This window comes from Trachurus trachurus, assembly GCF_905171665.1.
Source record: "Trachurus trachurus genome assembly, chromosome: 13".
Lineage (NCBI taxonomy): Eukaryota > Metazoa > Chordata > Actinopteri > Carangiformes > Carangidae > Trachurus > Trachurus trachurus.
Genome location: NC_139892.1, coordinates 17,666,699 through 17,738,787, shown reverse-complemented (window position 1 = coordinate 17,738,787; position 72,089 = coordinate 17,666,699). Strand labels below are relative to the sequence as shown.

The window sequence follows — 72,089 nt, the reverse complement described above, 5'->3', positions numbered from 1 at the left end:
GTGCAGCACAAACTTCATCAGGAAGGCCCCGTTCGGAACACATCTCCTCCCCTTCATCTCTCCCACCTTGTGGGGGTGAGAGGTCACCATTTAACGAGCTTCGGACTGGTGGGGGTGGGGGAAATACGCACAGCACAAAAAACATAAAATGTACCTGCAAATAAATCTGCCCTGTCCTCTCCTACCTCATCTGCTATAGATGGGTATTACCTGTGTTACCCTGTTTTTGCCACTGTTAATCAGAAATGACCATGCCTCCCCTCCCTCTCTCAGTCCTTCCATCCCTTGGGCTCCACCCAGGGAGATCCCCGAGCTGTGCTGGAACACGCTGTTATCACCACATTCACAAAGCGATTGTTGGGTAATTCCTGTTTATAGCAATGTGCTCCCTCCAGTGTGTAAGAGTGAAAAAAAAACCCACTGTTCTCACTGTCAACCCTCCAGGAGAGTGATTACAAAGCAAGGTTCACAAGCAAACAACCATGCCACTTTAACATACCTGCCAGTATAAAACATATCATTAATGAATGGAATTGATAAATTCTGGAGACGCTTGGGGGTGTAGATACTTAAAAAGTTAAAGGATCACACATCAGCCTGTAAACTGACATGCAAAAAGTCTGGAGTAAAGTGTAGCACACAGAGATTGGCAGCCAGCATGAAGTCACATCAAGCCTCTTGTTTAGTCTTCCATTCCATAAAAGCACTCAACAATGTAGTAAAGTGACTTCGGGTAGTTAGCTGATGTGAGACATGAGGCCAGAGTGTCGGGCCCTGTTTCTACCACCTGCTCCAGGTAATTGATTGGTGTATAAAATGATTGAGTTTCTTTAATTAGCTAACAGACATCTCCTCTCAAAGCATGCCAAGGAATGCTAACTTCACACTGCCTCATTAATAGCCCGGGCGAACCGCACCATCAGCAATCTGTTGACATTATAACTCCTCGGACATCATAACGACACACAAATCAGTTTGATGTCTGGGTAAACTTTTCAACTCAGCAAAATGCCATTTATCTCAGACCAATTTGTGATGAGAAAATGGCGGCACGTCACCCGCTTTGACAACCGCCTCGCCGTACTTGCATACCGCAGAGCGCCTTTGTTTTGTGCATATGCACTAAAACTCGCACGTACACACTCTCAGCCCGACCAAATAAGCACATACACATGCTCAGCTCCCTTTCTAGCAAACACACACACACACTCTCACAAGCACAATCTATAAAAATATGCTTAGCTTGGGACTGCTCTGTTGATAATGACCTCAGCCTTGGCACCGTACTGGGCCAGACTGCCGACAGACAGGAGGCTTTTGTGTGGACTCCCTATCTCTAACTCCATGACCTTTAGGGGGGAGAAGAAAGCAGAAATGCCTTTTTTTATTTAGAAGGGGTAAGGCTCTCTCATTGTTCTGTGTTGGTACGGTTTCCCTGTGGTAAACACACAGCGGTTCCCAGGCTTGACATGTTGCTGCACACCCTCCCTCCCACCCTCCCTCCCTCCATCCATCGCTTGGTGTTCCCACACTGCCCTGTCTGGGTCGCTGCACCACACCACCACCACTGCCCCCCTCCCAACAACAACAACACACACGTACACACACACACACACACACCGTCGTCAACACACAAGCACTATCGTATTGTCCATAAGTGCAACACTCACTTTTTCACCTGCCATCTGAGTAGTATTCAAAACTAAAACTAAAGTGTGCTCTTTTGCAATATGAAATTCTTTACATACGTGATGGACCAAGATGGAGGAGAGCAGAGAGGGCAGCTGGGAAAGAGGGCAATAGAGACGAGAGGGAAGCCCCTGAGGCAGGGCCACTCTGTCAGGGCCTGAGAGGGGACCCATGACGGGGCCTGGAAGCTCCCTAGTTGCTTGGGACAGGGGCCATCCTTCAAGCGGGTGACAACAGTGCATAAACAAACCACTAACCTCGTCAGCTCTGTGTTTACAGCCCTGAGACTGAGTCCTGGACGACTCATTAACATCATAGACCTTCCCAAAGAGCCATTTTCTGAGACATGGAGGGAGAGAGAGGGAGAGACACACAGACAAACAGAGAGAGAGAGAGACCCTTCTCCCGACGTAAGAGATGAGGAGAGTGGACGACATGTCAGACAGATGGGGGCGTTGATAGATGAGAGGGCCTAGGTCAGAGTCAACCTGCCCCCGCCACCCAAAACCCAACACACACACACAAAGGCTGTATGTGTGTCTCTGAAGATGCATATGCTTCACACCTGGTTAGACGAGGATTCTGCAACTTTTCTATCATGAGCTATTATTATGATACACAGTGTGTTAATGAATGTGCTTGGTCACATTTACTGCTCTGTGGATAGATCAAATACTTGTTACACAGCCATGACACATGAAAAGTGGAAAATCTACAGGTACTGACAGAAGCCATCTTCCACCTATTCACACAACAAGCATTTGTGTCAACAATGGAAGTGCTGGTCCTTCAAGTTTAAGTGAGCATTGCACCTAAAACAAACAACAAAGAAATTAAAAAAAAAGTTATAAGCAAGTTATTGAATTTTGCACTGAGGCCAAGAATAAATAACAAAAATGTTTTAAATAACTTGTTACCCTGTACAGTATTTCTGTTGAAATTCAAAACACCAACTATTTTAAACTCTTACTAAAATACTCGATGCAAACAACAATAACAAAGCCAAGTGAACAGAGAGGAGTCACCTCGGTCGTGGGCCTCAATGATTCTTGACCCACAACTGAGGGAGATATGGGACATTTGTATACGGAGCTTGGCACCAAGCAGAGCGCAGGCAAAGAGCTCCGCTCCGGGACAACAAGGGCTGTTTAATGGGGTCTCTATTTCACTTTCCTCGCGCCGGCCCGCTCCTTCTCACCTTTTAAATGGGCCGATCTATTAACCGTTTTAATGAGCTCAGCCAGACAAACGCGAGATGCATGGCCCATTGCACAATGTGGGGAGGACGGACGCACTTCTCAGCTCCGGAGAGGAGAGAGAGGAGAGGAGAGGCGCTGACGGACAGCGAGACCCCGAGGCGCGCGAGGCCTGCCTCTCTCTCTTCCTCGCTCACACGCACATAAACACAAACACACACGCGCACGGCTTCTCGCGCGCCAATCAGGGGTGTCAATTTGAAAGATAATGCATCCAAACCGTGACAGCCGATAACTCCTTGGCTCTGAGACAGGCGGATCAGTGAGTGATGACTGACAAAATATCGTGGTGAATGTCAAAAATGATTGTCAAATGCACAAGTCTGGGCCTTGGGAAACAAACTGGATTTGAATGCTCCAGAGCGACTTGTTAGGTTTACAGATTTTTTTTTTTAATGGAACTTTTCCTTTAAGTCTGGACTATATTTTTCCCCCCCCGGAATTAAGATTTACATACTAGATGTCTGCAAATCATAGTATGACTAAGTGGGCTGTGTCAGATTAATCGTTATTGAAATTATTCCAAACAAATTATCAAAGCCCTCTGAACATATTATAATCAGAAAAGGTTTTTATTGAGACACAAGTATGCTAAGTGGATCTTTAATTAGGCCTGCACCAAGTTTGGATCATCAAAGCCCTCCTCCTCCATCCTTTCGGAGCCCACAATCCACCGCGGGGTGCAGTCTGCGCGCCTTGGCTGGACTTGGTTGGGGAGCTAAACCGAGCTTTGTGGCGCACCGCATTACATCTGGACGTGCGGGCTAATCAGTTAGCCTCCATCAATCACTCTTACGTTTACCACCTCTCCATCACCTCCTCTATTACACCACCCACCCCCCTCTTTTTTTTTTTTAATCACACGACTGTTTCTGCAAGGAGGCCCCGTACATGCTCGTTTTAACACGACTTCTCCGGACAGGCGGGAGGCACACACTGAACGCATTTACCAGCAGAGCCCTTATGAGGGGTCTGGGAATTTAAATATTCACTGTTGACACTGTGCAGACCTGGCTGAGGGCCAGAGCGGGCCCGCTCCTCCGGGGACCCAGAACACTCCCCTATTCTGACTGACGAGGAAGAAATCTTCCTCCTCCATCTGAAGAATAATAATCTTTAAATACACAATGCATAATAGACTACACCTCCTCTATTCTTTGAATGACTTGAAAATATGGAGAAAAGTTGATGCAGTTGCTGCTTGTTCTTCTCTGTGTGGGTTCCATAAAAAAAAACTCTACTCTAAAACAAAGTGTTGTGATTCACTGTACAGAGACCTGGAGGGCCTACACAGAAAAACAAGCGTTTTTCCTGTTGATGTTGTTGCTTCTGCTGCTGCTGCTGCTGCTGCTGCTGCTGATGATGATGGTGGTGGTGACTGTGTGTGTGTGTGTGTGTGTGTGTGTGTGTGTGTGTGTGTGTGTGTGTCTGCGTGTACCTTTGAGCTAATTTCATATAATATTTTCTGAACACTCGAGAAAATCACAATAAAGTATAAATGCAAATAACAATTCTTACAAAGATTAAAACATCCATGTTGCCCGTATGGTTTTGACATATCTGTATGTCATTTCGTCCAAAAGGAGGAAAGAAAAAAAATCAGTAGATTCATGGTTTGAATTTTACAGTCAATAGTTAAAAGTCAGCGTTAAGAGTCAAAACTCAAATGAGAGACTTTTTGCACCACACTCATTGAAAATGTATCTATTACGAGCTCGATTGAAGCAGCTTTAGAAAAACACAATATAATTCTTGATTATTTATTGCAGCAAATCAATGGATGAATAGCCATATCAATCATCTGCTTGCATACATTCACGTTGATTGCGTCCAAGTAATTAAATCGGTTTAATGAAGAGTGTTTCTATATTATACTTAATTTAATCAAAAGCATTGAGTATTTGAAGTTATTATTTCCATCCAAAATGAATTTTGCATTAAACAGAGAGAAGCTGCGTCCTGCAATAATCAAACGACTTGAAGCCTGAAATATTTAAACAGTAACATTGGAGCATAAATAGGCTAGAATTAAAACATCAATGTCTGAATTTCTTGTTTTTTTTCTGTATGGCATATGATCGATCAACACAGATTATACATTAATAAGAGCTCGAAATGAACTGCATGACTCACATACACAAACAGAGTTACAAAACAAGATCCCCTCCACTCACACATTTACCATGCCTGTCTAAGTCCTCGCTTTCTCCTTGTTTCTCTCCAACAATCTGATTTTTTCCCCCCTTCAAGTTGCTCCGGCGCAAGCTGAGGAGACCAGCAGCTCGCTGCAGCCGTGTGTACCAACAGCATTACAACTGCCGATGCACAGGACATGGGATTTTACCCTACAATACACTACAGCGCCCACTACATGCAACGAGCAATTCCAATACAGGAGCGGACGCCCTGCAGAAAGTTGCTCCATCGCTCCCTCAACTTTTACAGTTTACACTCCTCTTGTGACAGCGGTGATTTTTTTCTCTCTCTCTCTCTTCGCAACAATATCATTATTCTGTCGCTTCTAACGGGTCAGAGTGAGGATTTTGGTTTTCTGGAGGAAACGAAATCGTTAACAGAAACTCTGAGTAGACGCAGTGATAACAGCGACAGTATATAGGTAGATATAAGATGGCATGTTTCAAAAGGAAAAAAAAGAAAGGGATGTTGCACCTACTCGTGGCCAGTTTCCGTGCCCTGCCTTTGGACCTCATGGTGCCAGTCTCTCGGCGTGGGTTTGTTTGGATTTTTTCTTGGATCTTTTTTCCTCCTTTTTGTTTTTTCTCTGTCCTTTTTCTCTGGGTTTCTCAATCCAAACGCGCTATCTCTCCAGCATTGTCAGTCTGGACACCTTCGCACATGCGCACAGACTCGAGATCTGCCGGCAGCAAGTGCCAGAAAAAGTTTGGGAAGATTTATCACTTTGATATTAACCTGATCCGGTCAAGATGGGTGAATCGCCCGACATCTCCTTTCGTGTCAACTTTTCTAAAGGGGGTCGCTGAGTGAGAAAGCGGGGCACACTGCAAAAAATGTCCAACGATTGCAGCCTCCAAAGATCCAAGTCGTGTGTTCTTGTTTACTTAACGCGTGAGAAAACTTTGTAATAGAGATGCTTCCAGTGCAGCTTTTGACTTGATCATCTGGTAACAAAAGTCATATATGTTCTTTTTTTCTTCTAAAAAGGGACAAAATAAACACAACTTAATAACAAAAGAATGTCACGTTTCTTACGCAATATACGTTTCTTTGTTTTCTTTTTCTTTTTTTAAGGAAAATATAAAAACTTTATGAGTCTGAGAACTAAATGCAAATCTTTGTCAAGTTGGATATTTTTTGCAGTGCAACCAGCACCCCGGATCTACAGAGTGCAGAGGACATTAATTATAACGATCCTTATTCTGAATCCTTGCTGCGCACCTTTCCTCTTTAAATGAAGTCACATTAATCAATGTTCACTTAAATTACCAATGCTGAATGTAGTCATTAAAGATTTTATATATTTTAATTGTGTTTTGACCATTACACCGAGCACAAAAAAAAAAAAAAAAAATGAATGAAAAACTTTCCCCCTCCCTCTCCCGCTTGGGCACCCGACTGACAGCTCTAATATGAGTTTTTCCCTCGCCCGTTCTCTGTCTTTGTGCTGACAATTATTAAAATGTTAAGTGCTTGGTATTAATGCCTGTTTGAGACTTCTCTGTTGCAGTGTGTAAATTCCATCACTTGGAAATTGCTGAAGGCTCGATCAGGATGTTTTTACTTGATTTAAACTTGGAAGGAGAAGGGGAGAGAGAAAATGACTTTTGAGCAATCCTTCATCTCAGAGAGAGAAAATAATGTTTCAACTAACTTTTCCTTTTTTCCACGCTCTGCATTTTAAGAAAAAGGCCACACTCATAAATGCATGCCATCCAGGCACTAAAAGTCAATAAAATCACTGCATGTCTGCTGTTATCACATAAACATTTTATAGAGGCATATTTAGATACTGAGTCATATAGCAGCGAAATAGAGCAGGAGTCAGGTACAGAACCAGCAAGTCGAGATTTCTTACCGTTCGTTTTATTGCTAAAATGTATGAAAAAACAGAAACAGTAAAAATTTTATCCACACACCAGTCCACGCTTTGATATCACAAAGGCGTAGCTTACACGTCCCTAAATACTGACAGCCTATAATTAAAGTAATTGGCAATTAATTAGATCCGCATGAGATCATCGTGACCTTGCAGATGAACTCTTTAATGGGTTGTGAACTCGGGCTATCGATTCCAAAGTGTGTTGAAACTGATTGAAGTCGTGACATCATGCAATGCCATGAGAAAAAAAATCAACTGTAAGGGCTGACCAACACCAAAGCGTGTTATACGGTGAAGTGGCACAGTCTTCTCGTTGCACCGTGAGCAATAAACCGAAGAGGCCACACTGTATTATTATATGATTTCAAGCCCCGGAGGGAAATAAAGACACTTTCAATGCAAACGTGTAAATATTTGTCTGTGTGATCTTGGGAAAATAACACACTAAAAAGTATTTCGTTGGATATTTTCACATTTTTAAGTTTAATTCTTTTTTTTAAAGATGTAGTTCCACACTCAAAAACTAAACCAAACTGAAACATCCTCGAACCACTATTCCTCATTAAAAATTGATGAGTTAAAGGAGGTTAATATGATACTTTATTGTGGTTGTACCTCACTCTACCTCTACTATAATGACATAAATTGTGCTATTAAGTGAGTTGCGCCTATACGAGGGTGAGAGAGAGAGAAACACAGGGAGAGAGAGAGAGAGGGGAGGGGGTGGGGGGCGTTAGGGGCTTCAGGCGGCGCGCTCAATTAGCCTAAATGGAAACAGTTTTCATTCACCGCAATAACTCACTCTCCTCTTCCCTCGTCTCTTCTCCCCTCTGAAGCACTTTCTCAATACATATTTTATTGTGATGCGCTGAACCCGGTGGCAGGGCGGAGCGGCACGCGGATCCCCGCAGCCCCGTGGGTTGTAATTATTAGAAATTAATTGGGTTCGAGACCCACACAGTTGCAAGTATAAACTAAAACAGTGCTTCACTTTTGCACTTGGCGCTAAATTCGCAAACACGCGCCAGTTAACAAACGCCTCTAATTCCAGGGGCCTATTTCACTTAGCCAGTGTAGTACAGGTAACTCTTAAAAGAGGAAAGGGCTTTAGTGTAGTTTTTTACTGTACTACAGTGGTGTTGTAGGCTACTCAGCTGTTCAGGGGTTAAAAGATTTACATGATCTGTACTGGGGTTGTCGAGGCAGACTAAAAGTGAAAAGGGAGCCTCCGGCACAAGGAAATTACCAGCGCCCGGGTGACCTTTGAGCAAGGTAATCAATCAAGTGATCAACAGGGATATTTATCACTGCTTTGTCCAACCAAACTGTGAAACAAAATACAAAAAAGATGGAAAATGAGGATATTGACTTTGCATTTAATTGGTTAGCCAACAATTTTTAAAAGCATCGGAAATAAAAATAAATATGCGTGGCATGTCTTGTAAGGTACATAATAATAATAATAATAATAATAATAATAATAATAATAATAATAATAATAATAATAATAATAATAATAATAGCTCAATAAAAAATATTCTAGTCTTTTTAAAATCTGATCCAAATAAGCAAAAACAACCAGTTCTAAAATGAGTAGGCCTGTATAAGAAAACAGTAAATAGCCTCATAACACTGGAGGCCCCCATTTGATAATGGCCAATTACTGCTTTGCTATTCTATACGGGCCTTCTGCAATTTATGAAAATGTCAGGAATATGTGTTCAGTCAATGCTTTAATTTCACCATCTCTAATCACAACTATTTAGTTTTGCAATTATTTCCTTCTCTCTTCAAATATTCTGTGTTGAGAGAGAACCTGCAACGACGTATTTTGGCAGTGCATGCTGCCCCTGTGTGGAGAATTATCGACCCAATCAAACACAGGGACTTCCAACGAGCAGCTAATGCAATAAAATATCTCTGCTGATGGAGAAAGTCCATGATACATCTTCACTGGGCAGAGTTGATATTATTCCACTCCAAATCATTTCATTCTGGTGGTAAAAGAGGCGGGAGGGGGGCATCTCTGACAACCAATTTGATTCAACAGCCACGTTTGAGTTTCTAATTAGACGTATTTTATGCTGCTTTATTGATAGCATACGAATTAAAAATGAGGGCGACATCAAATGAATAGTGGGTTAAAAAAAATCATGTTTCAAATGCCTGGTCAATTTCAAGGTGAGAGGAAAAACAAACCGGAAGATACTATAGATTTTTATCAAAGCGTATAACGCAGATTTTATATAGATTTCGATAAGAAGCTTGGGACAAGCAAAGAAAAATCAAGCCTGGCCAACAGTCTTGATTAAATAAGTTGTGCATGATGTTTTGGGAGGATTTGGGAGTTCTTTATTCTGGATGCATACAATGCTATCGCAAATAATTATATTCCATATAATTTCAATGAGGATAATCGTTTTTGCCTAAAATAAACCAATGCACCTGTCAGCAGAGATGTGTTTGTAATACCAGGAGGAAAACAGACTATAATAATTCAATAAAACAGGCTGTATTTTCCTCAATATACTGACTATGCGGACAATGTAAGACTATGCTATATTTTATTTTTTTTATTTGTGGAGGGCAATTAAATATCAGGACGCAAATGGCATTAATTTATCAAATTAAATCCACACATTAATTATAAGTAATTTTAATTGCAGGTTTTAAAATTACTAAAAAATAAATAAATAAATCCACGAACACAAAGTACCAAGACCACATATTGCGATATGGTTCTGTACAAGTGTTTCTCCTATTGCACAAGGGAGATTCGACGTGAGCAGACGGCCGTGCTTGTTGCTGAAAATTCTTATACTCTTCCGCCCTCTAGTGGATACCACCAAGTACTGTTTGACATCTACAGTACTGAGGAAGTGGTCCAGTGATGTGTATTCTCACTGCATAATATGTCAATTCATGTCAGGTCTCGCATCCCTATCAAAACTACTACAATAGTATATAAGCATAGTAGGCCTGCATTAATTTATGAGATCTACATAGTCCCACGTAGCCTACTGATTTAAAAGGCTTATGAAAATTCAGTCCATCTAATTGTAGGCTTTATCATTTGAAGGCTTTGTGTGTGGGCAAGTGAATAAGTTCAAAAGCAGAAGGGAACATGTGACAGATTGATGAGCTGGTCTGGCTTGTACTGAAGTAAAGTGCATTTTAACAACCGCTTCTGAACTCAGTATCCAGCAGGGGAGGCAGATTACGATGCGCTCCTGAGACAATTTGTGGAAGTAGTATTGATAGGGCTGGTGTCGGCCATAGACGTATCTATCTCTGAGGACTGCTTGATGAGAGGGTCCTACCCACACGCATAGGCTATATACATACACACACTCACGCACACACACACACACACAACTCAAGATATACAAACTCATCCCCATCAATTTAAAGTGATGTTCCGTTTGCACTGGTATCGTCAACAGAGAGATGTGGCAAGTAATCAATGGGACAGTCGATCAAGTTTATTTATCACTGTTTCCAGTAACAGCAGACAGTGGGATCCTTGTCAGGTTCCCGGTTGCCGGGCAATTAAAAGAACATACAGATAGATGGGATGCTTCGGTCACAGAGAGAAATGTAGTCAATAACCTTTGACACTGCCTGCAGCTGACTGCTTACAACACAGTTCAGCTGAACATGAAACAGACAAGATAAAAAATCAATCAATTCCACGAGATTCAGACCTTCTAAATTGAAAAGACCAAGTTGTGAAATAATCCTTACCATCACCCCTGCCAATGAAACTCCTAAGAGCCATCTGTACATCTACTCAATAAGTGCAAAAAGATCAAGTAAAGAAGTGCATCCAATGCACTTAGTCCATCAAACTGCATACAGTAAGTGCTAGTTAAGCGTTTTAGGGTGTTACGAGGCGGAGGAGATCGTAGAGGTAGAGATTAGTAGCTTGTCTTACTTACATATCTGTAGAGACCTCAACAAGGCAGCAGAAGAATCGAAGAGTCCACAGGAAGGGATGCAGCAGAGTACCATTTTCTCCGTAGGCCAGTGATGCTCTGTTATATGAATGGAGGCAAAGGACCAAATAATCAATACAGGAAGTCAAACCAAACTCTCACTATCATTCAAGTTATAATGCAGGTTTGCAAAAACACTACACTGCAATTGTTCAGTGGATTATATAGTATATGGACTTCACACACCAGACAACTTTCTGTTTTTGCCAGTTTGGTGCAGGGTAGTCCACATTAGTGTTATTGGCATCACTTGTATTTTCCTATTTTAACACATTTTGTAAAGTATGGCAACATTTCACTTGACAACATTGCGACATGGTACCTACAATGTTGACAGTCCTATGGGGTATTCCTGCCGCTGTGACACTTTGAATTTCCCCCTTTGGGGATTAATAAAGTCTTATTCTATTCTATTGATAAGATACACTGCTGCACGAGCCTGTAAACTTGGTATAAGCCACCACACAGCAAACACCTTTATAGACTATTGTCTGTTCAGTAAATTGTTTTTTTTGTTGTGTTTCCACCATCCATGTAGCCAAACAAAGCATACCAGAAATGTAGATTATACTATGGTGAACACACATTTTTCTGAAGCATGACACAAAGTCTTAATCTTGTTTTAAACCTAATTTGCAAAAAATGTGCATATTAAGTAAATGTAATAACGGTAGAACAGTAAGGCCAATATGAGGAAACATCCTCTTTATGAAAATATGCTTGTTTTGTTTGTGCCTACTCAGCCTAAAACACACCAGCTCATAAATTATATTTTTGTGCTCCCCCGTAAAAAAAAAAAAAAAGGCTGCTTGTTCCACCAATAGGATATACTTTATACATGAACAGTGACAAGCTCCAAAATGAAGGTGCATCTCAATAAATATCATAAAAAAGTTAATTTTTTGCAGTAGTGAAACTCACAGGCTATTATAGCTATAGCTTCATAGCACACATATTTCATGTCTTTATTTCTTTTAATTGTAATAGCCTAATTGTAGCTCCCATTAAATGAAAACCCAAAACTCATTATCACAAAATATTAGAATATTGTGAAATAAACACCTGCAAAGGTTTCCCGAGCCTTGTCTGTTTCAGTAGGCTACAGGAGTTCCCAAACTTTTCCATGCCAAGGCCCCCCAAACAGCATCAGCTTCTGGCCGGGGACCCCTTTTGCAAACCCACCGGCTTGATGTCAGGTACAAACCGACGGGTCAACACCCTTTATGATGCCATGAATGATATTTTGCCTGGCAAGCAATTAGAAAGATGAGCATGGTGGCAAATAAGGTTTATGTTCTTACTATAAATTATATTTCATAATAATTCTCAAAATACAATAATTTGAGTTTATTTTGTTATTTGGATTTTTTTCTCCATCTTCACTTAAATTTGCTGAGGACCCCCTAGCAACCCCAGGCGGCCCGGCCCCCACTTTGAAAACCACAGGGCTACACTGGTGAAACTACTGTGACCTGAAGTTTGCATTTAACAAGACTGCAGTTCTTGTTTTCTAGTAACATACACTTTGCTACTCTGTTTTGTTACATGTAGGCCTACAGTTTGTAAAATACTGTCACTGGTAAAATAAAGATAGGGTGAATTCAGGTATATTGGGACAATTTTTGTAAATTCATTTTCTGAGCCATTTTTTGTCATCAAGATTAATAAATAACCCAACAAATGAGATAGGCTATATCTGGATTCCTCTAGGTGTCTACATTCTTTATGTGAAACAATTATGTGCTAAAATTCTTTTGTGAGAGCACAGCACTCTATTTTAAAGGTTTTGACACAAAACTATTTTTTCGCAACTTGTTTGGTAAATTGGGACAGTAGGTTTGGTAATTTGGGACACAGGCTTGTGCAATGGGATTTTGCATGGAGGTGCAATTACATTTAAAAAAGACATGAATAGATTGCTTATTTATGTATATTAGGCCTATAGCCTATTATTTTTATGTTGTGTATTGTTTATAATCTCGTGATTTGTAACCAAATCAACCAAATATACTAATCATTTCAACAAACAGCAGATTTAATAGCCTAAAACATACTGTGAGCAGACTATTGACCTCAGGAGAAGCAAGCATGTTTTTAAAAATACATTTATTTTTATATTTTGTTAAATATAAATATATAAAATAAAGATAGGCTAACTCATGACATAATAAGAGATAAAACAATCTGACCTATTTTTGAACGTCACTTCACATATTCTACATTAACCGCTGATTTGATATTCTGAAATGTACAAAGGTGCTTGTTTTCCCTATATGTGTAAGAATGTCTCACTTTTAAGCATGTAAGATATGACTACACTATTGAAATATTTCAATATAAACCCAGAAACACTGTCCCAAATAACCTGAACATGCTGTCCCAAATTACCATACCACTATTGGTAATTTGGGACAGCAAGAAAATGTCCAAATTAAGAAAATGTAAACATCTTCACAAACCAATGTTTGTTTATTTTAGTACACCAATGCATCACACATCTTAATATAACTTCCATACCTACAGTAAATTAGTCATACAAATGTAATAGCCTTATATTAAATTCCAACAAAAGCACATGCCGTTTTGCTTACCTCCTGATATTTGGGGTCAGCGTCCTGTTTGATGCTGACCACACCCCCCTGTGTGATGTCACCCAAAATATTTAATGTGACTTTTAATGTAGACATCCAAAGGAATGTATCAGCACCTTTAACTTTGCCATAGCCCATTCAAGGCAAGTGGAAGCATTGTTTTTCCATATCTGTCCCAAATTACCTGATGTCCCAATATACCTGAATTCACCCTACATATAACCCACATAACTTCGACAACGGTGCACAACTGCCCTACCTTGAATTGGCTAAGTTAACTTTGGTTTCAGTTCCTCAAACCACCTGTTGTACTATTATACTGTCGTGTCATGGAGGCCTCGAGTCCTTCGCTTAGGTAGCCTATGCTAACGTTATTGCATTGTTATGTAGGCGAAGTTTAAATCGCATTCTTGAGGTTTTTTTCTTAAACACTTCAATTTCCATTGATTGTATGTTGGGCTTTTTATTTCGGGGCCACTGAAACAGTAGGTACAGGAGGTATATGAAACTGCGTAATGACCTAGCTTAATTTGTAGGCTGTTAGCTGGCGTCCATTAGCAACCCGTGCTAAATGAAACCACGGAAAGCCAAGTCATGGGTTAAAAGTGAAGAGTGGAAACATACAAAGATGATAACGTCTGGGACAGCTGGAGCATCTCCTTATTTTCAACAAGGAAGGGAAACTTTACAGCAGGACCGCGGACGGTAGCCTACACAGGTGTGTATTCGTTTTACTTTAACCTTTCTCCTGTGTAATAGGCTAAAAACCAAAAACAGCACTTACCCCGAATAGCTTCAAGGAGAAAAGTGAAAGAGGGAGAGAGCCGGTGGATATGTGCTGGCCCTGGGGGAATCGAGTTGTCAGTGTGGTCACTGCCCGCCGGTGGCCGCTGAAACCGGATGTCTGTGCTACCAGTCGGCCTCGGAGGTGTGTTGTCAGTGCCTGGACTATGCTGGACGCGGAAAGTTGCTGCATAGCGTATAACTGGAGGAGAGTGGGTGAGTTGATTTCGTCTCTTTTCAATAGAAACCAGGTAAAGCTAACAGATGTTTGATGCCTCGTGTTATGTGCTGGGACCCTGTTTGTACTGTTGATGGCGTTTGGTGCTGTTCTGAGCATTATTTGTGGCTATGAGTGGCTTTTTGATCGGTTGATAGTGGATCAATAGACTGCGCTGTTTGTTATGGTGCGGTCATTGCTAAAGTTGCTACAACTAGAGAAGTTAGCGGTTAGACTTCATCTCTGGGGGGGGGGGGGGGGGGGAGCTTTACCGTGTTGTGAATTTATTACACTTTGGGCTTTGTCAGGTTGAAAAAACAGGAAAACTGACATTGCGTGTTCGTTTGTTCCAAGAGAGGACAAACAACGACGTTCCGGTTAACTATTTATTAAATTGGATCATCAAAGGAAATCAGATACAAAAAACTCTCCTGTTCAGGAAATCGCAGTCTGCAAGCAGTTAGCTGCAACCTCCATCCCAAGAGAGCGAGATTTCTCTGTCATCTGGCCCAGACAAAAACGTTACATAGCTACATTTTAATAATTTGCACTATGTGTGTGTAATTAACTCTTATTCGTCAGAAACAGGTGGGGAGTGGCTGTGGTTTAGACTTAGCCCTCCTTCCTTTCGTTGGTGCCCTCTGGCTGGCACAGGCTGGTCCCATCTTCCCAGCACAGGAACCTCTGGGCCTGAAACACAACAAAATCCTCCCTACACTGACACTACTACTACACTTTTCCATCCAAGGTGTCTGAGGGGTCAGGGCAGATAATACAGATCATTAAAGCTCTTCCTCACAATGCTGCATTCAGCAGGCCTCTCATCCTCTCATCCTCTCCTCCCTTTGGCCTTGGAGATGTTTTGATTTAACTGTGGCTCTGTGTGCTCTCAACTTTGCCTCTGAATAATCAAACAGGTTACTGGTACTCATTGCATTATGAATTAAAGCGTAAATCGTTATATCTTCAGACGGGCGACGGCAATCACTTAGGCTACATAGAGTGTTTGGTCCGAAATACGGGTCTGTCAGTCTCTGCTCTGCTGTAAGCCGAGGAGAAAACTTATTGTATAGGCTACTTCCTTGTATCCTACAAGCTTTATCCAATGAGGAGAGAGAACGGCATGAAGGGCTGTGTGTGCAGCCAAGGGATGCGCGTGAATGTGGTGACGTAGGGACGAGGACCAATAGATCCATGACGAGGGCGGGGGCTGCTAACTCCATCGGCTGACAAGAAGTTAGCCAAAACGACCGGATCGCTTACTTCTGCTTTAAGCTTAACACAAGTAGTCTATATGGTTTGCTTAAAGTTTCAGTTGTCTTTAAACTTAGGGGGTTAGTCAACAATGTAAGACACAATAGGTTAGTTAAAACATGACACTAAACTTTACTACTAGCCTACTTAAAGTGAATGCATAAACAGTACATAAATCCTTCTATGTGTCCTGGCTCCTCTCTCCATGTGTTAACACTTTGTACCACGGGGCTAATGCTTGACTCCTTCACATTCTTCAACAGGACACAACAGCTCAAATACAGTTCAGAACATCTTACAAGGCAAATGTTTCACACCACACAGGATTAACTTGTTTAATTGGATAAAATGAGTAAGTGCTCAATCTAATAAAACAATCATCAGTGAAATATATTCAGTGTTGATCAGTACTGTCAAAGTGGAGAATATAGTATGTTCAGTGTTAGTTCTGATGAGGTAACTGTACCGTTTTGCAGTCTCCAGTGTAGAGACACAGGTTCAGCTTTATTTCATGAGTCAGTAAAACAATAGTGTTCTGTTTTATTTATTAATCAGTAAGGCACAATATCAACTTCAGTTAGTAAAGGTAAATATTCAGTGTTAAGACAGTTTTCACCCTAACAACTTGAAGGACCCTAACCCGCTGTGAGCTTATGGCGCATTTCCACTAGCACGGTTCGGCTCGGTACGGCACGGCTCGGCGCGCTATTGCGTGTTTCCACTAGCACGCAGTACCTGCAACCGGGTACATTTTTGGTATCACCTCAGCCCTGGTTCCAAGCGAGCCGAAGCGTTACTAAAACGTGACGTCAGCCGACTGCCTTCCACTGATTGGCCGATGAGTGTCGTCACTGGAAGCGACGACCGACAACAGAAATGTTCCTGCTGAAGCCTGAAGCCTGTTATTACCAGAGAATTTCTAATATTTAGACTGGCTCTGTTATTACGTGACTTTATTCAGTTTTAATATTTTGTCATGCGAGAAAGTAACTGTTTAGATCCCCATGTGCGGTTAGTTTATCCAAACGACGGCTGTTTAGAAGTTTGCCCCGATGTTTTTCGGAGAAGTGAAGCTCCAGGTCCGAGCAGCGACCGAGACATCACAGAGGCAGCAGCCCGGCTCCTGACGGGCTCCGCCGGCCAGCCTACCATCGTCACCCCGAGGAGAACAGACCGCTAATTAACTTCCCCGATGGCTTTTAGAGGTTTACCACCGGCTGGTTAAACTCTTAAATGTTGGTCTCATTGATGAAATCTAACAATTGTGGCTGTAGCAGAAGTTTGTTTGTGGTTAGACAGAAGAGCAGCACTGCCTTGGGGTCTGTACGCACAGAAAACACCACATTTACATCAATAAATAAATGTTTTACAATGAACCAGGCCGATCTCAGAGCTGGTAGACTCTCCGGTAAGGCATATTGAACGGTTAAATGCCGTTAACGGGACGAGAGCATAGGAGTCAAAACGGCGGTTTAAAGCTAGCTACAGCGAGGGTAGGTTCACTTCCTGTTTACAAAGTAAAAGCACCAATTCTATCGTAATGGCTTTCCTTATGATAAAAGGCAACGGGTATTTTATTTTGTGAAAATAACCGGAAGTGCGTTGCTCACTACGGCTAGCTTTAGTAACACCGACTTCGTTGAAACAAAATTGTAAACAGCTGGTATTTTGTCAGTTTTTCAACACGGTGGGGATCTAAACGACTACTTTCTCGCCTGAAAATGTTTCAAATGTTGCTAAAGTTATATATTTACTGAGTTTAGAGCGTTGCTCGGCGACGTGTAAATGACGTCACGGCGGCACTATGATACTCAGTTGTAATGGAAACACAACCAAACCGAGCCGAGCCGTGCCGTGCCGAGCCGTATCGAGCCGAGCCGTGCTAGTGGAAATGCGCCATTATTCCATTTGACGGCTCACCTGTAAACCCGACCTGTTATACATGATGTAGCTAAGCAAAGTGAGTGTTCATAAACTCAGTTGCAAATGGCTGTATTGTAAAAAAAAAAAAAAAAAAAAAAAAAAGGTTTCTAGATGCAGTCAGAGGACACGCATGGTTACATTTTGCACTTTTGTATGGCAGAGTAGAACAGGTAAATTAGCCATAGCTACTGGGTGGCGGCAGCCAGTTCCTGTAGTGTACCTAGTGGTTATCGCGTTCGGCCAACACGCGAAAGGTCCTCGGTTCGAAACCGGGCAGGAACAACAGTTTTTTTTTGTTGGACGGTATGTGAACAAATAACAGTATAATTATGTTAGAACAAATAATTTTGATCACATATCGTCCACTGAAACTTCGCTGTTGTCTCGTTTGCCACCTTTGTAAAAGCATGAACATTTCTTCCTACGTAGGCTAATGGCTTCTATCTGTTTGTGGTAATATCAAACAATTATGTTAAAATAAGATTAAAGGGAATATCCAAATTCTGATAATCATAAACACAAAGATATCTAGTGAATTATAGTGTCGACCGAAATGGTGTTGTCATGGTCACTCTGAATTGCTGCTGACTGCGGACTGAGACCAACAAGGCGCACTTCTACGAAACCTCCACAAGGTGGCTGTATCGAGCAAGCAAATTATCACAGTCATCAATATACCCCTCTCCCTCCCCCGTGACATGCTTATTGTGTCTTGAATACACCTTATTCTGTATAGCCAAAAGTTAGTCGAGCATTCACTCTGAAGACCTTTGTTTATGGTAAATGATGTTTTGACCTGTCATTAAGTTCCAGAGGCATTAGTGACAGTGAAAAGACAAAAGTAATTCATTTTTTTGTGTTATGAGTGTAGGCTATACCATTCATACAAAGTCAGTATATCTAATATTCTAGCTGATTCTACACATGTGCCATCTGTCATGCATGACATAGTGACATGATATAACAGATGGGGATATGACAAGTTAAGAGGATAAAATTTAATAAGCAGGTTTTGGCTTCATTTTTAAATGAGTTAATCAGAAAAGAGACACAAATTAGCTATTTCCAAAGCATCTGGGAATTAGTTTTTTTTTTTTTTGCCACCTCACATTGGGGCATTGTATGTGACCATAGGGGCACAAAATTAGTCATTTTGGAAGTTTGGCCACTCGTTTCTTACATATGACGAGGCTATCAGGGCAGAGGCCTTTTCTCCAAGAAAAACTGTTTTCATTGTGTGCAGCTGTCATTTCTTCTCTGGCATTAAAAGGAGATATTTAGAGTTAATTGAGGAGGGCTGTTTTCCATGTGTGCTTCCTTAAAGGAAGAGATAAGGGAAACAATTACAAGCGCAGAGATTCTTGGCTTGATGTGTGATGAGCGAGTAGGATGTTTGAACTGGGTTGGCGACTTCCAACCACCTAGTTTTTAGTGATTTCTTTTCAGGAAGGAACACTGTATTCACGTTAATCATTATCACCTTTTGGAATGGATGGGTGAAGATTGGAAAGAGACACAATAAGACTCAGCAGCATTCTGGGAATTTCAATCAACATTTTATTTTTAGTATGTATTTTTTTAACAAGTCAAAAGTTTGAGGTGCATAGTCATGAAGGGAGCATGAGCAACATGGTCACAAACACAGACAAACAGCTGAACATTCAGAGAAAAGTTGATCCAGGAAACCTGGGGTTGCAGATTTGTTTTGTATGTGAGTGTGTTGAATGATCTGTGATGATGAAAGCAAAATATAGGAACTTACTGCAAGATTTCAAACTACGATGAAGTACTATCATTTGTGTACCATCAGTGGAGTTACATAGCTTAAGATATAATGTGTATATTGTTTGGATTAAGGTATAATTACAATTTCAGGTGCTGGATGTGTAAAAAATATTGTTGAAACTGTTCAAAATGCAGGACTGCAGTGAGAAAATGTGGAGAGGTCAGTGCCTGTGCTTATAAGTCAAATTTATAGCTAGCTAGCCTTGGTCTGTAAGATAATCTCTTTTAAGAGTTAAAGGAGGCAGTTTGCTAGGCTCGTGGTGTAATATTGACACACAATGTTACCATATGCTTCTAGTTTGGCATTGCTAACAGTCATTTGTTTTCACACAGCCCAAAATCCTCACAATGGAAACAGTTGTGTCAAAATAAGAACATATTGCTCCTATTAAATCTAGTATCATCCTCCTGCATCAGACTTGTGTGAAAATAAAGCTGTTTGCTGAACCAAACCAACAATAGATCAGTGGTTTGATCTTTTTTGATCTGTGTGGAATGTGGGAAGCAGAGAGCAGACGTCCGACTCTTGGCTTGGCAGTGTGAGTTTCAGCTGCTAGAAAGTAAACAGCAATATCATATACAATTGAGTAATGAAATGCCATTAATACAGCTGAAGACTGTAATACAATATGTTTTAATAGTCTAAGTGTACAAAGTGAGTTGTGTGTCATTGTAATAGTGTCATAACAGCAGACATGAGACTCTTGGACTGGCAGTATGAGTTTCAGCCGCTCTGGCAGTAAGAGCAATACTAACTCTAAGGAATCATAGTGGTCAGTCAGAACTCTCAACACTTTGTTATTTCAGTGTAAAATGTGACTAACTCTGAGACTCTGTAACTCACTATAGTAGCTGTCAACTGGGAGCCATTTGTTAAAGAATCCATGTTTGTACAAATTGTTTCATGTATCCATTTCCTAATAGAGTCTGTGTAAACGTATGCATTGTATTAAATGTAGATAAAATGCCAAATGGGCATAAAGATTAAATTATGTATATTTATAAACTAGTGGTTGTAGGTAAAGCGATCAGCATTAGTTTCAGTACTATTTATAGTCATACATTGATGAAACTGTGAAAACTGTTGCAATGAATTTTACACTCAGTTAATGAGTTACATGACAGTTTTAGCTTTAGTAATAACAGTAGTAGAATTAGTAGTAACTGACTGTGTTTCTTTTCATTATACAACCCTTAAAAGCTGAATCAGACTGCAATAAGCATGTTGCTATGTCTCATCAGCTTCTGCTAGATGGAAGATTATTTGTGTTGTCTTATGTGTTAGTCATTCACCACTAGGTGGCAGTCCTTCTGTTTTGCTGTGCTGTATTGCACCACTGCAGAGGAGCATTCAACGCTGTTCAGGACAGACTCAGTACTGCAACAATCACTGCAAGCAGCTGGCTGACAGCAAGACGCATGTGGTCCAGGTTATTGATTTCATGGGGAAGGACATGCAGGTCAGAATACACCGAGAGGAAAACAAAAATCATAGAAGTTAAAACGGCCATTGCTTCTGGTGGTTTCATAACACAGTATGGTTTGAAAAAGGGTTATGAAGGGAGCTTTTCTACATCTAGAGCTTGATTGCAAACATCCATGAATTCAGGTAACATAATCTCATTTGTCACATACATACTGTACCTGGCCTTCATTAAAACAGAACATCACTCTTATGCCCTCCTCACATGCCTTTTGATATGGACATGTTTCACTTTGTCAAGGAAATAAATCCATACTGGCAGAACAAGTCAGAGGTGAGACAGAATCTCCTTAATTTGTAAGGCAGGCTTACCGGTAATGGGTTTCTCTCCAGAAAACATACAGTTCAGGGCAGTGATCACAGGAAAAAAAAGGGGGACCAATCAATGGGAACAAATATACATGATATGCATCACAATCCCTACATGAAACCACTTATTTGCTATGCTATGTCAGGGTTTAAGGTATGGAGGAAGAAACATACAGTAACAGACTCCACAGTATTGCTTTTCCCTACAGGAAGACTTTGGGATGTACATACATACCCTCTCTCCAGAGGGATTTGCATGTGACTGGTTAGACGAGGAAGCAAGTATATGTGTGCGTTTGTGTTTGTGTTTGTGTGTGTGTGTGTGTGTGTGTGTGTGTGTGTGTGTGTGTGTGTGTGTGTGTGTGTGTGTGTGTGTGTGGTGCTTCCTTCCATATCCATAAACATTCACAGTTTTACAACACAACAAGGATACTGCATCACTTCTAACATTGCACAGTTACTGTTACAATGTTATTAGCTATTACATGTTTCACTCACAGTTGTACATCACATACCAGTCACTACCTCAGTTCTATGAACCTAGATCAACCTCAGATCCCATTTAGGCTCAGCAATAAAATTCCCATTCAAGTAAATTGAGTCACATTTCAAACCAATGTATGGTCCACTTTAAAATATGTTGTTTCATGCTTCTTAAGCATCTTATTTTATCTGTATAATAGGAACAATCTTAGTACTCAAACCAATTCAGGACATTGTTTGACATGCATTCAATTCAGTACTCTTTACATTTTTATATCCCAAACTATTAATGGCAACCAAAAGTCATCTCAGTCCTTTACAGGAATGCCACCCATAATTCAGTCCAAAGCTTAAATGGCAAATGTCAAGAAGGACCCAGGACATTGGTTGTCTTGAATGGCATTGTGTAGGTTTCAAACAAAAGTAAAGATTGCAGTTCATGTCAGATTTCATGTCAGTTCTGTTATGAAACCCTTTATAGCCTTTATCAACACTAACGTTGCACAAGGAATATCTCTCATCGGTTTTTGCTTGAGATTATCATTTCTCATGTTATGTATTTACCACTAGGTGGCAGGCATACTGCATTTACTGTGCTGTGATGTAGTATGGTTACATACTAAATCAGAATGCACTCTGATCTAAGTTTCATGGAACTACTAGGCTATGTGCACATGGGCCAGTATAGATACATCTACATTGAGACCAATTTTCATGGACAGCCATTTTGTGTTTTTTGATTTTGTTAATAGTCTTAAGCCTTGTAGTTTTTGTATCACACTCTTTTTTTCCACACAAGGATGTATATACAGTATGTGTGTTATCAGAAATTGACTATAGAGTGAGAGTCCACATTCAATGCAAGGGAATCAGAGGTGTCTTATAATGTAGTGTGAAGCTCTCCTCTTGATGTATCGTCCATCTGCTAAGGGAATTTTATGCCAAGTGTAAATGGGATCTAATATATATTGATCCAGTGCTGTTAAATCTGTCTAATGTAGATATATGAACCTAATGTCGATACATTAGTCCAACTGAGATACATTAGTTTTAGTACAGTGTAGATACGTACAACCGTACAAGGAACAGTGCCTTGGACAGACAGAGTTGCCATCAGCGCCAGTCCAGACACATCCAAAGTGCCTTATAACAGTTTATTGCATAATCTGATGTCTGTCATATTGCTTCCATTGAAAGCAAGAAGGGAAATGCACTCCAATATTAGAGAGCAGCAGGCTGACAGAAGTGAACATTTAAAAAAATAAGATAAAATCTTGCCATAGAGCTCTGTTCCAGTGAGACATGTAGTCAGACAATGCTAAAAACCATTTTGACACAATGCCGTTGTCAGGTGCTCAGTCGAACATGACAAACACAATGTGAAAATGTTGGTTTCTGTTTACCCTCGTAATATATTATAAAAGAACGATGACTGTGAAATCTTTCCCACCTTTTCCTGTTTTGTGCAGCCACTCTGAACAGTGGTAAAGTGCTGTATTGTTTGTCTGCAAGGCCATTGTACTACTCTATCAAAGTGGCTCTTAGTATGTGAGTTTCACGTGTAGGCGTATGTGTGTGCGTATATGTTTGTGAGTAGCTCTCAGCTGTCATAGCTATTTAAGCTATGTATACGGGTGTGGCAGGTCATGTGTGCCAACCTCAAAGAAGTGACCGCTCACACTGAGAGTCACGCAGTCTATTTCCAACGGGCGTCATAGCACTGAGTTCATCCCTGTTGACTTATCATTGCAGAGGTGACATTATAAAGATCTTGTTGTTGACTTTTTGTGTTCTTAAACATGCTTATATATGCGTACACATTTGTGTGTGTGTGTGTGTGTGTGTGTGTGTGTGTGTGTTTTTATCTACTCTTGAATGGTTCCTTTTGTAGTGCTAAGACACTGATACTATTTAGAAATTCACAACAAACATCTTATAATCTTAAACACTTTTAGATATGGTCACAGCAGGTAGTTGTTGTTAATCTGAACTCGGAACTGAGTGAAACACTGAATGTATCAGCTGGTTGTAGAGTTGTACAGACCAAGACAGTTGGCAAAAATTACCAACTGGCCTATTGGGTTATTTAGACATTCGTTTTAGAATAACATCAACACATTGGATATTATCTTTGTAATAAATCAAAATATACTTTTTGGACACTATTTAACATGTATTCCCTGACAGAGTCTTTACATTCTTTTGCAGTGGTCTGTCCCAATGATGTGCTAGTACCTGTATTACTGAGGCTGTATTAGCGAACATGTTTGTACTCTTTAACGTAATTAAAAATTGCATGTGTACTGTATTGTTTCAGTGTTTTCGGTTATTGGAGCCAGTTAGAAAGTGTGAAAATGTAAGATTGAATTGCTATCTGAAGAACTGCATACATGCGTTGCTCTCCTCACTTATACTGTAGGATGTCCTATTAATGTGCCATTGAACAAAGTATTAACTTCATAAATTTCTCTAGCAGAGTTTTTCAGTTGTATGATTCCAATTAAGGGAAACTAGAAAGTTCTTCCAGTTTAATCGGTGTAAAATGTCTTTCACTCTTCCTTTCCCTCAAACACCTGCAGGCCATTACATTTAATAGAGGAGTCACCTTTCAATCACCCTGACCTGGTTAAAGGGGTAAAAAAAAAGTTGTAGCAGTGTTGGGAGGTGCCTATTGGGCACTGACAGAGCTTTAGTCAGTTGACGTTGATGTGACGGGTTAAATGGGGCCAAACAGAGACACACATAAATGTTCCTGTACTGTGGTACTTGACAACATATACTTATATGACATTATATAAAATGCGGCACATGCTAAAAATGCATTGGTTATTAGTTAGAAGCAGCATGATTAAGTTCATTCCTTTCTAGAGGGAGCTGGGTAATATGGGGATTGTCTTTGATAAGGGTGAGGGTTGGTAGTATTTTTTTTAAATAAATTTTCTGTGTTTTTATCCTCCCACCAGCAGAGGGAGCAGAAGCAGAACAGGCACCTGTGTTTCATCTAAAGCAAAACAATAAAAACCTGTGCAGACCTGGATCCTTTCAGTCACCTAAGAAAGCAGCCCAGTTGTTAGCTCTAGCCAGTTAGTAGTTGACCAAAATCCGTTGTCATAGTTGGACTAAGCACATCCTGACAGTGTCAAACCCGGACCCAGCAGTAAACAAGATGAAGTTAAAGTTCAGGCTGGCATGCCAGGGATCAAGGTCAATGGACAACATGATCGGGAAAAAGTAGCTTGAAAGACTGCTAAAAAAAAAACAGCAGTTTTGTAAATTACTCACAAGAATAGTGAGCAAGTAGAGTATATATATATTTATAAGTCTTCATTTCTCAGTCATGTGAGGGTTAGAAAAAAAAAAGGATTGCAGCAGTTTTGTGCTGTTCACCAGTTGACACCATGGCAGTTTCTACTGTAGATTATGGCAATTCACTGTGATATCAAAGTGTGCGTGTTCTCACTGGTAGGAATTGTTTGGGTCCAAGTTTGAAGTGGAGCTTTGGATTACACCAGCCCCGTCCAGGATGTAGGCCTACCCCGCCCATGCCCAATGTCAGCTGGCTCCAGCACCCCCTGTGACCCTTTACGGCTAAGCAGTATACAAATGGATGTATGGATGGATTACACCAGCCACATACATTACAAATTAAACACACACTTCCAGAATATACTATCTATTTATACATATATGTACAGAATGTAAGTACACATACGTATAATACATGAGGCTGATCTGTAGAGTAAGTGTGGGTTTGAGTTTGATGAAAAGCAGATTTTGATAACGGAGGCTTTATACTGTAACAAATGGGTTGACATGTAAGTGAGGGAGTGATCCAGGCCTGTGCACATTTCACACTTCCCAAATCTCAAGCATGATTTAAAAGAGACATGTACATGTTGTATTAGTCAGCCACTAGTAAGATAAAACAGTCCACTGTTAACAGCATTTTCTCTGAGCGTGTACATTTGTCTAACATATATACAAACATACAGACATACTTTGCATTTCGCTCATGCCTTTGGTGTCCCTTTGTTGTCCGCTTTGGCTCCTGAAAGTCCATTTTCTGTGTTGTCATTCCCTGAGGAGCTCACCAGGCACTCTTTACTGCAGGGCACAGAGAAACCAGAGATCAAGATTGACATCTATAGCAGAAGGAACTAAAGAGTGATAAGGGTTCCGTATTAATATAGTTTATACATAGCAGCCCATCTTCAACATGGACAATTGTTTCAACACAACCCAATTAAGACACAATATTAATTTAGAAATGGCCATGAAACTGCACTCCAGACTTTTTTTTTTTTTTTTTGCATTTCAATCCAAATACAATCTTAGTGGACATTATTAAATTAATATGGTTGAATGACTCTGTTTTTAGTCACATTACACAAGATTCATTTTGCACTCCTCACTGATCTGTCTCTCATTGTGAGTTTCCACAGCTTAGCAGTCTGCTGTCTGAATTCACCTTCACTTTGCCAGAAAGTTAGAGCTCAAGGCATAAAGTTTCTGGGGGAAATACATGAATACATGAAGGGAACCGATGCTGTAACAATATGTGAAAGGTGCTATTTTAGTCATTCAGTGTAAACAGTTTTTAACATTTTTAGACACAGCCAAGGAAAATTATCACAGCATTTGAACTCAAAAAAGAGCAAATATTCCTGAGCCCGGCAGGTAGGAAGTATTGACAGGAATATATTTGGTAACAAACCTATTACTGTCCTTATGGCTATGGTCAGTAATATACTTACTTCTTCTCATTATCCTTCAGCAGGAAGTGAATGACCAAGGCCTTTACCACCATGATGAAGATAACTAAGCCAATGACTCCACCCACCACTGAGACAATGATGGTTGTCAAAGTGGTGTCAACCTCCTTCACTGAAAAGAGTAGGAGAGGGAAAGATGTTGAGGTGGACAAAGTCAGGGAGAGGGAAATGATGAAAACAATGCAGAAAAAATGGTTAACAAGTGTAAGAACAGTTAGTTTCTGTGTCGGCCCAAGATCCTACACATGAGAATTATCATTTGAAGTTGTATTTCTGTGTAGTTTAAGCAGATGCATGTGTTTATTACATACTTTGGTCCACCACTATAAGAGTGAAAATAGCACTATGGTTGCGGTTCTTCTCCTTTGGGTTCCTGGCGAAACATATGTACTCTCCTTGATCTTCAAAGGTGATGTTCCACAGCAGGATGGAGATGTTGTTGCTCTTTGAGGAGCCGACAAACTCCACACGTTCGTGGTACACAAAGACCCTGGGCTCCACACCCTCCATAGGGATCTCTGCTTCACATAACTGCACACAGTACATAGATATTCTAAAATGTATCCAAAGCAAATCTATGTTGTTTGTTACATATGTGTGTTTGTGCATTTATGGGGGTATGTGCGCGTGTGCACTGTACCTTTTGCATGGTTCCATTATCATTATAGTGCCAGTTGAAGTAGAGGTTTCTGATGCCAATACAGGAGGAATAGGTGCAGGGCAGTAGAACTGTGGAGCCATTCATTGCTTCAATCGAAGACACTTTACCCGTTGACACCTCCAGCCCACCAACACTCCACACACCTGAATCAAGGTGGAAAGTAAACAGTGAAGAACATAAATAGGGCAGCACAAAAAAAACATTATAAAGAGCAAGTATAGCACAACAAAGACCAAAAACAATAAGCTCCGCACAGAAGTTAGCAATTATAGTTCGGGCTATGCCATTTTAGGAGAAAAATGACAAAAGATAAATGTTTTTTTTTTTTTATCCTGGGACTCTGGGCTATTGTCCAGCTTGAGTTGCTGTAAAAGATGCTCATGTTATTTGAAGTGCAGCTCATGGAATGACTCTTCCCTCCACTACATTTTTGTTTTATGAGTTATGATATCGACTAAATAAGAGATGCTGTTATAAGTCTTTTCGATTTCCTCAGTGACTTTAATTTTTGAATTTGTTGAGGAAACTTAAACTCAGTGTATGACTCACTGATGATGAAGCCATCATATCCAGATTTTTGTCTGTTTAGAGACACAGAAATCTGGGTAACTTGCCATTAACTGTTTGGCGAGTTTAACAAGAGGCTTTTTGTTCCTGTCAGTGTTTTTCAGGATTTTGAAAGGAAGTCTTTGGAGACTAGAGTCTCCTCCGAAGCAAGAACAGTATGGTCCAAAACTGGAAAAGTAGCCTCAGGCTTATGGGACCTCATTGCATAATAGACAAGTAAACAAAAATGTATTTAATACCAATTTGTAATACTCTTCATAGGAGGTAAAAAAAATACAAATGCATCTGCTAATTTTGAAAACAGAAAAATTATTATGAAATATTATTATGCTGTACACATTGACCCTGTCAAAATTTTGTGGTATCTGAGCGTCTCCTATTACTAAATGGCTGCACTCAGACTCCAGACTCCCTTGGTATGTAACACAAATCTGTTTTCTTTTTTGGAGTTGCAACATCACATAGAAGCTGAACGTCATTATGGTCACAGAAACAGTGTGCATGGACTTTAATAAAATCACAAATATCTTATTAAAGTGGTATGTATATCACTTTTTCAAACTTGCTTCATAGTCGTTCTGCTGCTGCAAACTGACACTCATTAAAATCAGGAACAGGTTGTTTACCAGCTCTGACTGTCGTACATCAGAATGGCTGTTCTGTGCAAAATGACCTCATTTTAGGAAGGCTAGCCGCTCATTCAGAACCACACAGTAGTTTTATTTGAATAGTTGACCTCCCAGTACCCTGGCATGTCTTTTTTGAACAGTGCCAGAGTAATTAAACAATGCAGCGATTGAGTCAAGCTGAGGGAAAAAATGGAGAACCAGTTGCTGAGGAGACAATGTCACTGGATTTTGGGAGGGACTTTAGCCTCTAAAATATTATACGATACAAATGTGATACCAAATCCCTATAAACATTATAAGTATTTACAACATTCAATAACTCATAAGTCACCAACAAGAAATGTGAATACCACAAGAAACATGAGCACCTCCCCTCAACTGGTCTTTTGACTTGATTTCACACCCCGGTAAATTCCCATTTATATCTTATAAGTCGTTTATATCAGTGCATCAACTGCTCCTGTATGCACAACAGGCAAGAGATAACCAGACTGTGTGTAACACTTGCGTAACTGACCGACTGACCAGCTGACTGACTTGCAGTGACTGACAAGCCAGTAGTGACTGGTCTATCTTAAAGCCCAGTTACCCTTACACCGTCAAATAGAAAAACGTTCCCAATTAAAAACAATGATATATATATTTTTTATTATTATTATTATTATGAAACCTTTAACATCTACAGGAGAGAGAGCTTGTAGCTGCTGTGTTTTGGTATTTGGGTCTTGCTGGGTAGGTTATGTTGGTTTTGCAATGCCAGCTGGTGTAATTCCCAGATCGGTGTCTCTCACACACTTGGGGCCTATTTATAAATGCTCTCCTCCACACTGACCTGCTCAGGATCACATTGCACTTGGACATGGTGCAAACAGCATTAGAGGACAGGCATGCCTATGTGTTTCTAAAGGACTTAACAACGATATGAGAATTTCACACCACCTGCGTGTGAAGACAAGTGTGAGCAAAACGCTCAATCAGTGGAATCTGTCTGGTAATTTTGGGGTGAAGTCACTGTTAACTGTTGCATGCTGGGTGGGAAAAAACGCTCCAGACACGCCAATCAGGTCGGGTCACTCACTTTAAAATAGGATTAACTATCATTCTCAGCTTATTTTGTATTGTTACAATAGGCTAATTGCCAAGTGCAACTGTGGATATTAATTATTTGTATACAGTGGAGTCCCATTGAAGTGTATATACAGTACAAGTAAAACATTTTCAGTGATGGTTGTGAGATGTGAACTTAACCTAGGAACCAGTGTGTTGGAGCAAAAATTAAGCATTGATTTATAAATCACTGATAACTCAGTTAAGTATAAGAAAAACATCTGTGCATACAGCCTCAAAAATCTATTTATGGTAACCCTCATCCTCACTCATACCTTACTTGGTATTTTCTAGTAAATATGAAATTGATGTGGCATTTCAGAGATCAATCTTTGAATGCTCTATTAAAAGCACATTAAGGAGTATCAGTGTGTTTGGCTGGACTCTTTCTCCTCAATCTCAGCCTTTCCTCTTGTCTTCTAAAATCTGATATTTTTACCTCTCCTCTTGTCATCTATTTGTCTCCCCTGCTTTTAGTAGCAACTGAGGCCACTTGGGTTCTGCTTGTTCTTTTCTGTTTCTTGCTTTGCTCTCTTCTAATGGGATGTTATCCTTTTTTTTTCTTGCAGCACTGGGCACTTTTGCTCTTTCTCTCTACTTCTACTCAATCTTTCTGTCTCTCTTGCTCTCAGAACTAGTTCCCCTGGGATGCTACAATGCTAAATAAGAAGTTGGCGGATGTGAGTGTTAGGATATGTAGGCTCTCCCTCTGTTCCCCCCTCCCCTCTGTGTCTGTGTTTGTCTGTGTGGGCTTGGCATGGGTGTGTCTCCTCCAGCGACTACACCTGCACTGCATCAGGCTCATCACCCCTCCTCCCCTGTCTGCAGGATATGAGCCGGTTCCTTCATGGTGTTCCTCGCCAGTTCGTCGTTGACCGTGCATGTGTACCTGTACCTCTGCCCTGCTTCCCTGCTGCCGTGCCCAGCCCTGCCTGCCCTCGGACCACACCGCTCCAGGCCACACGGAGCCTGGCCTCCCCCACTAACCCCCCCACATTTGTGTTACTAATAAACATCCCTCGACGGGTCTGTCTAAATCACAAGTCCAACTTTCCTTTTTGGAGCGCAAGCTTAACAGTACGAACTGGCCACAATGGACTCGACAGACCCGGTTCGTCAGGCGCTGACCAACCAAGGCACTCTGATTGGGCAACATGATCAGATGCTCAGAGCCTTGTTTGAGAGCAATCAAGCCCTAACCTCCCACGTTGCAGAGATGTCTCGCCAGGTTACAGCTCTCGCCTCCTCGGTGCAAGCCTCAGTTCAGCCGCAGGCAGGAATCGGGACAGAGTCTCAGTCTACGCCACGACGGGAGTCTCACGTGAGTGATCCGGACCCTTTCTTTGGTGATCTAGACAAGTGTCGGGGTTTTTTGCTACAGTGTGGTCTAGTTTTTCAGCAGCGGCCAGTGTCTTTTTCTTTTGATGTGGCGAAGATAAATTTTTTGATTGGATTGCTGCGGGGCCGGGCTTTGGCATGGGCAGAGGCAGTGAGTGCCACGGTAGATTTTTCTGAGATGTCATTCTCTGAGTTTTCAAGACACTTCAAGAGAGTTTTTGATCATCCTAACTACAGCGGAAATGCTTCCAACAGACTGATGAACATACGGCAGGGGATTCGTTCTGTGGCAGATTACTCTGTGGATTTTTGGACTCTAGCATCGGATGCGCAATGGAATGACTCTGCTCTGAAAGCAGTGTTTCTGAAGGGTTTGAATGAACAATTAAAGGATGAGTTAGCAGCCCGGGATGTCCCGGATGATTTGCCCTCTTTTGTTTCTCTTGCCATCAAAATAGACCAACGATTGCGGGAGAGGCAGCGGGAGAGGACGCCGAGGAATCCTCGCCCCAACCTTCCCTCTCGTCCTGTTCCCCAGCAAGCCGTGAGGGTCGACACACAGATGGACCACCCGCCAGCCCGTCCTGCGGAGGACGAACCCATGCAACTCGGCCGTGCCAGGCTGAATCCAGAAGAGCGCCTCCGCAGGATGCGTGCTGGTGAGTGTCTGTACTGTGGTGGATCTGGCCATTTTGTTAGTACCTGTCCTAGCAGGCCAAAAGAGAGCGCTCGTCAGTGAAAGCGGGAGTCCTGACGAGCGCGCATGTGACTAAAACCTCCCCTCAAGTGACTCGGTTATCAGTCCCAGCTAAATTGCATGTCAGAAACACTGTGTTCCCCCTACAAGCTCTCATTGATTCAGGTGCAGAAGATAATTTCCTGGATGAGGAACTGGTGGATCAGCTGGGATGTGACAAGGAGCTGCTGGAAGGGCCTATACCAGCTCTGGCTTTAAATGGTAAAGTGTTCACCCAGATTACGCATAAGATTTCTCCCCTAACTCTCGTGTTATCTGGTAATCACTGTGAACAGATTTCATTTCATATTATCTCTTCACCTGAGAATCCCCTGGTTCTTGGTTATCCTTGGTTAAGATTACATAACCCTCATATTGACTGGTCTCTAAATAAGATACTTGGTTGGAGTGATCATTGTCTCTCAGTTTGTTTGCAGTCTGCCTTGTCTCCCCTAGTTCTCACTCCAGCCCCCCCTCCCGACCCTCCAGATTTGAGTAAGGTTCCTCTCGAGTATCGGGACCTCCGGGAAGTATTCAGCAGAAGCAAGGCCCTGTCACTACCCCCCCACCGGCCTTACGATTGCGCCATTAATTTGCTTCTTGGGGCTCCGCTTCCCTCCAGCCGTCTTTACAACCTAACCCGACCAGAGAGGGAGGCCATGGAGAGGTATATCACCGAGTCCGTAGCTGCTGGGATCATTCGGCCGTCATCATCACCATTAGGGGCTGGATTTTTCTTTGTGGGAAAAAAGGATGGGACATTGAGACCCTGTATTGATTTTCGGGGCCTAAACAACATCACGGTGAAAAACAAATATCCACTCCCTTTAATCAACTCTGCTTTTGAGCTCCTACAGGGTGCACAAATCTTCACCAAATTGGATCTCCGGAATGCGTATCACCTGGTACGGATCAGGAGCGGGGACGAGTGGAAGACGGCCTTCAATACGCCTTTGGGACACTTTGAGTATTTGGTAATGCCTTTTGGTTTGACAAATGCCCCGGCTGTTTTTCAGGCCCTGATCAATGATGTGTTGCGGGATTTTTTGAACCACTTTGTCTTTGTGTATTTGGATGATATTCTCATTTTTTCTAAGAACCCTGAGGAACACATTTCCCATGTCCGCCAGGTGCTGGTCAGACTTCTGGAGAACAAGTTATATGTGAAGGCCGAGAAATGTGAGTTTGGAGTGGAGACGGTGAACTTTCTGGGTTATGTCATTCAGCAGGGGAAAATGCAGGCAGACCCAGGGAAGATTCGCGCAGTGAAAGAGTGGCCGGTTCCAAAGTCTCGGAAGGAGCTGCAACGTTTCCTTGGATTTGCAAACTTCTACCGACGTTTCATTCGGAATTATAGTAAGGTTGCTTCACCACTCACCAAGCTCACATCCACCAAGGTGCAGTTCAGCTGGTCTGCGGAGGCAGATCAAGCTTTTAACCAGTTAAAGTTACTGTTTTCCACAGCACCTGTGTTAATTCAACCAGACACCAGTAAACAGTTTGTCCTGGAGGTAGATGCCTCGGACACGGGCGTAGGGGCAGTACTGTCTCAGCATGTTGGTCCACTTAATTGTCTGCACCCCTGTGCTTTTTTTTCCCGCCGTTTGTCACCTGCAGAGCGGAACTACGATGTGGGCGATCGAGAGCTACTGGCAGTCAAGCTAGCATTAGAAGAGTGGAGGCACTGGCTGGAGGGGACAGAGAAACCTTTTGTGGTCTGGACCGATCATAAAAACTTGGCGTACATCCAGTCTGCCAAACGTCTCAACTCCCGTCAAGCCCGGTGGGCGATGTTCTTCAGCCGCTTTAACTTCACCCTCACATACCGTCCAGGTTCACGGAACGTAAAGCCGGACGCTCTCTCGTGCCTATTTTCCCCCGTCGATGCCACTGACACCCCAGAGACTATTCTCCCTCTGGGACGGGTGATTGCTACTTTGACCTGGGGAATCGAAAAGACTGTCAAGGATGCACAGGGACGCCAACCTGACCCAGGTAATGGTCCACCTAATCGCTTATTTGTCCCTGATTCTGTCCGTTCCCAGGTCCTCCAATGGGCGCATGTCTCAAAGTTTGCATGCCATCCCGGTGCCAACCGTACCCTGTCCCTGTTGAGGAGATATTTCTGGTGGCCTACAATGGAGAAGGATACTCGGGAGTATGTAGCTGCATGCCCCACCTGCGCCCGGAGTAAAGCCTCCCACCAAGCTCCAGCCGGGCTCCTTCGTCCACTGCCAATTCCACATAGACCGTGGTCTCATATAGCACTTGACTTTGTCACCGGATTACCACCTTCCCAAGGTAACACCACCATTTTTACAGTTGTTGACCGCTTTTCAAAGGCTGCACACTTTGTTCCCCTGCCCAAACTTCCCACAGCTATGGAGACCGCCCAGTTATTACTGGACCATGTTGTTAGGATCCACGGAATTCCCCTGGACGTCGTGTCTGATCGCGGACCCCAGTTTATCTCCCAGGTATGGCGAGCCTTTTGTCGATCCTTGGGAGTTGGTGTCAGTTTGTCTTCTGGTTATCATCCACAGTCAAACGGTCAAGCTGAGAGAACTAACCAGGTGCTGGAGTCCTCCCTGCGCTGCGTCACAGAAAAGGATCCCACAACATGGTCATCACAGTTGGTATGGGTCGAATATGCCTACAACACACTCACCAGTTCGTCCACGGGCCTCTCGCCATTTGAAGCCTCCCTGGGATACCAGCCGCCTCTCCTGACCTCCCATGGATCTGATTTGACGGTACCCTCTGTCCAGGCCTTCATCACGCACTGTAGGAGGACTTGGCAGGACACCCGCCGTGCCCTAGAAAGAACCCAGGAAGCCACCCAATCATCGGCCAACAGGCATCGGAACCCAGCCCCTCCCTACCAGCCCGGACAGAAGGTCTGGCTGTCCACCAGGAACATCTCCCTACTCACCGAGTCACGTAAGCTTTCCCCTCGATACATTGGTCCCTTTGCTGTCAAAAAAGTCATTAATCCCACTGCAGTCCGACTTAAATTACCGGGAAACATGAAGATTCATCCCACGTTCCATGTTTCACAAGTTAAACCAGTTTCTTCCAGCCAGTTGTGCCCGCCTTCCGATCCCCCTCCACCCCCCCGGGTCATTGATGACCACCCGGCTTTCACTGTCCGGCGCCTGGTGGATGTGCGGCGAAGAGGACGCGGCCTGCAGTACCTTGTCGATTGGGAGGGGTATGGGCCGGAGGAACGCCTCTGGGTGCCTCGGTCTTTCATCCTGGATCCTGATATGGTGGCGGCGTACCATCGGGAGCATCCTGACAAGCCTGGAGGGTCGCCAGGAGGCTCCCGTTGAGGGGGGGGTACTGTTAGGATATGTAGGCTCTCCCTCTGTTCCCCCCTCCCCTCTGTGTCTGTGTTTGTCTGTGTGGGCTTGGCATGGGTGTGTCTCCTCCAGCGACTACACCTGCACTGCATCAGGCTCATCACCCCTCCTCCCCTGTCTGCAGGATATGAGCCGGTTCCTTCATGGTGTTCCTCGCCAGTTCGTCGTTGACCGTGCATGTGTACCTGTACCTCTGCCCTGCTTCCCTGCTGCCGTGCCCAGCCCTGCCTGCCCTCGGACCACACCGCTCCAGGCCACACGGAGCCTGGCCTCCCCCACTAACCCCCCCACATTTGTGTTACTAATAAACATCCCTCGACGGGTCTGTCTAAATCACAAGTCCAACTTTCCTTTTTGGAGCGCAAGCTTAACAGTGAGGAGCCACTGTGCATGTTTGTGTGTATGTATTTATTTATTTATTTTAAGTTTAGGGGACAGTGTTTGATTCAGTGTCGGCTCAGATGGTGGAGATGTTTCCTGTAGCTGGCTGCTCTCTGGAATCCCTAAGCACCTTTTAAACTCTGAGCAAAGTGCAGTAATGAATCGTTTGCCCTCTGTCAATCCTAGTGAAAAAGGTTACCAACCAAGTGCATGATGATCTTTTACATATCTGAGACCCCCCCGCACACACACACACACACACACACACACACACACCCATGTCTAGAAATAGATGTCACACCTCCCTCGTTACACACCTCTTCTCTCTACTATCCCTCTTCCTCTTCTCCACTGTCTTCTTTCCCTACAGTTTGTCCTGACAAAACCCACAGATTCACGTCCTCCAGTTACGTGTTAATGCTAGTAATGTATGCAACTATGCACGGATGTCTTTAAATGTGTGCGTGTGTGTATGTTTGTGTGTCCAACATGAGGGATAGGCTGGAATGTTTGATATTTTTAGCTCCACTATCAAATTTATCTTTGTCCCATTTGGGAAACATCAATATCTGAATCACTGATGGGAGGAAAGGCAACTGACTCTCTCTCTGTGTGTGTGTGTGTGTGTGTGTGTGTGTGTGTGTGTGTGTGTGTGTGTGTGTGTGTGTGTGTGTGTGTGTGTGTGTGTGTGTGTGTCCTTGGCTGACTGTCAAGGTGAGGTGTTTCTTTTTTTTCTTTAAGTAGGCCAGAGATTGAAGGGTTAATGTATTTCTGAGTTGAACCCATAGAGAACTGACGAGGACACTATTACCTCTATGAGAGAAGAAAGGGAGAGAGAGAGAGAGAGAGAGGTGATGGGAAAGGTGGAGGGGAGAAGGGAGGAGGAGAATTGAAGAGAGATGAATGGGGGAGCAGGTGTTATAGAGTGTGTAGGAAATGAGGGGGGGGGAGTCACTAGGGAAGAACAGAGGGATAGATTGGGAGAGGTGGTGAGATGTCCTTTCCAAGGTGAATGAGTGACAGCAGGGCAAAGAATTATAACGGCGGCCAAGTAACTCAATCAACAGAGCCGTGGGTGTTGGCGGAGAGGGTGGGGTCGCGTTTACGTCACCGCGCATACACATGCGGGCACCCACTTACATAATGTGATCGCCACACAAACAAGTAACAACATACTGTATTATGATGACCACATCTACATGCCAGCTACTGACCAAGTGTTACTGCTATCTGTTGAGTTATAACCTGAACCTGCTCTGCATCTGTTTGCCTCATAGACTACATTCACACAGTGGACATTTTCCTCCTCCTCCCCATCACTGTGAGGGTGGGCAGCCTCCTCAAACCATCTTAATGTCTTTGATTGAGAAATCTAACTTATTTACCACTTTCATTTGACCACATTGATAAAATGGGCAGATTGAATGCAATTGAATCTTTCAGCCACATTGTTAAAGATGAGTGCAGCCCTCAGTGGAATCACTGTAAAGTAATATTATACCCGCAAATGTAAAGTTCGCAATTAACATAAATGTCAGTATTACTCAAGTTGTCAGATGACAAATAAGGTTCAGGTTGCGAGATAATATCGAATGACAGTCGGCCAGTGATGTAGCCTATTACTGACAGTTTGGTTTTGATCCCAGGCAAAGCTGAGGACAGCAGTACTACTACTGTCAGACCAAAAGCATAGCAGAAAAATGAGCCATCATACAGGGTATCCATTGTCTTTTCAGTTGCTGATTGATTGGGGAGTGCTGAAATGACAACGATCTGTGAGATTCCAGATGTTTGTATGAGACACAACCTGGTACACAGCTGTACGAAACATTGTCCCTTAAGTGACAGAATTTGAGCCTCCCACCCTGAGACTGATATCAGAGGGATATGGCTGCTGTGCAAATATGGTCTATTGCTTGTTGTACCACAGCTCCTACGCAATCGGCTGTTTGTTGTTTATTCTCTGCTGCATAATCTATTATACTAACATATGATACCATATAGAGACCAGTAAAAGAGGAAAAGATTATAATAGTTGTACGTCAGCGTTAAAATGACAGTTCTGTTTGCATATCTCAGATCTTTTGGGATTTTTATATCTTTGTTTTCTGAGGAGGATATGCTATAATGAGGGTTTGTAACATCAGTGGCATTACTACATAAACAAATAGGGAGTGATACTTTTGAGGGTGAATAATGTAGTTCCAAGGTCATTATCATGGTCTTTGTATGAGGCATGTTACTGTCATGTTTCACGTACATATTTGAGTCAGCTGTAGATGACTGAAATTATTATTTTTTTTGTCAAGTACTTTAAAAGGCAGAACTTTCAGTATGAATATTCTCAGATTTCCTGTTTGTTTCCCTTTCATTTCATGTCTATCTTCAAATGGGCCTTTGTTTCACACATGTTTTCCCTGGCTTCATTTCTGTTGCCAAACAGTCTGTTGAGAGAGATTGTTGCAGTGTTTCTGGCAAAGATTATACAAGTCTAAGAAAATAAGTCAAGAAGAGACACAGTCGTGCATTTCCATGCAGGCATGAAATGTCAACAGATGTGTAATGTGCAGATTCAAATAAATAACCGTATGCTGTCCAAAATAGAATATAGGACATTGCAGAATAGGATATGAAGAATAGAGAATGATGTTATGCACTGTATTACTGGAGAGGGCCACAGCAGGGATAAACTAGAGGTCTTGAATGGCAACAGAAATTCCTCATCACAGCAAGACATAGTAAACATGTTAGTAAACTAACAAACCACATAACTACAAATATAGAATGGTTATTTTATCGACTTACTTTGCTATTGAAAAATAAATAACAGTATAAAATGATCAGAAAATAACAGTAACAATAATGAACACAAATAATAATCATATAATTATTGTAAAAAGAAATAGTAACAACAAAACCCAACCTTCTAATTTCAACTATCCCAGAAACTAGAAGTAGGAAACAACACAGGTAAAAAGACAGATGACAACTGTACTATCACCAAAACCAAATAATAATAATGAAAACACAAAAATTTTATGGATAAATCCTTTTAAAATCTGTAACATGGACCAATGTAGAGACTGACCTGCTCCAGATAACTACCATCATAAAACTGACCCTTTGTATGGGTTACATTGTATCATCTAAGTGGGCCTGCTGTGGATCAGTAATTGGGATTTATCAATATTTTATTAAGTATGACATTTGGCTAAATGGTATGGTGCCTAATTCAAGTGAGGAATTGTAGTAAGAAGCTTTGGTAAGAGTTCGAGTTGTGTTTTACATTAGGATATGATGCACTTCAGTAGTCTAGTCTCTAATAGTTTTCTTTCATAGACCTCCTCCTACTGCTTGTAATCTGAGGTCAGTGTAGTCTAAAATCACACTCTGCAGCCAATCTAAGAGCACAATCAATTGAAAAGCTTCTTGTCTCATAGTTTTAAAATGATGCCTCATGCGTTTGGCATTTCATTAACTGACATTTCAAGATAAGTGCTACTGACATTTAAGCCCAGTGGTTTTACCAATCCTTAAGGAATCATTATGTCAACATATTACCAGTGAAATGGCACAGACAATGACATGATGGTGTTGGATTTTGCACTTTAATTTGTGTATGGCCTGATACCTACATTCTGTGTGTTTTTCCACCCTCGCTGAATAAATATTTTATTGTAAACATTTGTCTTATTTAATGTGCTCATCATTAATGTTAAATCCTTAAAAAGCAAGCAGATTTTTCTTCATATGACAGTTGTACAAGCATTTAGTGTGGGATAAGCTGCATCCAGACTGGTCTTACCAGAGGCCATTGTGACAAATGCTGCTTACTCCTGAAAAGGCTCAGAGAACTGTTATTTAGACTTCCCCTTGACTGAAGTGCTATACTAATGACTTTTAACCAACTAAATTCATTTGCTCTGATGTGGAGCATAACTTGTTTAGTAATGTCATGACTGGACTGCACAAGCAATGCATTTTACTGGTAACTGTTATAAATGTGCCAGTGAACAATTTAAAAAGCTGAATTCAGTAAAAAAAAATAAACAGATACCATCTCTGAAATATCATTATTGATGTAGTTCACCTACAGTAAGCACTGAATTGTGGTTCTTAACATATTCCTGTTGATCTTGTTTTTGTGCCATAAAGCTCTACTGTGAACTGTGCAGAGATTTGACACAACTGGGCTCAAGGAGGCAATGTTGTGATGTGGGGGCACTATTGGGCACTACAAAAAAAAGAAATAAAAGAAAATCAGGGAGTGTATGAGCAAAAGCACAGATCACCACTGCACCACTACGTCACATAGTACCACCACACAGTACGCACACACACACTTGAACAGAATGTAGCTATAACAAATGTGTTTTTATCTGCTATAGAAAAAAAAGTTTTTCTGCATTTTATTCTCCCTCCTTTTATTCATCATCTTCCCTTTGAAAGTGGCACCAGGTCTATGAAAAGAAATCCAGCACCAGTAAACAGCAACCACATCTAATATGTCCAAGTTCAGATCAGCCATGGCTTGGATGTTTTTGACCTTGATGCCCTCAGTACAGCAACAAGTAAACATCAGCTGTGACATCACCACACATTTTAGCCTCCAGGTGTGGAAAGCCAATGATGAGACAGGAGAGCTGAAGCAGAGAACAGCAGATGTTTGTATGGAGCAATAATAAAAATAAAAATAAATAAATAAAGGAATGGATTTACTATGACAGCAATGAGCCACCCACCTAAATGGACATTTAAAAAACATTGAAATTAAAGGATCAAAAAAGGAAGGTGAAACTAGTTTAAATGCAACGACAATTAGAGGGATTCACCCAACCACAAGCTGGCATTTAAACATTTAACAGAGGCATAGAAGTGCAACGCTCTGGTGTAATGTGGACATATACTATAGTGGAAGAATGAGGAATGACAGGGCAGCTAAAGGTATAGAGAGAAGTATAACTCACCGAGCAGCAGTGTAACTGCCAGACCAGCATGTAGTAGATCCCCTGATCTCAGCCGTCCAGAGACACTCGAACCGGCGCTGTCCACTGACGCCATGACACCCCCTGTCTGTCTGTCTGTCTGTCTGTCTCTCTGTATTTATATAATGTGTGTCTTTGTCAGTCTGTCTGCTAGTCTGGTCTGGTCAGCTTGAGCTTGTGTCTTGTCTATGTGAATATGCCTGTGTCTCTGTGTGGTTGTCTCATGTGTCTCTGGAGCAAGGTGGGACACTGAGCCGTGCAGATGAAGGCAGGAGTCTGAAGTCCCGCTCCCAGTCCCTCCCTCTTCTCTTCTGCACTCTGTCCCAGGAATGAACAGAGGGAGGAAGTGCAAAGAGAGGATAGATTCCTTCAGGGAGCCCTCTCCTGTTCAGTTGTTCCCCGCACTGCACTCTGACAGCCCAGAAAACCGGAGAAAAGGACAGACAGAAGACAGAAGAATGCAGCAGCTGAATGAAGAGCGCGGGCTCTCTGTCTTTCTGCCTCCCTCCCTTCCTGTCCTCTGTCGCTGCCTTTGGTGATTATCCAGCAAAGCAGAGTGTGAGGCGAAAGGCAGACGGGAGAAGCGAGGCAGAGCAGTAGCGGCGTAGCGGCGTAGTGTCAGACAGCTCCACTGCTCCAGCAGCAGCAGCAGCAGCCGCAGCAGCAACAGCCAGAGAAGCAGGCTGGCCAGCAAACCCCTCAGGGGGAGACATAGGCTGGAAGGGTGGGGGGGGGGGGAGGAGAGCACACGAGAGGCACACGGGGGATGCTGGAGCACGGCCAGCAGCCACACAGAAAAGCAGAAAGCGCGTGTCTCCCCAGCTGGCAAAGGAAGGAATGAGCGAGAGAGGTACTGCAGAGAGGTGAGGAGAGTGAGAGAGAGAGGAGGAGATAGAGTGGAATGGAGATGGAGGGGAGGGGAGGAGAGGGGGGGGTTGATAACTGCTGCCACATGCACGCACAAACACATATGCACCCAGCATAGTAAAGCTGAGTCAGCCTTCCTCAAGAGGGTCTCAGAGTCGGACACAGGCTGCTTCATCCATACCACAATCCCCTGTCTTTACTGGATCCTTTAGTCGTGTCTCCACTCTCTTGCTTCTGTCATTTTATGCTTTTACTAAAGCCTCCGTGGTTGTAGGCTAATGCATTGGCAGGATCGGATCTTTATCAAATGACTCATGTTTTAACTCTCTCCATCCCTTTTCCCTCCTCAGTTAGTCAGGGTTTATGTGTTTGGAAGCCCAGGGATGTACTATTGAGTTTGGCAGAGAAAATACTACCGGTACATTAATACTAATTCTTGTGTGATCGCTAAACATAGTGTTTTGTACTTGCATTTGATTTCATTAGTATGTGCTTTTGAAAACTGCCCAGAATACACATGGATGGCATTTTTGTACACTGTATTTTGCATAGAACAGTTGGAGCAGTGTAAAATGCTTCGTACAATTGATTGAAACCCAATAACCATTACAGATCCTGTGCTCAAGACCCATGATGCTGACCTTTGACTTTGTTTCTGGCCGTCACAGTCCCCTTAAGAAACTGCAGCTAGTTTAAATGCCTTACAAAGTGCCTGCAAGGCACATAGGGGCAGTTATGTGTCCTTCACACCATCAGGACATTACACAATTCTAGCATAGCTCTCATCAATCTCAGCTCAGCCTTCAACACAGACCTGTGGCAGTGAGATATTGCCAAAGTCCACAACCTGAATGTGCAGCTTGACCTCATTCACAGGATTCATGACTCCCTCACCAATTGACCGACACATCAGCAGTGTCATCACCAGCATCAGAGCCACACAGAATAACATCTGGCTGACACCCATTTCTGTGTGCTCAACACAACTTCCCATTTCACTCAGTGGTGCAAGGAAAGGTAAAACATTGAAATGGAGGGAATTTGTGTCCACTGCATTTCAAGGTCTAAAAGCCTTTAGGTCTGCTTCCCCTGCTGACTTAGAGTGAGGTTGCTGCTAAATAGATGGCAGACATCAGACATCGTGTTGGGCATTGGTGTATGCACAGTATGATGTAGACTTGCGCCGGCTTGCCAAATGGGACTCTTCATCATCTCTAAACCACGAACACACTGAGTGCAGTAGAATATAACTGAACCCAACCTCTTGTCCCGTCCACATCTCACAGAAATTTATTCATGTATCAGAGGAGTCATACACAAAGTCACCACACTTCAGACTCAGCCCACCCACCACACTGCCAGTTTGTTTCTCTTACATACACAGGATATATCTGCCCATGCAGTCCAGCACCTTTCTGGTAATGTTGTTGCTGTTATTATATCCTATATAGAATATCCTTCGATACTTTTGTCTTTCTAACTCACAATAAACATTTCTGTGATGACTTGGCATCACACTACACATTTTTGCAATTTCTGTGATGACTTGGCACTACAGGTATGTGTGATGTTTTGGCATCACTTAACGCTCCCTGGAGTTTTGGCACGTTGCAGGTTGTAGCTCATTCTGTAATTATCTGACACCCATATAGCTAATATACTGTGTTATCAATGAGTGTAGTATTCCAACATAATGCAAAAAAAGAAAACATTCAATGGCAAGGAAAAATATATTAACATTGATTTCCATAACCCTTTCCCCTTTCCAGTTATCATTTCTTGTACTAGTGTTGAAGATTTCCAATTGATCAAACTCAGACTCGGAGAGGACAGGAACAAGGCAACAGTCAGCAGCTGTCAAGGCCAAGAACCAGAAAACCCAACCCTGGACTCGAGGGCCAGGCTTTTATAGCCTATTAATCAAAACAGGATACAGATCATCTCTTGGCAATACTTTACTAATCTATTGGGCATTGACTTTCCTGTTTCTCAGAATTTCTTCACAGACAGAACATCCTATTGTTTTCCACTTTGTTACCACACATATAAATTCACCACATGAGCAGTATTCAGTTTCTCACAGCCACCTCTGCTAAGTGTGTTGACTAAATATGGACTGTAGGACGTTCAAGAATGAGAGCCAGCGGTTGGGAAACAGTTACTTGAGGAAGAGGAGGTCATATCTTTGAATTCACAAGAGTTGTTTATATTGGCCTATAAAAGATTTAGGGGAGTTGTCTGTGTGGCTCTCTGTAGATTTCCATCTGTCCTCAGCATTTACTTTTACACTTGTAAATTGCCTGTGTGATTCTAATAAATGTCATATGTATCAACTTGGCACAGAGGCTCAGAGAAATCCTCTCTGCCACTACAGTAACTTTGTGCATGCAAGGTTTTTCATTTTCAATTTGGTAAAAAAAAAAACATACTGTAGCAACATACCTGGACTCCTCAACTCATCAGGGAATTCTTTAAAACTTTGCACTGCTGACTACTACTTAAGGATGTACTGATTAGACTTTGGTGGGATGGTGAAAATCACAGTTATCATTAGAAAATTGCATAAAACTTCACACAGCCACTATGACAACATCTTACACAGATGGTTAATATTTTATATGATTCAGGAAAACGAGGGGATGTAATTTAAAACCAGTCTGAGTGGTGGAAGCAGAAGTGTTTTTTTTCCATTTTTCTCTTTTTTCTTACATTTCCTTTCATTTATCCATACTGACATGACAGATGTCTGACCTCCCAAACTCACACACATCCACATGTTGTCAGGTGATCTGTCTCTTGGCATTTGATGTCATTGCCAAGTTCAAATATGTGTCGTGGGCAGTGATAGATAGTGACACACAACACATGTGGTACCTCTAGCGCAGTGAGTTACAAATGAAGATAGATATTACAGGTAAATGAACACATATATACAGTATGAAGAGGGGGAGGATGAGATCCAGACATACAGGGATATGTATGCACATGCGTCTTTGCATATGCAACACCAATATGGAGTCACATGTGAGCACACACACCTGCCTCTGGACAGGGTGACCTTGGACGCTGTGTATAGAAGGAAGGCGGAGCAAAAGAGGACATTACACTGATGAGAGAAGGGGAAAGGATAGGAGGATGTCAGGGATCAGGAGGGCTGAGAGGATAAGAGAAGTTCAAGGAGAAGGAAGGATAGGTGTAGGAGTGGACACAGGAGAGAGAAGGCGGGGGGCGGGGGGGGTTGACAGGAGGGAGAGGGAGAGAGATGACAGGAGGCAGAGGAGGGAGGTGAGATGAGAGGCGGAGGAAGAGAGGGAGGGAGGGAGGGAGTGAAAGATCTGTTTCTGGGACGGCCAAAGCAGTGAAATGCTGCAGTGAAGCCACACAGCTAAACCGGTCCGAACAGTACACAGCTACTCTGAGCTCTCAGCCCCTTGCTCCTTTTCTCTCCATACCTTCATCGTCTCCCACCCACCACCTCCCACTCTGATTAACCTTCCTCTCACCCTACACTTCGACCTGCTACCCTCCCCCTCCTTCATTCCCTCTCCCTCTCCCTCTCCCTCTCCTTCCCTCTCTCTCTCTTTGCACCAGCCGGTGAGTGAGCAGATTTCAGAAAGCATCCTGAGTGGAGGAGGACAAGTGGGGTGGGCCTCTGCCTACCTCTCTCTTCATCTGTCCTTCCTCTTTTTCTTCATCTGGGAGGGTCAATCTGTCTTTACTCGTTTCTCCAGTATCCACTCTAGCTTCATCTTTTTTGTTGCTTTTAAATGTTGCATGCATGTAAGTCTCTGTTCATGTTCTTCTTGTCTTTGTGTCCTTTTCCTCTCTTATTCCGGTCTATTTTGTCCCTGCGGTTTGTGCTCCTGTTGTTTTAATGTTCGTCAGTCTATCCATCTGTCAGTGTGGAACAAGGACCATCAAAAGGTGAGTCCTGTCTAAAGTTAAGAGTTGGGCTTTAGTACATACCGATTCATATGCACACATACAGACATAGACACACACACATACACACATGTGCACTGTGGAAGTTAGAGTTGTAAGTATCAGACTTGAACCTCTGCAGAACATGCATCTGGAGTCTTTGTGGGAATGAGACTTTTAGTTGGAGGCTTGCAGCGTCATAGTGTGTGTTGGGCAGATATGATATTGGGTGTAAGTAGGGTGTTTTAAAACTAGCAATGATTTGCATGATGTTGGCATAACTTTGGAATGATGTAGATTTGATATGGACATGGTTTTACTGACTTAAATGTTAAAAGAAAAAAAGAGCAAGGTCTGTGGGCTGTGTGAGTATACTATGTACAGGTACACAGTTGAAATGTACTTTGTATTCTTTACATATTGTTTCACTGGCTATATATATTCACAACAAACTTTCATTTAATCTTCTGATCTGATACAATATTCTGTAATCAAGTCATCAATGATATATGTCATACTACTTGCAACAATGACTGCATACTTTTCAACTTAATTGTTAACTTTTGTTCTGATATTGGAAAATTAATGTTTCATAACTATGGTAGTTCTACAATATGCAATGAAAACAATACATGAGGTGCATTGCAGTATATTAGTTGTTTTGAAATGCTTGAGTTTCACTATTTATGTAATTAAAATAACTTTGCAATTAAACAGTGGCAATGGCAAAATAACAATGGCTAGTGATTATCGTTAAGTCATATTCAAACAACAGCATTGCGGATTTGAATGAGGCCATGGGGCTGACTCAGTAGAGGTGCAAATGCAGAGAGCAAAAAAAAAAATGCAGGGTCATCTGGAAAAAAGTTGAACCAGACTCAAGTTTTGCTGCAACCCATTGTGCAAGCATGTACTGTACAGCAGGTAGATCACTACCTACTACAGAACACCGTTTTCCTATGGTTGGCTTCGCAATTGCAGCAATAAAAACTAAAATCATTTTCACCATTCATTTTTTACAACTCTTGTAGAGTTGTAAAATCCTGAAACAGAATTATGAAAGGAATGGATTAATTACTTGAAGTGACCTTTCTGGGTTACATTGCATTGGTATTAAACTAATCTACCCCCCACCATCACTGCTGTTGCATTGTTTTAATGCATGGCTATTTTTGGTCGGGGCTATAGCTCTGAAAATACATACTCCACATTCACAAAGTCACCTCTGACTGAATCTCAGTGGAGCAGCTCCAGGTTGTCCTCCTCCCTGATGAGATCAGAGTGCAACCAGGCATAATAGGTTTGAGACTGGTTAGTGCTCCTATTCAATAGGAGACTTGTAGTTAAAGGGATAGTTCAACATTTTTTAAAATTGGCCCATCGCCATGATCCCCCTAGTAATAGCAGTAGGTTCGTTACCTTTAATTGCTGGTCCAAGCTGCTTTTAGATCGGGGGAGAAGAATACCGAGCGGCGCAGCTACACTACGGAGGCTAATGGAATTTCTTGGTTTTGCTCATCAAACTCAGCAAATACACAACCAAAAAACTCAAAAACGCTGTGGTGGACAAGTTGTGACCTGCACATTCACCACGCTATGAGATAATAGCGGAAAGTTGCGAGATGGAGTTGTTTTAGAGGCAAAGTCGGACTTTACACTCTAGACGGCTGCTCGGCGGAGTGATTTCAAAAGCGCCTGTTTACTGCAGATACGTCCGTATACTACGGCACTGGCTGAGGTGCGCACACTGTGTCCCTCCGACCAGTGGTTCACTGAAGAAAGTAGTTCCGAGTATTTGCTTCACTTCTCTTAACTTTCCGCTATTATCTCATAGCGTGGTGAATGTGCAGGGCACAACTTGTCCACCACAGCGTTTTTGAGTTTTTTGGTTGTGTATTTGCTGAGTTTGATGAGCAAAACCAAGAAATTCCATTAGCCTCCGTAGTGTAGCTGCGCCGCTCGGTATTCTTCTCCCCCGATCTAAAAGCAGCTTGGACCAACAATTAAAGGTAACGAACCTACTGCTATTACTAGGGGGATCATGGCGATGGGCCAATTTTAAAAAATGTTGAACTATCCCTTTAAAGGGTGACAATTTTTCTGAATTCCTGTGGGATTCCCACAGGGTTGGTTTCAATTTCACTATTAATCACGTGATTGGGACACGATGCAAAAAAAAAGTCAGTGGGAGAGGGTTGGAGAGGAATCACATTTATAAAAGCTCTGTATATATGAATGTAATGTTCTTCCCACACTGCGACGGGGTATCAAGGACCTTTTGCACGGAGGTTCCCCCCATCCCTTAGTCAGTTTTCCCCTATTATGCACTGCTTTAGGTAAAGTGAGAACTGTAAACTGCCTGTAGGGTAATTACAAGTGCTGTGATAAACTGGTACAGTTGTGTTCCCTGCTTTGTGACTAATCTTGATTTGGCCGCAGCTCTTCAATGGTTGGATAAAAAATGCAAAGTACAGAGAAAAAAAAGATATTTTCCTAAATCAGCTTTATTTAAAATACATCATGTAATGACAGCTGCTTTTTCAGAGTCAGCACAGTGCAAGCATTAGTCGGTGTCCACTAACATTTAAAGTGATACAAGAGCAACTACTCGGGGCAAATTTCATAGCTGGAAGTGGGAAACAATTATGTACACTCATAAATCTGTCTAGGATGTGATCATAATATTTTTCTTTGTTAAATTGCCTCTGAGTAAAAGACTAGATACTTTGTACAATAATGTATATGACTTGATCAACAAAACCTTCCAGGTAAAAACTGCAAACCAAATTTGCCCCAAATGTTAGGTTAACATGTCATCACCCTATGGGTCACAAATCCTGCAACTTAAACATGCATGATCATACACAGACAGCAATGTCCCAGGAAATGTGTCAGGAATAGGGTAATCCCAGTTAAACTAAATTGCCACTTTATTTTTGTTCTTCCCAGCATGATTGCCCCAAATGTGTTAATTTATGAGTTTTGCCATTGCTCCAAAGGGTTAGGGTTAACATTAGCAATAACACCTGTAGTCTAAAATATCACAAGTTCAGCAGTAAATTCAGCATTAAACTAAGCATTTGTTTAGTCACCAGCATGGAAGAGCGATCCACTTGTTTGCTTTTTTTTTTTTTTGGCTTCTGCAATGATGGCGGAATCTCTTGGCAAAACTTGTAAGAATACAACTGTTAATGCTAATCCCAGATTAACTAGCAATAGCAAAATTAGCACATAGCTCCTTAAAATTAACATTTAACTTGATCAATCGTTACAGAGTAACATGTAATTCATGAATTTTACACTATATTGATTTTGATATTGACCTTTTTTTGATATGTCAAGAATTACCACATAGATCACATTTGGTTTTGGGAAACATAGTAAGGTCATAAATGACAAAATTCATAGCATGAATACAAAAAAAAAAAAATTAAGTAAGGCTTCAACACATACTTGTTCACATTTTTAACAATATCAAAAACCAGGAATACCCTGGCCACCAGATTTGGAAGCACTAACCACACTCTAATAGCTGGATGACAAAGCTAACCAGCTTGACATTATAGCACAGACACAGCTGGCCTGTTGTAGGCTACTGAAAACATCATAGGACATTCAGAGATTAACAAAGCTCACATGCTATAACATGTAAAATTGACATTAAATTGTGATCCAGTATTTTTTAAGAGAATATATTTTTTAACATTCAAAGTGCTCAAACCAAATAAATGATCAAATAAGTACATTTCCCATTTAACCTTACAATCTCATGCCACATTTCTGTTTTTAACAGCCTCACATTCCAATATACCATCTTGATAAGGTTAGCTTATGTGTTCCCCGATTTTTATTATATTTACATGCTCCCCATTATAATTATATTAGAATAGGTGTCATTGTGTTAATGTGCAAAATAATATCTACAATTTAAAACACCATTGTTGAGGTAAAGGCATTACTTTAGAGACAGTGTTAGATATAATGTTTAAATATTGTATCTTATATAACTTTTAATTTGTTAATAAACTTTAAAATAGACACCAAAAAGTGTATTGTATTGAGGTGTAATCACTTTAAAATGCATTAAAATCTCTATAAAATTGGTCCAGCTGGATTCTGGTTGAAGTTAGAATAACAAGATTCAGATTCTAAGAGCTTGTATGGGTGTGTTTTTCATGATATGAAATATTTAAGATTTTGATGTTTATATTTAACGCAAGGCAAGTTGTCTGAAACTCCAACAAAATACCAAATTACAAACACAAGCAAAATATACTATATATGCATGTATCAAAATGAAAAATGAAAAAAAGCTAAACATGCTTAGACTGACATGGCTGTGTTTTTTTTAGGGGGGAAACAAACAGAACAAAACTTAGTGTATTAGTTTCTGATATGCACTGTTTTATGCATTCATGGCACTATGGTACATTTTACATGCTTAATTTGGCAAAAAAAAAAAAATCAACCTGTTTAGATAGGTAGCTACAATTTGAGGTGAGACACCAACAAAACCAAACCTTCAATAAGCTGTTCTCTGTAGCTGTGAATGTAAACATTGTATTAGTATTATGATTTAGTGGAACTAACCTCTTATCTGTGTGTGATATTGTCATCATAAAGGTTATTGTTTAACTATTATGTATTATAGGCCCTTGTTTAGACAACCTTCAACCAATTTCATCTTTAGAATCATTAGCAAAGGTTGACTTGTATGATTGTAGGTGCAATGTGAGATTTTCACTTTAAATTGTCTTTGATATGTTCAGTAATTCATCTTATTTAGCTTGAGCCACACGGTCCTCCAGTTTCTGCCTTAAATGCATTGTAGGGAAATATTCTGAGAGGGACAGTATGCATATGGTTGTACGATGTATTGCAGTTACAAAAATCCATGGTTTTGTATGACCAGTGATAACCATTGAAACCTTTGTATTCAAGTTCAGTAACATATCATACCCGCTGCCCAGCAAAGGGTTGGACGGTATAACCTGTAATGACAAACCCATTCTAGAGATATAAAGATTTGGCTATGCTGTTTGTACTAGTATAGAATAAATTGTAGATATAAGGTCACATGAAGTGCTCTGAAAGCATCACTACAACTCGTCATGTTAATCGGTGCAGCTGCCCTTATTTGTGTCATTGAGCAGGAGTGCCACTTCTCACACATACTTTTCCATGTTAACAAAAAGTGAATTAAGAAATCAAAACAAACAAAATACACCTAAGACCAAGAGATAATTGTAAAACATGCTGCTTCACGTGCCCTTTGAAGAGATGATATTTTGATTTGTCACAGAAGAAAAAGCACAGTTTTAAAAAATAAAATTATCAATGGCAAAATTCCATTTAGCTGCTTTAGCTTCAGGCTCAGGATCCTGGTATAATGCATGCTTGTGTCACTGTCACGCTGGGTCTCTTTAAAATCCAATTCACTCAGCCACTACTTCATATTCCTGCTACTCCCTTCAGTAAACATAAGTGTATTCTATAGTGAGAGCATATTACTTTTTTGTTTCATTGAGAGATGTTTTGAGGGTACTGTATAGTGAATACAGTGTGGTGTCATAATCTACTGCGCCAGCAACAAACCAGAGCCAGTACTAATGGGATTAGCATGACCTGTGCTTTTCCTTTTATGACAACAGTTTTTTGCCAGAAAAACCTTCACAACTTATAGGAATGTTTAAACTATTTAGACACAGAGACACCATTTTGCAAAAGCCACATGTGGAAGGACACCACACATCTCTGCAACTATGTTAAGACATGGTACCAATATAGACTTTTAAAGCAGTTGATTCACAGTATAACCAATTAACCAACACTTTACTCAAAACAAAATCCCAAAGCTGGGCTGCAGCTGTTGTGAGAGAGTGGAGCAAATGGCACAATTTCCCATCACACAACAGATACACACAGCAACAACATCTGCTTGGCAGTGTCAAGGCTTTTAACTTCCATCAGTAATGAAGCTTTATCTTTATGACCACTTTTAATTTTATTAGTAGTGGAATAATAATGGACTTCAAGTAATAGATAGTCCCAAAGCCCTAGAGTCTGTTAGCTATTAAAGTATTAGAGCAAAGATTAGAGGTTGGGATGCTGTGATATCTTTGCCATTTCATACTCAAAGTACACCATGATAAATATTTTAGGTCATACTGCCCAGCCTTAGTCTGTCTATAATGTGCTATGAAAACGCCATCATGAGACCACTAATGCTTGATTTTGACTTGTAGCCATGAAAATAGTAATATGGTTAAGATGCAGAAAAGTGTTCCCTGCCTTATTTCATGGAAAGAGACACATCTCACACAGATGCACAGAATTACGCACACACACCTAGACATATTCAGTACACATACGCATTTCACATACATACAAAGCAGCACACTCATGTGCACTGGCTCACACACACACAGAGGAGATGGAAGTATCAGTGGACAATGATTCACCCAGTGGTTACGATAGAACTCCAGGAAGGGGGGTTGGGAGGGGGATCTGAAAAGAAAGAGAGAAAGATAAACAATATTTTGACTTAAATTGGTAAAATGCTTGTTAGATGCCCCAATAAATAAACCTTGCAAGAGATAAACTTAGCAGGTAGAGAGATCTGGGGCACAACACACACAGTAAAAAACACACAAATGACACACATTGAGTATACATACATACTGTAGAGAGTTTAGTCAGCAGAGAAATTAATCCAAATTTTGAAACACTTTAAGCATCATGCAGCATGCAAATACACCAATGTCTTGACTGTTTGGTTTGACTTTGGCTGGTATTTTGCTAAGCTCTTTAATAGACATGGTGTTCATGACAGTCAGCAACAACAGTCCAGACTCGTGGTCACGATCAAGTATTTACCAGAGGAGGTGTTGAGGGTGAGAGCTCCACATTCTGCTGGTTCAATCAGATGACCCAGCTATGGTTGTCTATAAATATATGAGAAGAGGTGCCCAACAACAAGATAGTAGGTTAGCTTTCAGTCAACACAGAGAAAGGATTTAAGGTTATCTCAAGGAAATTTAAATCAAATGCAATTTCCTTGAGATAACTATGACCTGGATGAATGAGAATATTCACAGGCTCAGGATTTAAGGTTTGTAATTCAGTTATAGTAGAGAAGAGCACAGCTACAGTAATGTATTTTCTGCAAATATTGTGGACAGAACCTGTTGTTTTAGATCTTAAGATATGTCGATACTGATGAACAAGTCTCTACTATAAAATTTAGGTTTTTAAATACATATCACAGAAGGCAGCTGCAACTCTAAATTCAGTGGCATTATGTCGACTTGTGTGCAAGGGTAGCTGATTAACACGTGGGGGTTTCACTAACATAGTAGTATCAGTTGAGCATCACTGACTTGTTGTTTTAGAGGATTGTTGCCGATCGGCACATAATTCTGATTGAGTATTGATTAACTAATTAAAGATGCGATTGCTAAATGTTATAGTGAGATTTCTTACTTGCTTCCCTCCTCTGCACCCTCAGCCTCCAGTTTTCCCTCCTCCTCCATCTTCTCTTCTGAAATCAGTTCCTGTTTCCGGTGTCGACGAAGACATTTCACTACTACCATGGATAGAATCAGCAGAGCTAACGCTCCACCCACTGACGCCCCAATCGCAACAGCAATAGTTGAATCCCTTGGAGGGGGAACTGAGGAGAGGAGAGGGTTAAATATTTTGTAGACAAAGGATGGAGACAAGTGCAGTGCTGGCTCTACTGGGCTGATTAAACAGAGTGGAAAGAAAGAAAGTGCTGCTGAGTTAGCCTGTGTCAGAGTGTGAGTGTGTGCGTGAGTTGGAGAGAGAGAGAGATGCTGAGAGAGACTAGGTTCTCCCTCTTGTTGGTCATTAATAAGTAAAAAGCTGACTCATCACCACTAGGTCCTCACGCTTCAGGAAACACACACACACAGAGTACGTTAGGATTATTGTATGGCATTTATCCTTAATGTCCAGATGCTGAAAGACATGGGTGTAGTTTCTCACCCCTTTTGACAACACAAACCATACGCTGCATTTGGAGGAAATAGCTTCAAGCAGTATTTTGGACACTGCAGTCTTTAATGTATGCCCAAAATCTTGGTAAATATCATGGAGATGTTCTGATACCATTTTTTCCTTTCTGATACTATATCCGATTATTTAAGTTGTTGAACGCTGAGGGCCATCAATGACTCAGAACAATCCCAAGTTAACATCAGGTTGGCGAGCTCACATAATGCACCAGTAAATACTTAAGGAGCCTTTCGTTATAACTGAGATTAATGACCATGTGGAATTTTAGCAGTGGTTCTTATATTCTTGTAGTGGGGGTGTGCCACTACTGAATGAATTTAGGGGAAAGGATGCCTTTAAAGATGTATAGATTCACATAATAGCCAGATAGCTGGTTTTCTCATTTTTTGATGAAGGCTATCGGAGGCATTTCCGATGCTGGTATCGGTATGGGAACATCCCCACTTGTAATGCTGTCTGCATATTGGTTGAGTGTTCATTGCCCAACAAAAACAAGTTTTAGGTTGTATAGACAATTACAGTTTTTGTGTCTTCAAAAGGTAGGGTTAGTGTCTTACGTTCGGTGACAACATTGAACTGTATGACGCCATGTCCCTGGATGCGGTCTGGGGGGTTCCTCACATAGCAGTTGTAAATTCCAACATCGTCCACCTGAACGTCTGAAAGGGTGATTGACAGGTCATTTTTATCCAAGTTTCCAACAAACGTCACCCGTTCTCCAAACCGGTCCGACCGCAGAGGCGTCATGCCTTTTTTCCTGTAGTATGTCATAAACTATGGGGACAGAAAGAGAGTTAGAGTTTATAACTGTCTAATTGGATTTAAGATGTACATGCATCATGTTTGAGGGGTTTTGAAATATGTAAAGACTAGCCATTTTACCCTTTCCTCTGTATCATTTTGTGATTCTTGGTAGGTCCAGTTCATGGAAAATTTGGTAGTATCCATCTTGTAGCAGGAAGTGAATGTGCAGGGGATTTTGACTGTTGTTCCATTCAGTGCATTAATGTAACTGGGCGCGAGCACATCCATGCTTGAACAACCTAAAAATTAAAACGACATTAGTAATAATGCAAGCATCAACAGCAATAAAATATGAGTGGTAAAGGCTTAAACAAATTTGTCAAAATATTTATCAGAACTTAAAGCAAATAAACACATTTATCAATGCATGATTTATATTAGGACAGATAGATAAATTAGTAGATTGTGTTTATGAATATATAATTGGCCAAGATGTATCAGAAGAAATATATCTAAACACTAAAAGGGAAATCCACTGCACAAATTAAGCATCTGTGGTGTTAAAGAGGAACTGTAAGTCCGGTCGCTTTTCCGCTGTTTTGCTAAGCCTCCTCCTAGCCATGTGCATTTGTTTACAACGAAGCTGGCAAGAAATCAATCAGTAGAGCGTAGATGACGTTATTTATCATATACAATGTTACGACGTGTATATTTGTGCGGTTTAATCTGTCATAAACGAGAGATTACCAGTTAAGAGGCACGTTTGTGTTGCGGTGCGCACAGACGAGAGCTGGGACACCGGGGGAGGCGGCCTGATCTCGCAAGGTTGGTTTTCGGTCAAGAGACGTCGATTCGGTCAAGTGACACGCACGATGTGGGAGGCAGAGAGAGTCTCCACTCTCCCTCATTACAAGTTAAGCCATTTATTGAACCATCACAATTACTCCAAAGCTGTTTAATTAAGGTAAAATGTAGCATAGTAAAGCTACAAATCCTGCATAGTTCCTCTTTAAAGTCAACTTAAACCCTCCTACTGGCCATGTGCATTTGTTTACAACAAAGCCGGCGAGAAATCAATCAATAGAGCGGTAAATAAAGTTATATATCATATACGATGTTACGATGTGTATTTGTGTAGTCTTATTTGTCATAAACAAGAGATTACAGGTTATGGGGCGCGTTTGTGTTGCGGTGCGCAGAGACAAGAGCTGGGACACCAGGGCGGCAGCAGTGAACTTGCAAAGTTGTTTTTCAGCCAAGCAACGCTAGGTGGAAGGCAGAGAGCCTCCATTCTCCCTCGTAACAAGTTACATGTCATTTATTCAACCATCACAATTACTCCAAAGCTGTTTAATTAAGGTAAAAAAAAAAAAGGGTTAGGGTTAGGGTGGCATAGTTAAGCTAAAAATCCTGCACAGTTCCTCTTTAAAAATGAGAAAGTCTTTTAAATTGATCAAGATGAGTCCAAAACCATTAGATTAGATGCAATTATAGTGTTGTTGCTAACTAATATAGTGTGTTGTGCATCCCTACAAACAAGCATAATGAGGGTAAACATAACTGTTTTGATAATATAAGCATGCCCAAAAAAGTGGTCTTGTGGCACAATTTACCCTGTGTGGGGTAAATTGAGCATAGGAGCAGGGTAAGTTGAGCCACCCCCCTCCTTCCTTTCCATCCATCTCCAACCTTCCTTCATTTTTCCACCTGTCCAGGTTGCAGGGGAATACAAACAGCTGGGACCCCTACAGTAAATCAAGTCCACCCCTCTAATGTGTTATATTTAGCCTCATCGACATGTTTCTGATTTCATACCTGAAACAAGGATATTTTAAAACTTCAGGTTTAATAAAACATGCTGCAAAACAACCCAAAGAATACTTCAATGTGCAGTTCAACTTGCCGACATATAATGGGGATGTGTTTCTCTGTGTAACCGCTGACTCTTCTACACTCCATCTGGCGAGTGCTGTCTTTTAGGCTGACAGTCATTTGATGTGACGTCTTCAACTCTCAGAACAGCTTTAAATGTGGGCAAGTCATGCAAAGTGGCTGTGGATCAGCCAATATGCCTGCTGTGTACTGTCTGTTCAAAACATGGACAGCACAGAGATAGTGTTGTGTCACAGCTTGTTTCTTTAATCTATTTAAATCTGCAAGAACCTATATGTCCTAATTGGATTGCATTATTGCATTCATCAAGCTATGGTTATGTCAAGAGAACAAAAAATAAGCTCACACACATTTTCAAAAGGAAGGCACTACATTTGCCTGATTTCATTTTTAAAGTTGTTGTTCATGTATAACATTATGTCAAAGTCAATTTATGGAATATCATGGATAATCAGTGTAGTAGATTTAAGTAAGTTTTGCTATTGCCACATGTAGTCAGGAACAGCTGTTTACCTAGTATATGTCTTGCCTACAGTACAAGTCTTCAGCTTTTAGAAGAGGTTCTAATAATAATAATGATAATACACCCTCTGAGCAGCACAACTTCTTCTTCCAGGCGGCCAGGACTCTACAAGTGACAAGACAGGCCCAACTGGCTGGAGCTAGCCACTTAGCATCCGAAACTAAAAAGAAGAAAAACACCCCGTTGTGGTGAGTACAGGAAAGAAGTTAAAGTAAACAAAAACTTACAGAACAAGATCCTTTAACTATTTGATGAGGATGAAATATTACAACCATGTATTCATTGTAGTGTTTTCATTAATATTGCTTAATCAGCTTCCAATTTTGTACTAAAACAGTCAAATATAACAGGCTAACAACAGTCAAATGTAATTTTTCAGTTATTATGGGTATGATTTTGATTCATCTTTGATATGACTGGTGGATGAGGATTTCTGGCACTGTGATCTCACTTGTACAAAATTTGGCCCAGAAAAAGTTGAATTAGGTTCAATTAGTGAGTGTCACTCATTTGTGGGAATTTGATGGGATACTTCACCCCAAATCGATAATTCACCAATTTTCTACTCACCGTTATGCCAAGGAAGGGTTTGGAGAACTTTCTGACTTTGAGTCATTAAACCGCTTTTGGAGTTCCAGGGGAGGTCCGGCTGGCAATGGATTTTCATATAATGGCGGCGGATAGAGCTCACTTTTGAATCGTCCAAAACACACACTATGAAACATCCAAATGCCTCCATACTGCTCGTCCATACTGACCAAAGTGTCCTGAAGTCGCGACATGAAAAATGTGCTCGAAAATATTAATTGAATCTTTGTTTTTAGCCTTGTTTAGTAGCTCCCGCCTCCCAGTGGCTCTGTTGATGTTTGTGCGCATGTGCGAGATTTGCTTCGAGATGTTCGTTCGCCGCGTTGTAAACCACTGGATGTATGATGTAAACATGGTGGAACATCTCGCAGCAAATCAAATTAATTTTTTCTGAACAACTTTTTCATGTTGCGGCTTCAGGACACTTGGTGTCAGTATGGACCATAGACTGTAAAAATAATGGACGTAGCACCCGTGACGTCACCCATTGGTTTGGGGGAGTCTGTTTTGTGCCGCTACATAGGGGGTTTGAGCTGCGCCATGTTGGATTCTACTTGCCATATTTGGAGAGGTGCGGCCGTTAGCCGACCGTGGGCCCGCCCACTGGCCTCGAAGCAGCGGTCTCCGGACCTGTCACTCAACGTTTCCGCGCCCTAATTGGCCAGAATTTTAACCTAATAACAGTAAAACGGTAGAGTTTAAAAAAAATTCACCCCCCTCAGAGTGTGTGCGGGGGTAGAAACTATCGGTTGAGACGAAAAAAATAAAATGTACCAGGCTGTAAATATGTTTTTTTAAGCTGTAAAGTCGGCTATTTTAACATGGGGCTCAATTTGAGTTGCTCCCTTCTGGAGCCAGCCCCCAGAGGAAGCCGAGGGGATTGCAGTTTTTTGAACGTGGAAGTGAGCTTCACTTCTCAAACAGACAACTGCCCCCTTGGTATGGACGAGCAGTGTGAAGGTACATTGGATGTTGTTTTGGACGATTCAAAAGTGAGCACTATCCGCCGCCATTATATGAAAATCCATTGGCAGCCGGACCCCCCCTGGAACTCCTAGAAGCGTTTTGATAACTCCAAAAGTTCTCCAAACCATCCCTTGGCATGACGGTGAGTAGAAAATTGGTTAATTATCGATTTTGGGTGAAGTATCCCTTTAACCACATTTTTATCGACTGAAGAAATATATTTAATTTACTGTGTGAATGTGTTAAAAGTGATTACAATCTCTGCAGTTGTCATCAGTCATCAGGGCTGCGGGATAGCATTTGGAACACTGATAGAGCATCTCAAGATGATGATGGGTTTTGTAGTAGTAGTGGTAGTAGTACAGACTGTGTTAGAAAAGCACCTGGACTGCTTCATGAAGCCACTTTTGTAAGAATTTTGAGTTTAACATTCCACATTGAGAGTCAAAAGCATTTGCCTTCTTATAATGTAACTTCAAATGAAATTATTGTTTAGTTTCTTCAAGTTTCCCCCTCCCTTCTAGCATTATGTCTCAGCATGGGCTCACACTCCCCAGACAGAATCTCTGCCTCTCTGTCAGTACGTGTGTGCGTGTGTGTGTGATGGGACTCTGCACCATTCTCTCCTCTGCAGTCGGGTGTTTCTGGCTCCCTTCCCACTGCTGCTGCACCACTCCACAGGCCTGCCTCTCTCTGCACCACACACACACACACACACACACACACACACACACACACACACACACACACACCCATGCACTTGCTACATCCCCATCCCCACCCACCGTCCATATGTATAATTTACACACACGCACAAACGCACAAAATTTTCCATGCACAGTTTGCCACAGTCAGGTGTCTTGTGATGCAGTGAAGCACCTGCTTCTTACTCTCTCTGCCTCAAATAAACACACACATGCAAATTCAGACACGTCCTCCCACAAGATGTGTGTGTGTATTGTCAGCAGTGAGCTAATCATGCTAGCTGTGCTATGTCAATGTCATCCCTACTGACCTATCATCACACATAGCTGACACTTCAAGGAGACACCACTGTCCTTGCCACACACACATTTCACACTGTATCAACATATGTGGCTTTGCTACTATATGTCTAACACAGCAATACAGTGGGAGAAACAGTTTGATACAGGCTCCTGCTGACTCAGCAGTCTCGTGGATAGTGAGAAAGAGAGGCAGATGCAGAGACGGAAAGAGACAGAGACTTGCTAACAGATGAAATACTGCAGTGAAACAGCCTCATGCGGCTCCTCCCTCTCTCTGCCCCTCCCTCTTTCCTCTCCCATTTTGTCCACCTCTTTCACTACCTCTCACGCCTCTTCCCTAGTACCTCTGCTGTCCGACCCCTCTACTAGCCTCAAAATTACAGTTTTTCTGTCTCTCCCCCATCCATGCTTTTCAGCACTCTAAGCGTTTCTCTCTCTCTCTGGTCCCTCTGTTTTCCTCCATTGTTCGCTTTCCTCACAAGGTCAATGCAGGGAAAAAAGGTAAACCGTAGGTAGGTCTGTTACATCATCCTTCCCTGCCCTCCCCATTCCTCTATTCCAACTCTGCATGACCACCTTTTCATTAGGTTTTACATATCCATGTAATCCTATCAGGTTTAATTTACAAGAGCTGGTGTAACAAGGGTAAAGCCTGTCTGTCTGCTTCAGTGATGGATAAAAGAAGACACGTACTACAGAACATCCAAGGGTAATGCCAGTCATCACATCTTTGAGGTAAAACAGCCTCTTAAGACGTGCACATGTTATATTTTAACAAGGATAGAAATTATAGCTATATATTGTTCCAGTTTTTTTTTTATAAAAAGGGAGAGCATAAACAGCATATGGACACCTGAGTCAGAAAGACACCACAATGCATTGTTAATAAGGTGCTTTTGTCTATGAAGAACTGGCTACTGTATGTGTGCAGGAAGTTTATTTCCTCAAACTACAACCCTTAGAATTCCCAGGAAAGTTTCAAACAACATAATAGTAATATTTTTCTTTTTACAGTAGCCTTCAGATAAGCACTTTCACTCCAAGATCCCAATCAAATTAGGCATATGTGGGGCTGCCTTGGACCAAGTTTTGAGAGTAAAAATCTGCCAAGTCCAACTTGACAAAACCGCAGACAGCATTCTGTGAAGGTCTCTTCTAAAAATGATTAAAGCTGTTTTAAGGGCACAAAAGGGCTGCAGCTAAATATTTATTGGATGTTCCAAAATTATACGTAGTTTACTAAGATTGAGTACAACCTCTTATAGTAGCACCACTCACTTGCTCAGAGCATGGACAAGTGACCAAAACAACAAACAAAGTGTGATCAGAGCAAATCCTGAGTGATTCGATGGCGTAAATGCTGGTCGTGAGTGGACTGACAGTTCAGGGTTATCAACTATGCACCCTCCTTCTTGAAAGTTTTTTTTTTTTTACTAACTATAGAGTGTTGAGACACTATATGATGTCCATACATGTCTGTCTTTAGATAAAACAAGTGGCTGCTTCTTTTTGCAGCTTCAGACAGAGACCTAATGTTTGTTTTTTTTTGTTCGTCTTTCACTCTGATCTACCCCCGTCAGTGCCTCCACAGTGCAATCCATTTTAACTGGAGGGCACTTGTTAATGTCATATAGGTCCCCAGAGCAATATTAACTTAATTGTGATTGCACCACAAGGAGTTACAGCAGGCCATACCATGTGGTTTCAGATTGCTTGTTCTATCGTTTTGTATTTTTTGTAAGTGCCCGGTGGACATTGTCTGTGAAGGAGTGCTGGTTGAATGGTTTTCTATTCCACAGGTCAAATGTTTGGTGGAGGTTTGTTAGCTTAGTGAGGAACAATACATTGTTATTTACTTAACATTCTCTTAAAGAATTACAGGTATCTTGTCTTTGCATTTGCCTCCGAAAATCAGAAGGACACTGGTGCAAAGGTGAAACATTAGCTTTGTACAAGTAGCTTTACCACAGAAATCTTTTTTGTGGGGGTAGGAGAGATGTTGGCCTCTGTATCTTGTAGATTCAGTCATGTTAAGTAACTTGTGATTCAGTTGCTCTCTGTTCGGCTAAGCTCTAGCGCCCCCTGCTTTGAAGGAAGTGGCAATGCATTTTGCACACTGCAGCACTGTATCCTCAGGTGCCAGAAAGCGGGGGTAGTCAAAAGTCAACACAGCGCACTACAAAAATATGACATCTGTCAGGGATTCATGGAGGAGTTGCAGAGATCCTGTGGGATGGAAAAAGCTCTGATTATGTCTTGACTAGACTGGGAAAGTTCTAAACACAAACAATACTGTATGAGCCTGCAGCATATTTGTCTGTTATTGATATGAGTGCAATATTAGTGTTAAGTGAACACGACTATATGTGGGAGATAGAAGACACAAGCACAAACAAGGATGCATTATCCATCATACTGACCTTATTTCACCGGGTTGTGTAAGGCATGATAACTGTAGCTACGAGCCTATACTGCTTTTAAAATCTCATTTATGATCGATACTGAAAATACAAGGAAAGTATTGACCAGACTGAGTTACAGTTGAAAGGAACTTTCAGTTCGATGTGCTCCTCTCCCAGTCGCTCTTATGTTTTATTGACAGCCATGTCTACTTATAGCAGAGTCATTCAGACTGGCTGCTTTAACGTACAGTACATTATGAACCTCCAAAAAGCACTTACAGCATTTGAGTAGAAGCTACGGCAGATGGACACACAGAAGGACATGAAGGTCCTCAGTTTTGATGGTGGGAGATCCAGTTACAATGTGAACTCAGTGACAGTGTTGTATGTCAGTTAAGTTTCAGTTCTTTGTTCACCAAATTTCACTTGACAGCTTCTGAACAGGAATCTGCAGAGAAACAGGGGTTCTAGTTCATTTCTACTGAAATTCATAGAACCACGGTTACATATGTAACCATTGTTCCATTAACATTAAAAACAACATCAGCAGCTCTCATTTTGCGCTAATTTTCTATCCATTGTTATTTGTTTTAACTATTTAAAGCAGAAGTAAGTGATATAGCCTATTTGTGTTAATATAAGTCTTAAATAGTTCTATCTTCCGACAGCAATCACTTACATAGAGTGTTTGGTCTGAATCACGGGTCTGTCAGTCACTCTGCTCTGCTCTGAGTCGAGGAGAAAACATTTATCGTATCCTACAGTTTTTATCCAATGAGGAGAGAGAACGGCATGCAGGGCTGTGTGTGCAGCCAAGGGACGCCGTGAATGTGGTGACGTAGGGACGAGGACTGTTATGGTGCGTTCAAGGAAACTCGTTTTTTTCCGACCTGTGAAGTCGTACCAGTTCGATCTGGTACATAGACTGTACAAAAAGACGTACTGGTACGATTTCACGGGTCGGACGTTACGAGTGGCCGTTATAGTGACTTTCACCGGTAAAACAGGTCGGAAAAACACGAGTGGGTTGCCTGGAACGCTACAAAGTCGTAAGTTGTGACTTGAAGCTGTAATTTATGATTTCAAAAGCCTGCCTGGAACGCAGCATTAGCGAAAACGACCGGATCGCTCACTTCTGCTTTAACATATTAGAAAAAAGAGTGAAACATTGATTGATAATATTGAGTTCAATAGGGAATGCTGGTGACAAGTGCAAAAGAAAGGGTCGTTTCAAAGGCTTATTAACTTTTACATTTTGAACTGGCATTAACTATGGCACTATGACTTTTATTAACAACAAAGGATTTGCTACATTGCTTTAAACTTAATGATGCCAGTTACAGTGTTACTCCAATTAGAGGAATATTAAACTGAAGATAAATTTAAGTTAAAATTTAACTTGACATTGACATGATTCACATGATAATAAGTACACAATAAGGTTTGCACTAAGGCCAGTTTGAAGTTCATGCCCGTTCATGTTACAGTAACACTGGGCCTATACCCGCTCTCTCCTCTCAGTGTGCTGCTGCCCTCTACTGCCTCTCTGTGGTAACTGTAGCTGTGTGGTTGCTGGGTGAACTTAAATCACTAATGGGCAGAATGAATATTGCATAATAACCACAGCAGAAATTACAGTCAATAGGAAAACTAGACCACAGATGCATGCTCTGCTGATAAACCCACAACAAAAGAAAAAATGTAACAGTCCTTTCAAATTACATTATATAATGAATATAGTGCTTCCTCCTCTTCTGAAGTAAATGCCCAGAAAGGAGTGTTTAGGCTGCCTGTTTATAGGAAAAGCAGTAAATGAAATGCAGCCTTCCTAGTGGATTAAACTTTTATTCTTTCTTCCACATATGCAGCGCAACTTTATTGACCTTAACTGTGTTTATGATCAAGCTCAGAGTGTGGCAAAACATCTTTTGTCTAGATATAAAGCTTGTGGCCGTATGACAGTCTAAAGTTGTGCTGTCTAAAAGTCTAAAGCTGTGAAGGGGGGGGTTAAAGAAAGTTACAGTTAGATGATGGGTACATAGATTAAAAAAAATATGACAAGGATTTGTTTTTGACTTTGGGTAATCAAAGTGCAAAGTGGTCTGAAAGGCTTGTAAGATGAATTATGTAACATCCTTTGGACAGTAAAGTAGCTTATATGTATACGAATGATAGAGGAAAGAGGAAGGCTACATCCTATTGAAAAGAGAAAGAAAGGGGAAGCTGTAGCTTAGTTTGTATCATCTCCCTGCACCCAGCTTCCTAGCAACAGCAAACTTTTGGGGATCTGTTTTCATTTGGCATAGGTGAAGAAGCCAAGGGTGCTGACACTAGCTAAAAATATACTGGCGTGAGCACTCCTATGTATTTATCCATCCAATGAACCACTACATTGAATGGGACAAGGGACCATTTTGGACACATAATAACAGCCTTGGTTTTGATAGTTTTCTACTCTAGTTGTCATTTTGTCAGTAAATCGGCATACAGATGTGATGTCAGTTTCTGCACAAGACATAACGATGACACTTCATTAATTCACTAAGTAAAGGTCATTGTTGAGCTTTACTATGGTACTATGCACTCACAGCTGTGAAACGAGAGGAAGTGGCTTTACTGTACCATTTAATTATTCATCACCAGCAGGATGGGATATGTTATAGGCGATGTGCTTAATTCTACTGGCTTGTGAGAAGCAGGATTAGGTTGGTCTTTCTAAATCTGCTGGACAGCTCGGGTTTTAGTGTAAGGCCTGTCTCAATTTGTGTAATGATGCTGTGGGTTTGATCAGATGTGGGTCACGCTGTGTGGAAGCTGGTTTTTGATCTGCTTCAGCTGTGACTTACCATGAACCGGTCTGGGCTGGATATCAACCTGTTCACATCTGCTCACTGTTTCATATAGTCATGTGTTGTAGAGATCCACAGGCCTATCACACATGACCATGTAGGCTGCTATTAAATATACAGCCTATAAATATCAGCAGCATTGGGGGAACCTTATTACAGGCCTATTTCAATCCATTTCTCTAGAGTATACTGTGTGGTAGCAGAAGCCAATATTTATTTTTATATAGTGCATCATAATCCTGTTTAAAGGCTGTGATACGACAGGGCGCTCATTTAGCTGTCAACACAAGCTAAACAGAGACATAGGAGGAAAACAAGACCTTCCAGAAGTAATACAGCTTAAGGCCACTATGGACATTTTAATGGATGGTCTGATCAAACTGGGTAAATGCGGGAATAGGACGCAAACAATTAACCGACATCATCTCAGATTACACCCATCTCCTCTCTCTTCCTCCCTCACACATTCACACATACACGTATTTGTTGTAAACGAGGGGAAAAGGCCCCAAAAGTGGAGCAGTGCGCGAAGGCTATCATCCTATCGAGCTGTTTATCCGCGTATCAATGTAACAGAGCATCGATCGCTTCGATGACTGTTTTTGTTTCTTACCGGACAGCGAGAGCAGCAGCAGCAGCGCGCTCAGCAGCTCAACGCCACAGCTTCTCTCCTGCGCGCGGGAAGACATTTTCTCTCCTCGTTTTTTTTAGCTGGAAAAAAAATGAACATATAGAAAAATAGCAGCAAGTCTGCTCTTAGCATGTGCTATAAAATGCTATTTAAAAAAAAAACAGTATTATATATATATATTTTTTTTTTTTCTGTTCTAGAGGCAGGACATGGCTGGCAGTGTCTTTAGCCTTATGACGGTTGGTCTCGTGGTTGTCGGTTTTGTTTGCGGATTGAGAGGAGATGGCAGGAGGGAAGACTCAGAGGGAGGGCACATGATAGGTTGTAGCCAGATGACTTGAAGGATAGTGAATAATGAATATAGGCCTATGTAAAGAGCAACCAATAACAGGAAAATGGGTGTAAAGGTAAAATGTTGACTATATTGTCTGTCTAAATTTCTCTTTCACTTAGATAGTTGCAATTTCATATAAATAAGCATGTTTAGATACACCAATATCTAAATATATTATGGCTGATTTATCAGGTTAACTCCATGTTTTATAGCCAAGAAAGTCGCTACATCTCAACTAAACTGAATACCTATGAGAGATTTTAGAGACATATCACCCAGCACTCTCCACTATCATCAAAGAAAAAAAACACAATGCCCTCTCTGGTTAAAAGGTTATGACACCGAATTGAGACAAAATACTGGTAAAATACAACAGCTTCCCTTTGTGAATGTGGGGACCCTACAGAAAGGAACCAGGCAGCCTTGCAGAGAAACAAAAAATTAAACCGAGACCATCCCCAAACTCCCTCCTTTTATCCATTCCTCAATCTATCCATTAGAGGTGGAAGGAAGAAGGAGAGGATATTGGGAAATAAAAGAGGCAAACACCAACTGGTTGTCACATGTTTCACCTGTTCATCCCCCTTTTCACATGTTACTTACTGGGGTAAAGTAGAGTACAGGATAGAGGCAGAGGAGAGGAGTCAATAATTCCTCTAAACAGACTGGTAATCTCAGTTTTCAGAAAAGTGGGGGATAGAAGGGTAATGGCATGAAGGGAGAAGAATTAGAGAAAATGGCCAACACAGGCATAGATAGTAGCTATGAAAGAGGCAGGAGGGATTTAGGAGAGTGTTTTGACATTCAGACACTGAGACTGACAGAAAGAGGCACGAGGGACCACGGAGAGTGGTTTGAAAACATTAAGTCATTTAGTGAAGACAGGAAGTAGGAGGAGAATGCTTGACTGTGATGGTTGCTGCTAACTTAGCATAACAACATTGTCACAACAGTGTAGAACCATCTACGAGTTCATACATTATCTGAAACATGCATTGGGACAGATGGTGTTCATAGAACAGAAATACCTATGACCCTGAAACAAATCACTGTGTCACTCCATATTTGTATCAGCTTAGTAGATGCTGTATAAACTTGCTGTATACATTACTGCATACACTTATTCCACACTAATATAAGTAGAAAGAAATTCAGAATATGCCTGATTTAAACCGTTGTGATTAGGTAGCTTACTACTGTAGCTAATGAGCTGTCAGAATTACAGGCCATCTCAGTCCTCTCTTTTTTGTAGGTTTTAATCTCAAAAGTAGAATTAGGATTAAGTTTGAATTTGACAGTTAGTTTTAGAATGAAGCCTTCCTTCCTTGGTCTTTCCTTGCAAAAACATTAGCATAAATATGTGTGTAAGGGTCTGGCTGCCTGCCTGACTGCCTGCCTGCTTGTCTGTCTGTCTCTGTCTACCTGCCTGTCGTCCATCCGTCCGTCCGTCCGTCCGTCTGTCTGTCTGTCTGTCTGTCTGTCTGCCTTGTGCTAAAAAGACCCTGATTTTGTGCAGAAAAAATATGATGGAAAAGAAACAAATCTTTTTTTGAATACAGTTACTGGTGTGGTTTCAGGATTATTTATTAGCCTACTGTTTACAGCAGGATATGAAATGCATTGTCAACATATTGACTCCATTCCTTGTTTTGTGATTTTTAAATCATACTGAAGTGTGCAGTGGAAAGGGCACTTTCCCTGGTTGCAATGTTATTTGAATGGTATATTGTATTGTTTGCAGCTTCTTCTTTTTTTAAATTCCATATATGTCACATTTTTGTTTGACGGCATTTGGTTCTGTGTAATGGTGCACAAAAAGGAATTTAATTGTTTTTTGTGGTTGGTAGTAATAATATGCTGGAGCATGTCATTGTGGCTTTTAAGTGTATTTTAAAATGTTGAACAATAAAAATGTGTTACAGCAGTTACTGTTTGTTTTGTCATTTAAGTTTTCATTCAACTTTTTGATGTATCAAACATCATATGAAAGATAACAAACTTAAGTATAAACAGTTCAATCAGGTTGAATAAAAATACACTGAAAAAACAAAACAAAACATGCATATACATATAAATCCAACACGCATATCCCAGCAGGAAAACATAACATAGCACATCTTTTAATACAAAATACTGTGCCCATAAATCCTCAGCTAGAAATACATTCAAAAAGAATATACTCTATGTGGGGTGCTGCGTATAGTGCAGTGGGTTGAGCAGGCCTCCCCTCCCTTCCCATGGACCAGTCTACCACCCAGTCCTCCCATCGAGCTGACCGGCTCTCCCTGCCCCCCCCCCCCCCCCCCCTCCCCTCACCAGAGACTGCCCTCATCAACCCCTGCTAACATTTCCATATTCCGCACATTCTGTGACAAACTGTAAACTGTTTTCTTGTCTGTAACAACATCTATTGCACGTCTGTCCATCCTGGGTGAGGGATCCCTCCTCTGTTGCTCACCCTGAGGTTTCTCCTGTTTTTCCCTGTTAAAAGGGTTTTCCATGGAGTTTTTCCTCAGTCGATGTGAGGGTCTAAGGACAGAGGATGTTGCTACGATGCCATGTAAAGCCCTTTGAGACAAACTGTTTGTAAAAACGGGCTATACAAATAAAATTGCCTTGCCTTGCCTTGCCATGTGCACCCAGTTGGCAGAGTTGGGGGGGGGGGGGGGGGGATTACAGATTTTCCAAGTCATTCACACAGTTTTCCAACAACCTGTTTCCAGAAAGGCAAAACCTAAGAGCATTCCCACATTGAGTTTAGAGAAGGTACGTGCCTCTGTGTTACAATTCCAACACAAGTTGTTCTGTGTCAGGCCTCATTTTATGGAGCCTTACTGGCGTATAATAGTAGCCTGACTCTCACCAGACCCTTGTAGTTCCGCAAAGCTACGCTGAGCTCCACACAAGGGTCTGGGACTGCTCCATAGGCGATTCATTTCAGAAGGCGGGGCCTTGTAAAAAAAATCTTGTATGTGATTGGATAAACCACTTGTCCGTTATCTTGAAAACATCCTTGCCACCAATAAATGCCTTCAAAACCGTTCTCTGTTCATCTTTCAAAGAATTAATATTCGATAGATTCGACAAAACAGTTGAAATAGCAGAATCAATGCCAACGCACGACTCCTCACTGCGAGCCGCCATTGTTGTTTGACTCAAACAGTCGCTTCAGCGCTACGTCACACCCCAGAAAGTCCCGCCCGGCGGTCCTGATTGGTTCATTATTTTTTGCTCCGGGGAAGAAGTTTGCATTGGCCTCGAGTCCAGACCCTTGTGTGAAGCTGAGCGTAGCGCCTCTGGTGGAGCTTTGCGGAACTACAAGGGTCTGGCGAGAGCCAGGCTAGTATAATAGTACCTGTAAATAATTTTTATAATGTGAAAATTTATCTCGGGTGTCCCTGATGGACCACCTTTGTTACTATGTTCCTCAGTGTTACAATTAAGATCTCTTTGCCAAATGTGCCCAGGTCTCCAATCTTGTTTTCAGGTTCACTTCCAGCCAGGATTTCCACAGTAAAGGCTTCCTGTCTATTTTTATATATCGATTATTCCACACATGATCTTGTCTGTATTGGGATATATTGAGAAACTTGTGTAACTTTGCCCATATTACTCTGGAATGGTGCAAGATTGGATTACTTTCCCAACCAGTCAGTTTTTCTCAGCCCAGGTAACTGCCCATGGTCCTGAATAGCTCCTAAGACTGTGTCGCTCTCCCTGGTGCTGAATTCCATCACTCTGTATGGAGAGCCTTTTCGAGCCTACTCCACAACACCAACCGCAATTAAATTGAAGATTGAACCACTGGCATGTGAAATAAAACACAACCAACACTGAGCGATTAGAGTAAAGCAGATCAATAAAATAACAGAAGAATTGTTCTCTTTCTCTCTGTCTCTGTTTCTTTCCCTTGTCTTTCTGCAGAGAGAAGAAATGTTACTATAAAGACTGCTCCTTTGTTGCTAGGCAGCAGGGATATTGTATGAGAGGGCATCCCACTGACTGTTGCTGATTTTGCACAATCAGAGGTAAGAGGTCTGTTAATAGACTCAAAATGGGGCAGATCTATAGTGGTGGAACAAACAGGATCTCCTGTTAGAAAAATATACAAAATCATATTTTACTATGTCATTCCATTTTCATATAAAGGTTTTACTATGAGTTGTTTTTAATTGGCATACTAATAGTATATCTCCTTCCCAGGATACACATATTATTTTGACTTATAGGCAAACTGTTTACTTATATTACAGTAGTTTTCTGTGTGGGGGAAAAAAACATATTAAATGATTTGGGATAAGTGATACCTTAAGGCATTTGTCTCAAACAGCCATAATGACATAATGCCAGAAATGTTCAGATCAACGTAACATCCAGCTGTTTCCAAACAGCTGAAGGTGAAGGACCAGTGTGTGGGATTTGGTGGCATCTAGTGGTGAGGTTGCAGATTGCATCCAACTGAATGCCCCTCCCCTGAGCCATCCCATGTCTGTAGGAGAATCTAGAGTGGCTTTAATTAGGTAATGTAAAACACAAGCCCTGTCCAGAGCCAGTGTTTGATTTGACCATTCTAGGCTACTGTAGAACATGATATAGCCTCTACAGAAGTGGACCTGCCCCATGGGGTGGTTATGAAAAAATAAAAATAATGGTTCTTAGTTTCCGGGTGATTTTATAGGCTACCATATATTTTACATTAAATTTCTGCAAATAAATTCCCCTCAGTCTTACACACTGGTCCTTTATCCAGAATGGGAAAATCACAGCCTATGCAGGTGGCTGTAAAAGGCACAGCTAACTGTATTACATATAACATGGCAGTCAACCTTTTTCATAGAGCTTTCAGTTGATCCTGGTCAGTTTGTAGAATCCTCAATATATTTATGTTGGGTGTTCAACTGCCATAAAGGTATCACAAAACATTATCGCCAATATTATTTACAGTTTGTCACATAAAACCTAAATGACTTGAACATTTTTTGTTTTTTTTGCTGAATTGCAAATTTGCTGTTAATTTTTGTTCTCTGTGGACCTAATGTATGGAGCATCTAATTTGTAGAAGATAAGGAGGTTCAGTCTGGCTTCCAAAGACACATCCACGAACCATTTTAGAGTTTGCAAAAAGAGTCCAACAAGCTTTTGATTCTACAGTCTTTACAATACTAAATTTTAACACTAATTATTTGTCCAAACTGTGTGTTGTTGTCAATTATTGCCACTATGAGTCTTTCAAATGTTTCTATAGATATATGTTATGAAAATGATCCATGCAGAAAACAGAAGAGAAAATAGCCATGAAAGCACAACTGTAGATGTATTTCTTATTATATCCAGAAGAGGGTGCTGTGACTCTATGGTTAACAGGGCTGTGCTTTTGAATAAAACTGTCATAATTTAAACATTATTAATTTGACTTCTTTCTGAACAAACTTACTCTACAAGTTTTCCTCAGCTTATTAAGCATCAGCATCGGCATTCAGACTAGAGATAAAATGCCCTTTTTACAGAGTGAGTTAGTTAATGGTGGAATTAAATTTGGTCTGGGGTAGTTTTGCCTAATGAATGTACTTTTCATTTCACTTCACACTGGTCACATTAGAGGAGACTGAAAAGCATCATCTTGTGATAACAAACACAACTAAAAATGAAATGTCAACTGTAGGCTACTTATGTCTTAGTGCGAGAAATTTAGTGAGAAAGAAGACAATGGAGGAATATTTCTCCTAAATACTCCTATTAATTATTGTTTTCATTATTACCTGACAATTTATTTTATTACCAACTGAATTTTTTATGTTTCCTTTTTTTTTTTTTTTTTTACCTTTTTTCTGTACTAAGCAGACAGAAATCGTGCACTATTCATGATTGTTTCCTCACATTTTCTTTCTGTCAGTCCCTTGAATATAGACATAAGGAAGCCCGGGAGTTACAACAAAGCCACAGGTATGATAGTACACTGATGGTCCTCCAGGTAAGACCAGAAGTCCACTGATGTGCCACTGGGATACAAGCTCTACTGAGTTTGATGGGATGTTTGATTGACAGCGCTTTTCTCCTGCCTCCCTTTCTCATCATGTCTTCCATACACGTCTGTCTTGTCCCTCGCTTCTGACACCCCAGACTCTTTGATCACCCATGTTTGTACTGCACTGCAGAGAAGCACTGAGGACTACAGCGAGAGGAGGGGAGAAATATAAGGAAAGGGGAGGATATTCCATCTCTTTGTTTTTCTCTCTGTGGCATCTTGCCTTGTGGGAGTGAAGCTCTTTGAGGGGAATTGGAGAACTTAACACACCGTACACATTAGTGCCTGTGTGTGTGTGTGTGTGTCTGTGTGTGTGTGTGTGTGTGTGTGTGTGTGTGTGTGTGTGTGTGTGTGTGTGTGTGTGTGTGTGTGTGTGTGTGTGTGTGTGTGTGTGTGTGTGTGTGTGTGGGTGTGGGTGTATGTGTTTATATGCAGGAACCCAGGAGACCATGCCAGCCTCTCTCTCTTGTTGACTTCTAAAAGTCCTCCAGTGGCCTGAGACATGATGCTGTGCCATGTCCTCAAATAACCAGAAGGATGTGAGGACATAACCAAGAAGACTAGCGAGAGAGAACAAAAAATAGGAGGGGAAGGATATGAAAGAAATGACTTGGCTTGGTAGACAAAAGTTACAAAAAGCTCAAGAAAAAAGAATTCATTAGAACCAAGTATACAAGTGAGACACTGTGCAAGAGACAGAAATAAAGACAAATGAGAACAGAGGTAAAGGGTTGAAGACAGAGGTAGAGAGAGATGATAAAAGTATAGATCTTCAATGGGATAACAAGGAGACATGTCATTTATCTGTCAAGGTGACAGGAAGTAGAGCTGACACTCTCCATCACAGAAGATGCTGCTGGTTTATTGACTTTGCGTCTCTCCGAGTTCAAATTGCGGTTAACTACTGAGCTGTGGCAG

General features: G+C 41.4%; 2 protein-coding genes across 2 annotated transcripts; both read right to left on the bottom strand.

Annotated features, from left to right (window-relative positions):
• Nucleotides 1-19,329: 19,329 nt before the first annotated feature.
• LOC310996012 (sodium channel regulatory subunit beta-4-like) lies at nucleotides 19,330-41,047 on the bottom strand. Its single transcript, XM_083985261.1, has 5 exons — nucleotides 40,367-41,047; nucleotides 27,259-27,422; nucleotides 26,930-27,149; nucleotides 26,601-26,730; nucleotides 19,330-25,950 (listed from the first exon to the last, which is right to left on the bottom strand). The coding sequence occupies exons 1-5, from the start codon at nucleotides 40,458-40,460 to the stop codon at nucleotides 25,857-25,859; spliced, it is 702 nt and encodes a 233-aa protein (XP_083841387.1). The 5' UTR covers nucleotides 40,461-41,047; the 3' UTR covers nucleotides 19,330-25,856.
• An 11,001-nt stretch (nucleotides 41,048-52,048) lies between these two features.
• Nucleotides 52,049-64,870, bottom strand: LOC310996013 (sodium channel regulatory subunit beta-2-like; the record flags this gene model as incomplete). The annotated part of the gene is made up of 5 exons (XM_083985262.1): nucleotides 52,049-52,116; nucleotides 52,655-52,844; nucleotides 53,767-53,983; nucleotides 54,092-54,252; nucleotides 64,795-64,870. The coding sequence occupies 5 exons, from the start codon at nucleotides 64,868-64,870 to the stop codon at nucleotides 52,107-52,109; spliced, it is 654 nt and encodes a 217-aa protein (XP_083841388.1). The 3' UTR covers nucleotides 52,049-52,106.
• Between the last annotated feature and the right edge of the window lie 7,219 nt (nucleotides 64,871-72,089).

Bases quoted from the DNA above. Each gene is read 5' to 3' on its own strand.
- LOC310996012 (XM_083985261.1), bottom strand. From the start codon at position 40,460: ATGGCGTCAGTGGACAGCGCCGGTTCGAGTGTCTCTGGACGGCTGAGA. The intron at 27,423-40,366 runs GTGAGTTATACT...ACCTTGATTCAG, and splicing joins GGCAGTTACACTGCTGCTCG to GTGTGTGGAGTGTTGGTGGG. The intron at 25,951-26,600 runs GTAAGTATATTA...TGTGCCCTGCAG, and splicing joins CTGAAGGATAATGAGAAGAA to TAAAGAGTGCCTGGTGAGCT.